Below are 72,089 nucleotides of genomic sequence, written 5' to 3'. Positions count from 1 at the left end.
GAGCATGGTGTCGTAGATGTGTGTGGGAGGAGGGACCAAGACCACCGTAAAACCGACTTTTATATCAACCTTTTCAATGATCGTGTCAAATAGGCACCCTAGAGCTTATGCATTTATGTTCGAAATCACAATGATTTTGGTGCATGAAAGTAGGAAAGTATGAGTATTGATTTTATTATAGGATCATTTTAATCTGTTTATTTAATTTGGTTTTTGTTTGAAAACATATGTGGGTCTGAAGCTAGAGCTAGATCGAGCTGAGTCTACTGAGAAACCGAGAAATGACTTTTTAATACGTTGTTAAATTCGATGTGAATAAGTGTAATTGAAAACTGATTTTTAATTTATAAATTTATATGTTTGGTTGATATGTATATTAATTTTTTATTTATTATATTATTTATAACAATACAATGCAATTTTTAAAAATTAAATTTTATGAAAATAAAAATAGGTCAATCTAGTTAAAATGAAAAAGAATCTATACATTTTTTTTTTATAATTCATTATAATAAAAACCTTTCCAAACAAACATAAAAAAAACCCTTAATTATTCACATAGAAAGAGAAGCCGGAGTTGGTCCCAGCCACCCATAAAAAGTAAGTACTTCCTTTTCTATCCACCATTCTTTCATAATAAAGTTAGTTTCAAGTTAGTTTGGCTCTTTAACTAACTTATTTTATTTAATCATTTCTAAAATAATCTATTTTACTATTAATTTTTTTTATTTATTTATTTATTACATTTAAATTCATTATATATATATATATATATAAATTATTAGTTTTTATAAATTTAATATATTTAAATTATTATTTTGTACATATAACAACATTTTTTAAGATGTGGAAGTATAATTTTTATCCCATACCTAACAAATCATATTTGACGTTCCTAATAGCACAAGACTGAGAGAAATATGGTAATCTTGTTACCAATGAAAATTTGAGAAAGAAAAAAAACTTACGAGATCAAAGCCAACGTATTCAAACCGAAATGGATAACTTACGAAGAACAATCATTTGTGAGAGGTGTAACCAAGAAGGTCATATGAGACATAACCACGATGTCTTGAGAAAAATCGCCAATAATTTAGAGAAACGATGATTGTAATCATTTTATCAATGGTTAATTATTATATTATTATGGTTAAAATATTTTAAATTTATTATTATTTATCAATTATTTATTAGAATGTTAAAAGGAATATTTATTATATTATATAAATAATAATTGAAATATAAATAAATATATATTAAAATAAAGATAATTAAATATATAAAAAATAATAATTTAAATATATATATATATATATAATGAATTTAAATGTAATAAATAAAAAAATAAATAAAAAAATGAGTGAATAATAAATTAGGTTAGTTTGGGAATGATTGAACAAAATATGTTAGTTTAGAAAGTTGAATGGCAAACTAAGTTAGTTTAGAAAGTTGAACGATAAATTAGGTTAGTTTGAGAATTGGTTCTGATTTCGATTGTTTTATTAGAGGTATTTTAAACTTGGATTATTTGAGTTATTTTGAATACTTTCTCAATTTTTAAAAGATTAACTCTTTATTATATCATTATAATTTAATTAATAAATCACTTCACTTATCAATAAAAATATTAAAATACATCTATTTTAATTTAAATTAAATTTTAAATACATACAAATATTTTAATAATTAATGTTAAACAAATCTTAAATAACCCATTTTTTTTATAGAATAAATAACAACATATTATGAGTTTGATCTGAAACATACGTACGGACGAGTGGACGACCCAAATCTAATTTATGTTGAGGAAACATTTTAGATATGTTATTTTAATAAAATATCATATTTTTGTCTTATTTGTATGATCTTTATCATACACTTTTTATACTTATAATATATCTGGAATTTCAATTGATTTATTTTAAGTAAACACGTTTTTACAATTATTAAAAATTCAATTGCAAATACATAATTAAATGAAAATAATAATTAAATAACTTTTTGTCTAGAAAGTGACATTTGAATCTAGATATATCCAACAATAATGATACAGTTAATTATGGTGTTTGTCGCCATAAATTTGATTTGTGTTTGTGACTGCAATAAGAACACGTATTTATGATTTCATAGTTATAATGATAAGACTATGGGTGTTTATTATTATTACCATTTTTTTTTATTGGTTTTAGAGTGCTTTATGAACCGAAAAGATTAGGATGAGGCAATCTAGACAGCCCCATAGCCCACCTTCTTCACGTGTCCTTCAAAATAAATTAAAAAAATAAATTAAAAAATTGTTTAAGATTTAAACTCATGACCTTAATAATAATATTAAATTATTTAACTGATTAGATTAATTTTTATTAATTTTAATATAAATTATTATATATTTTTAATAAGATAAAAGTTAAATAAAAAAATAATATTTATAGAAAGTTTTAATCGCGGATAAAATATTTTCCGTAGTTAAAGCATATTAACGAGGGTAAAATATCTGTCGTCAATCGCTGTTAAAAAAAATTAATCAATAAAGGCAGAAAAATACCGCATTTAATAATTTATAATGATGATTTATTAAACTTACAATACTTAACCATCTTTAATTGCAGTTACTTTACCGCCATTATTAAACAATATTTTTTTAGCGATGAAACTTTTAACTACAACCATTAAGTGCGGTAAAATTAACGTAATAAATAGTGTATAGTTTTATAAACTGTATTTAGAGACTATTAACTGCGAACCTACGGTAACTTTATCGCCCTTAATTAATAGTCTTTAACTGCGATTTATAAAACTACCGTTATTGACTATTATGTACGATATTTTTACCGCCTTTACTATTCAATATGATTTTAATGGAATTACTTTTAAATGCGGTAAAATTATAACAGTTAATAGTCGTATATAAATAATAAAATTTTCTACAACAATAATCTAAAAAATGACCAATAAAACTTATATTTAAATTATTTATACTATATATATAACTTACACAAAATAATATATATTACAATTTTCCTAATACATTATGTAAAATATAATTACATCAAAATATTATTGCAATAAATTTTGATTATATTTAAATATAATATAATAGAAGGTGTTTATTAACATAATCAAATAAAATAAATTATCATTCATAAGATTTATAACAATTTCTTTTCCTTCTTTTTGCATTTTTACAGATTGTTTCAAGCTGGTCAGATTTGGGAGATACAAATCCTAACATATTTCATTCGTTTTAAGGATTTTAATATAGGATTTTTTGACCACCTTGTCATTCTCTTATTTGGGAGTGGCCACAGTCTTCTTTTGCTTTTCCCTGTCATCTTTTTCCGGCTGCTCGTACATGACCTCAATGGTGTCCATGTTTCCATTCCGACATCTTAGCTCGAATTTTTCCGGTTTTGTACTCGTTAAGTCAATCTCAATACAAATGCAAGCAAACGTGACCCGTTCAAATGAGTTAAAGTCGGGATCAAGCTTAAACTGGGAGGGATTAAGAACTTATACAAAAAAAAAATAATATATGATAATAATTACTTTTCTTAATGTAAAGTTAAATATTTAATAAAATTACACTACAACAAAACATACTTTCAGCGACCCTTATATGCCAACCCATATTAAGCGTGGGTAAAAATTAAAAGAAAAAACTTTTGCCAACCTTTATATCTATACCACACCACCTTTATTTTTTTTATATATCAACTTTGTAACTTTGTTAAAACCTTATAATTTAAATATTCTAACTTTTAATAATTTTTATGTTTTATTTTTAAACTTGGTAAATATTTTATTTGAATTTTTTAATTTTTTTTAAATTAAATTTGACTTAAAATTTTGTTAACATTAAAATTTAATTAATATTTTTTATATAATATAATTTTTAAACTTTTTATAGTATTATTAATATATGTCTTTTATTTAATTATTATTTAAATTTAATTAAATTAAAAGTAAATATGAGAGAGTTCATTAGTTTCAGAAGTGTTAATATGACATTTATCCCACATCGGAGAAAAAGAAGAAGTTTTTGGTATATAAAATATGAGAGAGTTCATTAGTTTTTGAAGTGTTTTTAAGATTATAATGTGTTGGAATATAGGTTCACCCTAAGGGTTTAGGGTTATGTTCATCAGATACTTGAGAGATAAAGGTCAAATGTGATAATAGTAGAGATAAAAAAATAACAACTAAAATGAAAATAGAAAAAAACAAATTTAAAAAAAATAGTTTAAAAATAAAATAGACTTTTAGCGACGTTTTTTTAATTTTGACAACGCTTAAATAAGCGTCGTTAAAACTTTTGCCTTTCGGCAACGCTTGTACCGACACTTAAATAAGCGTGGTAAAAACATGCGCCCACCCTGCTTTTGGCGACGCAAGAATAAGTGTCGGTAATGTTTCTGGCGACGCTTTTAAAGGTTGGCAGAAATCTTTTTAAGCGTCGCCGAAAGTCATTTTTGTTGTAGTGTTAACTTCAACTTAAAAATGTATTTACTAACATTACATTTGATTAATAAATTTCTTAATTTTATATTGATATTACTATTTTATTTAATTGACTCAATATTTAAAAAACAGGATATCAATTTACTTTAAGTCAATTAAATGACTGCAAATAATAAGAATAGTTTGGATTTATGAAAACTAATAACAACAATAAAGTTGATTTAAACCCTAAAGCTCTAATTTAAGAATTTGGATCCTAATAGATTTATCAGGTGTCTCTTTAAATATTTATTCTTTAATTCTATAATCTTAATACTTTATGTCGATAAATTGAGATTATATTTAATGACGGAAATATACGTGAATCTTCAAATGAAGAACGATTCATGGTTCATTAAGTCGTTCTTCGTTGTTTTTCGGATCTTCTCTCGATCTTGGATCTCCCAGTTCTGGATCTGGACTTGGATCGGTAATGAATGATGTAGGTGGGGTTTAGGTCTTCCAACTCTCTATCGATAACCCTTTAATATTCTTGGGAGATGAACAAACCTCTACCTTTTGTCTGATGAGAGAAACATAATAGGTTGACTATCCACTAGTAATAAATGTGTTATTAGTGGCGAAATTTAATGGCGGTATATAAAACCGTAGTTAATACCTTAAATTTAACTGCGGTATATAAAACCGCAGTTAATATCTTACTTTTAACTGCGGTATATAAACCGCAGTTAATAGTCTTATTTTTAACTACGGTATATAAAAACCGCAGTTAAAGTTAAGACTTTTAAATACGGTATATAAAACCGCAGTTAAAAGTCTTACATTTAACTACGGTATATAAAACTACAGTTAAAAGTCTTACATTTAACTGCGGTATATAAAACTGCAGTTAAAAGTCTTACATAAAACTATAAACTGCAATTAAAAGTTTTACCTGGTATATAAAACCACATTTAAACGTCTTACTAAGATTATCAAACATAAAAAATCTTATTAATAAATCTTAATTTGTATTATTTTAGAAATTACTTGGGATACAACATAAACTTCTTAATTTCTATTATTTTAAAAATTAATTATGATATAAGTATTTAAAGATTTGTGTAGATAATATTATAAAAATTAAATAATAAAGTATTTATCATCAATCAAATAATGTATAATAAATTTATTATTAATATTATAAATATATATATAGATATTTTTATTAAGTTATTAAAATTATGTATTACTAATATTATTTATAAATAGGTTATATTATTAAAAATGTATATAAATTATTTATTAATGTGATTAAATAAATAAAACAAAGTATAATTGAGATTTGTTATAGACTTGTTCAATTTATTTTATTTTTGTATAATTGTAATGGTAAGTTTAATTTTATAGAATATGTATTATATATAAATATGAATTAAATAAATATATTAAAATTTTAAAATTTGGAGATACTTTATTTATGAAAAATCTTATGTATATATATAATTTATTTACTAATAATTATTCTAAAATCATACTTTAAAATAACCTTCCAAATATATATATATATATATATATATATATATATATATATATATATATATATATATATATAAATATATATATATATATATAAATATATTATTTGTGCTTAATAATATATATAAATTATTTACTATTCAATATTTATATAAAACACATTATTTTAACTATTATATATAAAATCGTAATTAAAAAGCGTAACTTACAGGTTAGTGAAGTTTGTAGGCAATTACATCCGCCCTCACTTGGGCTCAAAATTTTAATTTTTAGTATATAATATTATTAAATATATATTATATATTATTATCTATTTTACCATATAATATCATATTCTTTTATATTTATTTATAATAAGTTAATTTTTTCTCTCTGTATTATATATAATAATGTACATTTTTTCTCTCTACATATTATATAATAATATTTTATTTATTTCTCTCTTTATATTATATATAATATATTAATTTTTTTCCTCTTCATATTATATTTAATATAATAATATATTAAATTTTCTCTCTCTAATTTGTAAGCGATTTTATTATTTTTTTATATAATTTTTTTATTCTTAATATTATTAGGCCCATTTTCTATCTATCTATCAAGATCTTTATTGTATTTGTTGTAGCTATTTTATATCATTAACCCTAACTATATTGTTTACATTGTAGTCTCTTTTCTATCTCTAATATTTTTAAATTTTTTTACCATAAATCCAACCATAACCTAAAATTTATTTTTGAGGTTACATTTTAAAATTTTTAAATTTATTTATTTATTAGTTCTTATTCTTATATTTATCTTTATAATCTCTTCATATTTTAAAATATTTATCAAAAATTTTCATTATAAAAACAGCATACATAATATATCACAAATATTATTAAATGAGGCTTCAAAATCACCAAAAGCACATCAATATTTACTAACATAGATATTTTTTCTTGTTTTAAAATTAAATGATCTAGTTATATATTTTTGTATATTTAATATGTTTTTAATAAAATTTACGATTATTATATTTATTTTAATTTTGGGGCACAAAATTTGAATTTTCATTATTATTATAATTCTATATTTATGTATATTATAAATAATATTATTTATTATTATAAATTATAGTTATTATTTAATAATTAATTTAATTTTAATTAATATCTAAAATTTTAATTATAATACAAATTTTAAATTATATTTATTTAATTGAAGTATTATTAATAATTGTAATAAAATAAACTTAAAATAAAATTTATATATAAAATAAAAAAAAATATTCTTTATAATATAAGTAAATATAGAAAATAATAATTAATAAAATTATCGTTATAAAATAAATAAACATTTTTAATTAAAATATTAAATTATTTAAAATATATATATTAAAAATGATTATATATAATAATAATAGTAAAACTAAATAAAATATATTTTATGTATTATATAATAATAAGTTATATATAAAATAAATTGAAAATAAATTTTAACTTATAATATACATGATTTTAGAATTTTAATAGGTTTTAAATTCTTAATTTTAACTGTTTTATAATTTTATTGGAATATAAGTTGAAAATATAATAGTGTATACAAAATTATGTATTATAATTGTTTACACAAAAATGATAAAGAGATTATTTTCAATCAAAATATATGAATATTTATTATTAAGTGAATAAATTATTTACAATTATAATAATGTAATTTTTAATAATAAAAAATAAAATATTTGTATAGTTGTTATTAATGTAATAAATCACCCAATTTTTAGAATATGTGTTATATATAAATATTAACTTATAAATAAGACTTTTATTATTAATTAAATTCTTATTTTATAAATTAATTAGTGATGAATTAGTCTTTTAATTAGTTAAAAAAATATTTTTGTATTTAATTATGAGAGAAAATTATGATAAAAAACAATTCTGTATATTTTTGATAATTATATATCTAACAAATGAATATAAAATAGTAATATAATAAAACTTATATATTAAGGTGGTAATTTATTTTTTTATTATTTTTGGAAATAAATTCACATTTGAAGTATAAATATAAATAATTTTATAAAAGTAAGTTAAAAAATGTTTATCCTCAATTAACTAATTAAGTAAATCAATTAAGTAAATGTAGATATTTGTATGAACTTATTTTATAAATTAATTAATTATTTATTAAACTATTATTTTATTATTGACATATTTATTTAGTATAAAATTTTATTTAAAACAAAATTTATTTTTAGTATTATGTATAAACTTTTTTTTATAAAAATATATCAAACTAACTCAACTTAATATTTGATACATTCATATAAAAGTTTATCTAAATCTAACAAATATAATATGTTAATAATTAATTATAATACATGATCATTCCTAAATTAAATTGGACAAATATTAATATGAGAGGGAATTTAGTGAGGGAATGACGTGGCATAATCTTATTCGTTGAAAAAATCAAATAATTACTCTCTTTTCTCTTTTTCCTCCCACTTTTACATTTTCTAACCAATGAAGGTGATGCACGTCATTCTCTCACCAAATTCTCTCCCTCTATCACTCCTCTATTAATATTTTATATTTTATAAAAATAAGATTATGAATTTAATAATTGAAAGTTAACTAGATTTACAAAATTATTTATAATTCTTTTATCATGTATGATTTATAAAAACAATTAAAAGTCCTAATGTCTAATGCTTGAAATTAGAAATTTATTGTTAGATTTGTAAATGTATATAAAATTTGTAAATATGTATCAATTTTAATATTATATATTATTTTATAAAATTTATAGTTATACATGGATAAAATAAAATTATATCTCTAAATTTTAATATTAAATTTAAAAAATTAAATATAGTTCTATTTATTAAATTATTAAAAGTAATAAAAAAACTAATTATTATTGTAATAAATATATTAATCTAATCTAATATATAAATACAGAAAAATTAATATATATATATATATATAATTTTATAAAAATTAAATATCAAATTAAATTCATAATATACATGATTTTAAGAATATAAATAATATATAAATAATGACTTTTTAATTTGCATGATATAAATTTAAAGTTGTATACAAAATTATAAAGGTTTAAACAAGATGATAAAGACTTAGATAAGTAATAAAGAATTTAAAAATTAATTATAACCATTTTTAAGAAATGCGTTATATATAAATATGACCCAGTAAATGTATATTTTAATATGAATTAATTTTTTTAATTAATTAGTAATAAATGAGTGTATTCATTAATCTTTTAATATAAACTAATTTTTTTAATTAATTATTAAATGAATTAGTCTACTCATTTAATATACTCATTTAATTTAATATGTATAATAAAGATATAACTAATTTATTTAAAGTTAAATAATATGTTTAACAAAATAAAATATATTTGTATATATAATGAATATATGACTTATATATAGATAAGTGTGAGTTAAAGAAATAATATATTAAAAAAGTGAATGAATAACTATTAATAAATTTGACTAACACATCAAAAATATTTATATATATATATATATATATATATATATATATATAAATATAAAATATATATATATATAAATATAAATATATATATATATATATATATATATATATATATATATATATATATATATATATATATATATATAACGTGTATATATAAATCTTAATTAGAAAAAATGAATTATTAGATAATTATTAATAAATTTATGACATAATTAAAATAATGAGATGTCTTTAAATGAAATATATATATATATATTATCAAAATTTTAATTATATATTTAAAATATATAGTTAATTTAGGGTTTGACAATTAATCTCTACCTTATTTTATATATTATATTTAATTTGGTTTTTGTTTGAAAACATATGTGAGTTCGAAGCTAGAGCTAGATCGAGCTAAGTCTACTCTGTTTATTTAATTTGGTTTTTGTTTGAAAACATATGTGAGTTTGAAGCTAGAGCTAGATCGAGCTGAGTCTACTGAAAAACCGAGAAATGACTTTTTGATATGTTGTTAAATTTGATATGAATAAGTGTAATTCAAAACCGATTTTTAATTTATAAATTTATAAGTTTGGTTGATATGTATATTAATTTTATATTTATTATATTATTTATAACAATACAATAAAACTTTTAAAAATTAAATTTTATGAAAATAAAAATAGGTCAATCTAGTTAAAATGAAAAAGAATCTATACATTTTTTTTTATATAATTCATTATAATAAGAACCTTTCCAAACAATTAAACATAAAAAAAAACCTTAATTATTCACATAGAAAGAGAAGCCGGAGTTGGTCCCAGCCACCCATAAAAAGTAAGTACTTCCTTTTCTATCCACCATTCTTTCATAATAAAGTTAGTTTCAAGTTAGTTTGGCTCTTTAACTAACTTATTTTATTTAATCATTTCTAAAATAATCTATTTTACTATTTAAAATTTTTATTTATTTATTTATTACATTTAAATTCATTATATATATATATATAAATTATTAGTTTTTATAAATTTAATATATTTAAATTATTATTTTGTACATATAACAACATTTTTTTAAGATGTGGCAGTATAATTTTTATCACATACCTAACAAATCATATTTGACGTTCCTAATAGCACATGATTCAGAGAAATATGGTAATCTTGTTACCAATGAAAATTTGAGAAAGAAAAAAACTTACGAGATCAAAGCCAACGTATTCAAACCGAAATGGATAACTTACGAAGAACAATCATTTGTGAGAGGTGTGACCAAGAAGGTCATATGAGACATAACCACGATGTCTTGAGAAAAATCGTCAATAATTTAGAGAAATGATGATTGTAATCATTTTATGAATGATTAATTATTATATTATTATGGTTAAAATATTTTAAATTTATTATTATTTATCAATTATTTATTAGAATGTTAAAAGGAATATTTATTATATTTTCTAAATAATAATTGAAATATAAATAAATATATATTAAAATATAGATAATTAAATATATAAAAAAATAATAATTTAAATATATATATATATAATGAATTTAAATATAATAAATAAATAAATAAATAAAAAACTGAGTGAATAGTAAATTAGGTTAGTTTGGGAATAATTGAACAAAATAGGTTAGTTTGGAATGTTGAACGACAAACTAAGTTAGTTTAGAAAGTTGAACGATAAATTATGTTAGTTTGAGAATTGGTTCGGATTTCGATTGTTTTATTAGAGCTATTTTAAACTTGGATTATTTGAGTTATTTTGAATACTTTCTCAATTTTTAAAAGATTAACTCTTTATTATATCACTATAATTTAATTAATAAATCACTTCACTTATCAATAAAAATATTAAAATACATCTACTTTAATTTAAATTAAATTTTAAATACATACAAATATTTTAATAATTAATGTTAAACAAATCTTAAATAACCCATCTTTTTTTTTAGAATAAATAACAACATATTATAAGTTTGATCTGAAACATACGTACGGACGAGTGGACGACCCAAATCTAATTTATGTTGAGGAAATATTTTAGATATGTTATTTTAATAAAATATCATATTTTTGTCTTATTTGTATGATCTTTATCATACACTTTTTATACTTATAATATATCTGGAATTTCAATTGATTTATTTTAAGTAAACACGTTTTTACAATTATTAAAAATTCAATTGCAAATGCATAATTAAATGAAAATAATAATTAAATAACTTTTTGTCTAGAAAGTGACATTTGAATCTAGATATATCCAACAATAATGATACAGTTAATTATGGTGTTTGTTGCCATAAATTTGATTTGTGTTTGTGACTGCAATAAGAACACGTATTTATGATTTCATAGTTATAATGATAAGACTATGGGTGTTTATTATTATTACCATTTTTTTTATTTTTTTTATTGGTTTTAGAGTGCTTTATGAACCGAAAAGATTAGGATGAGGCAAGCTAGACAGCCCCATAGCCCACCTTCTTCACGTGTCCTTCAAAATAAATTAAAAAATTGTTTAAGATTTAAACTCGTGACCTTAATAATAATATTAAATTATTTAACTGATTAGATTAATTTTTATTAATTTTAATATAAATTATTATATATTTTTAATAAGATAAAAGTTAAATTAAAAAATAATATTTATAGAAAGTTTTAATCGCGGATAAAATATTTTCCGTAGTTAAAGCATATTAACGAGGGTAAAATATCTGTCGTCAATCGCTGTTAAAAAAAATTAATCAATAAAGGCAGAAAAATACCGCATTTAATAATTTATAATGATGATTTATTAAACTTACAATACTTAACCATCTTTAATTGCAATTACTTTACCGCCATTATTAAACAACATTTTCTTAGCGATGAAACTTTTAACTACAACCATTAAGTGCGGTAAAATTAACGTAATAAATAGTGTATAGTTTTATAAACTGTATTTAGAGACTATTAACTGCGAACCTACGGTAACTTTATCGCCCTTAGTTAATAGTCTTTAACTGCGATTTATAAAACTACCGTTATTGACTATTATGTACGATATTTTTACCGCCTTTACTATTCAATATGATTTTAATGGAATTACTTTTAAATGCGGTAAAATTATAACAGTTAATAGTCGTATATAAATAATAAAATTTTCTACAACAATAATCTAGAAAATGACCAATAAAACTTATATTTAAATTATTTATACTATATATATAACTTACACAAAATAATATATATTACAATTTTCCTAATACATTATGTAAAATATAATTACATCAAAATATTATTGCAATAAATTTTGATTATATTTAAATATAATATAATAGAAGGTGTTTATTAACATAATCAAATAAAATAAATTATCATTCATAAGATTTATAACAATTTCTTTTCCTTCTTTTTGCATTTTTACAGATTGTTTAAAGCTGGTCGGATTTGGGAGATACAAATCCTAACAGATTTCATTCGTTTTAAGGATTTTAATATAGGATTTCTTGACCACCTTGTCATTCTCTTATTTGGGAGTGGCCACAGTCTTCTTTTGCTTTTCCCCGTCATCTTTTTCCGGCTGCTCGTACATGACCTCAATGGTGTCCATGTTTTCATTCCAACATCTTAGCTCGAATTTTTCCGGTTTTGTATTCGTTAAGTCAATCTCAATACAAATGCGAGCAAACGTGACCCGTTCAAATGAGTCAAAGTCGGGATCGAGCTTAAACTGGGGAGGGATTAAGAACTTATACAAAAAATAAATTAATATATGATAATAATTAATTTTTTTTATCACACTTTTTTAACAAATAGAATTATTTTAATTATTTTGACAAAATGTAAAATCGCTACCGAAACGAGCCCATCTTCACTAATATGGTAGTTGGCATGCCATCAATTTCTACATACATTATTTTCCATCATTAAAAGTTTCAATTATTACTTGTGTTAAATTTTAAGTCATCAATTTCCATTGCCTATCTTCTAGTGGACTCTGCATGACTGGGGAGATGAAGATTGCATCAAAATCTTGAAGAATTGTAAAGATGCTCTTCCGAAAGGCAAAGGAAAGGTGATAATAGTTGAGGCGTTACTTAAAGAAGACGGAGTCGGAGTCGAGGAAGCGGAAGAGAAGGTGAAGGAAGAAGACGATCTTGAGTATGTGAGGCTCATGTTGGATATGGTGATGATGGCTCATACTGAAACCGGAAAAGAAAGGACACAAAAACAATGGGAAGATGTTCTCAACAAAGCTGGCTTTTCTCGATACACTGTTCATTGCATTCCAGCCGTTCAATCTGTGATCGTTGCTTATGCTTGATCGATCCTAGATTTAATAAAAATAAATAAAGATATTTCTTTATTAATGAATGTTGGAATGTTGGAATGCTAATAAAGTTGTAATCTCTATCTTTTATATATTTCCTATTTTATATATTTCCTATTAATGTCAATAATGTTGGTTTCATTAACTTATATAACATATTTGGTAATTAAAATAAGGTAGAGATTAATTGTCAAACCCTAAACCCAATAATCTAATTTTCTTAAATTATTATATTCTAATAAATTTAATTATATTATGAAAACAGTGATTATATTCGATATATAAATAATAATACTTAAAGTCAATCAATACCACATTAATCCATTAATCCATGTCATCTGGTATATAATTCACATTAGATATTTTTTTTCCTTTTTCCTACTCTCTTTCTTAATTAAATTTTGTTAATCATTTCGGTAGGTTTATTCTTGCTTCCAAATTTAAAATTAAAATAACAGTATATAAGTTTAAATCATTTATTTTTTTATTTAAAATTATAAAAATACAACTAATTTGCACAAAGTTGCTCAAACATAGTTATTTAAAGTTTTTAAATGTCAAGAATTGATAACTCTTAATCTCCAATTACTACATTGTCTTCCCATTATCTTTAATTTGTCAAATTAAGGGAAATAACAAACATTCAAAGTTTGATAACAAGTTATAAATATATTTGGTATGATTTCGACAATAACGACGATATTTTCCCGTCGTTATTGATAGTTGTCAGTCACTAAAAGGTAATATCGACAGTAAACTTGATTTACTTTGTTGGTTTACTTTGTTTGTTTGTATTATTATAATGTTAGTCCGGATAGATTTTGTGAAAACATTTTAACCCGAGTAGATTTCAAATTATGACCACCCTTAATTGAAAATATTGAAAGAGAAACATTTATAATATATAGCGACATCAATGAACTCCTTTGTGGTTAAAGATGACAACAAGGTGGATTAGGTCGTGGTGTATTTACTATGATTAGTTAATATTATTCAAATTCAATTAATTTAAAATTAGTTTTAACTTGTAAAATTAAATTTAATATTTAATGTTAACATAATAATGAATGATTTGGAGAAAAAATTCAAGCTAAACATTAATAAAGTCATATATATATATATATATATATATATATATATATATATATATATATATTTATATATTTATATATATATATAATAAATAAATATAAAACTATAAGTTTGGTGCATTTATAACTAAAAGAAAAATTGTTTATATCTTGAATTAATATTAATATAGATAATTTTGTTAGATGATATAGAGTAAGGAAATATATTTATATATACAAAATAATAAAATTATTTTAACAATCATAAGTGGTATAGCGGTTTAAATGTTTACATTTCATTTTTAAGAGCAGTGTTCGAATCCCAAAACATGCAAATTTATATTTTCAAGATTGTATTTTTGACTATAATATATGGTGGCGCAACTTGTAAACAAATGATAGACATCTGAAAGTGTGAGGTCGGAATTAGTGGTTGGTTTGACGAGCATTTGAAAATTTGAGATCACTAGATGGAGGTCGGGTGGTGGGTGGTTTGTTAGTGTGAGGTCGGAATTAGAGCTTGGTATGACGAGCATTTGAAAGCGTGAGGTCACAAGATGAATGTCGGGTGATGGGTGGTTTGTCGAGTGTGAGGTCGGGAATTAGTAGTTGTTTTGACGTTGGATAAGAGGTCTGTGATCAATTGAGATTGGTTGTTGATTTGTTGAAGTGAGAGTAAAAGAGAGAGGTTGACTAAGATTGATGAGTGATTTATCGAGGGATAGAGGCATATGAAAAAGTGTGAGTCACAAGATTATGATTAATAGGTGGTTTGCCGAGGGATATAGGGACATATGAAAAAGTGTGAGTCACAAGATAAATGTCAATTGGAGGGTTAATAGTTGAGTATGACGAACATTTGAAAATGTGAGGTCACGAGATGGAGGTCGGGTGATGGGTGGTTTATCGAGTGTGAGGTCAGGAATTAGTGGTTGGTTTGACGTTGGATAAGAGGTCTGTGATTAATTGAGATTGGTTGAAATGGGAGTAAAAGAGAGCGGTTGACTAAGATTGATGATTGATTTTTCGAGGGATAAAGGCATATGAAAATGTGTGAGTCGTAAGATTAAGGTTAGTGGACGGTTTGCCGAGGGGATAAAGAGACATATGAAAAAGTGTGAGTCGCAAGGTGAGGGTCAATTAGAGGGTTAATGGTTGAGTTTGACTAAATATAAAATGTGTGTCATCAATTGAGATCGACTAAAATTGGTGGGTGATTTGCCGAGGGAATAAAAAATATATATGAAAAAGTGTGAGTCACAAGATTAAAGTCAATTGAAGGGTTAAGTGGGTACCGAAGGGATAAAATATATATTAATATTAAGTTTAAAATTAAACTTAATTCTTACCGACTAAAACTAATTTAAAATTAATTATATTTGAATAATATTAATTTTATCTAATATATTTAAATAAATAATATTTTATATTTATTCTTATTCTTACGAGATTTATACTAATTAACATTTATAATATGCATACAAATACAAATTTGAGTATTTATTTTTATCTCACCCAATTCCATCATCTTTCTATTTTATTTTTATAATTAACATTTATAATATGCATACAAATACAAATTTGAGTATTTATTTTTATCTCACCCAATTCCATCATCTTTCTATTTTATTTTTATTTACAACATAATGTATTCAATCTTATTCACATTATTTACGTTTATATAGCTTAGTAGTTAGTATGCTTTTTGTAAAAATAAATATCTTTTCTAATATACAAATCAACCTAAAGTCTTTCAATTCAATACATTCAAATATCAATTTATTATCATGTAAGCAATTGGGTTTGTAAATTTACGCTATAATTAAAAGATATAACAGATTTAGTGTAATGTTTAAATTGTAAGAACTTTTTTTGTTTTACAAATAAAAAATGTAGTTCACACAAACTCTCTAGGCCTAGCTCACATAATTTCGTATGAAAATAATAATAGAAATCTCTCTTAGCTATATCATACATATCATTTTCTTTTCTTCTTTTTTTTTATTAAAATTTAGATAATTTTAATAGTTAAACTTACCTTATCTAATAGGAACCGAATATTGGTAAATATCCTCCAAAATCTATTAACTATGCTAACAAATGCGTCATCAAAATGATTGTATATATTTTGCTATGTCATCAACATATATATTTATTTCAGAAAGGTCTTAATCAAAGTCTAAACAAAGAACTTTCTTAACTATTAAGAACTTTCAAATTTAATCATTAGAATTGGTATAATGTCATGTTCTTCAATTAAGAGTAATGTATAGTGTTTGAATTAGAATTAATTCAAATTAATTTTAGGCATTACGTTACCAATAAATAAATTATGTAACGAATTCTCAAGTGCTGGCGTTCACCACAAATGTCATAATACATCTCAACTATGTATAAGACTTATCATCGTGCCAACATTTGTGCACATGTATAGTGGCCCATAGTTGTAAGATGTACCTTTTGGACATAGTCTTTTAAGACCATGGTTTTGTGCACATGTAAGTGTCTTCTTTGAATAGTCATAGGGGCCCATAGTTGCAAGATGTACCTTGTGGACATAGTCTTTTAAGGCCATGGTTATTTAAATGCATTGTAGCAATTTCACATGCAATAATACTGCATGTACTAATACTTTTGACAGTATGTGTCACGTTCCAAAATTAGCTTTTCTAGACCGAGGAATCTACGGCCCTAACAGAGATCTAGGACCGTGGATGATGGCACCCAGGACCGAGTGGTCCGACCGATGATTCCGCAAACAAGGAATTATGTGGCAAGTACTCTTTTCTACTGATTTATAAACCCACACAGTGCTATTTATTCATGTATTTATATAAACGATGCATATGGTTTTCAAAGCATGTTTTCATTGCAAGTCCATGGTTTTCTAAAGAATGAAGTTTTAAGTTAAGGGTTATGGAATCTAAGAGATAATCATGAAGGAATTGACGGATACGGGAGGATGGCTACCAGGATGAGCTCTAGTGGTCTGATGCTCCCAAAATATGGCTGGTGGAATTGACGAATGGATGCCTACCTTGGAGGATCAACTCTCCGGACTAAGGGTCCCAAATATGTCTCAACTATGCAACTATACATGATTGACTGATGAGATACCCTTAAAAAGACTCATGAATGCAATGCCTAATGAATGTCTTCTATTAAATACTTGTTGGGTCCCTAGACTCACTATGCTTGTGTGGTGTAGGAATCCAGCCAACGGATTTTATGACAGGTGAAAGAAGATTTGGAGTGGAGCATAGTACCGGAGATGTGTGTGGGAGGAGGGACCAAGACCGTAGAACCAACTTTTATATCAACCTTTTCAATGATCATGTCAAATAGGCACCCTAGAGCTTCCGCATTTATGTTCGAAATCACGTTAATTTAGGTGCATGAAAGTAGGAAAGTAGAGCGTAACAGTATGAGTATTGATTTTATTATAGGATCATTTTAATCTATTTATTTAATTTGGTTTTTGTTTGAAAACATATGTGGAGCTAGAGCTAGATCGAGCTGAGTCTACTGAGAAACCGAGAAATGACGTTTTGATACGTTGTTAAATTTGATATGAATAAGTGTAATTCAAAACTGACTTTTAATTTATAAATTTATAAGTTTGGTTGATATGTATATTAATTTTATATTTATTATATTATTTATAACAATACAATACAACTTTTAAAAATTAAATTTTATGAAAATAAAAATAGGTCAATCTAGTTAAAACGAAAAAGAATCTATACATTTTTTTTTTATAATTCATTATAATAAAAACCTTTCCAAACAAACATAAAAAAAAAAACCGTAATTATTCACATAGAAAGAGAAGCCCCATAAAAAGTAAGTACTTCCTTTTCTATCCACCATTCTTTCATAATAGGGTGAGTTTCAACTAAGTTAGTTTCAAGTTAGTTGGGCTCTTTAACTAACTTATTTTATTTAATCATTTCTAAGATAATCTATTTTACTATTTAAATTTTTTTATTTATTTATTTATTACATTTAAATTCATTATATATATATATATAAATTATTAGTTTTTATAAATTTAATATATTTAAATTATTATTTTGTACATATAACAACATTTTTTAAGATGTGGAAGTATCATTTTTATCCCATACCTAACAACTCATATTTGACGTTCCTAATAGCACATGATTCAGAGAAATATGATAATCTTGTTACCAATGAAAATTTGAGAAAGAAAAAAACTTACGAGATCAAAGCCAACGTATTCAAACCGAAATGGATAACTTACGAAGAACAATCATTTGTGAGAGGTGTGACCAAGAAGGTCATATGAGACATAACCACGATGTCTTGAGAAAAATCGTCAATAATCTAGAGAAATGATGATTGTAATCATTTTATGAATGGTTAATTATTATATTATTATGGTTAAAATATTTTAAATTTATTATTATTTATTAGAATGTTAAAAGGAATATTTATTATATTATATAAATAATAATTGAAATATAAATAAATATATATTAAAATATAGATAATTAAATATATAAAAAATAATAATTTAAATATATATATATAATGAATTTAAATGTAATAAATAAATAAATATAAAAAAAACTGAGTGAATAATAAATTAGGTTAGTTTGGGAATGATTGAACAAAATAGGTTAGTTTGGAAAGTTGAACGATAAATTAAGTTAGTTTGAGAATTGGTTCTGATTTCGATTGTTTTATTAGAGCTATTTTAAACTTGGATTATTTGAGTTATTTTGAATACTTTCTCAATTTTTAAAAGATTAACTCTTTATTATATCACTATAATTTAATTAATAAATCACTTCACTTATCAATAAAAATATTAAAATACATCTACTTTAATTTAAATTAAATTTTAAATACATAAGAATATATTAATAATTAATGTTAAACAAATTTTAAATACCCCATTTTTTTTTATAGAATAATAACAAAAGATCAATAACAACATATTATGAGTTTGATCTGAAACATACGTACGGACGAGTGGACGACCCAAATCTAATTTATGTTGCGGAAACATTTTAGATATGTTATTTTAATAAAATATCATATTTTTGTCTTATTTGTATGATCTTTATCATACACTTTTTATACCTATAATATATCTGGAATTTCAATTGATTTATTTTAAGTAAACACGTTTTTACAATTATTAAAAATTCAATTGCAAATGCATAATTAAGTGAAAATAATAATTAAATAACTTTTTGTCTAGAAAAGTGACATTTGAATCTAGATATATCCAACAATAATGATACAGTTAATTATGGTGTTTGTCGCCATAAATTTGATTTGTGTTTGTGACTGCAATAAGAACACGTATTTATGATTTCATAGTTATAATGATAAGACTATGGGTGTTTATTATTATTACCATTTTTTTATTGGTTTTAGAGTACTTTATGGACCGGGAGATTAGGATGAGGCAAGCTAGGCAGCCTCATAGCCCACCTTCTTCACGTGTCCTTCAAAATAAATTAAAAAAATTGTTTAAGATTTAAACTCATGACTTTAATAATAATATTAAATTATTTAACTGATTAAATTATTTTTATTAATTTTAATATAAATTATTATATATTTTTAATAAGATAAAAGTTAAATAAAAAAAATAATGTTGAAAGAAAATTTTAATTGCGGATAAAATATTTTCCGTTGTTAAAGAATATTAACGACGGTAAAATGTTTGTCGTCAATCGCTGTTAAAAATAATTAATCAATAAAAGCAGAAAAATACCGCACTTAATAATTTATAATGACGATTTATTTAACTGTCGTTAATAGCCTCTAATTGCGGTTTTAAAAACCGCAGTTAAAAATATATTTGTTAATAAGGGTAGTAAACTTACAATACTTAATCATTTTTAACTGCAGTTACTTTACCACCATTATTAAACAACATTTTTTTAGCAATGAAACTTTTAACTACAATCATTAAGTGCTGTAAAATTATCGTAATAAATAGTCTATGATTATAGTTTTATAAACTGTAGTTAGAGACTATTAACTGCAAACCTATGGTAACTTTACTACCCTTAATTAATAGTCTTTAACCGCGATTTATAAAACTACCGTTATACACTATTATGTACGGTATTTTTACCGCCTTTATTATTCAATATGATTTTAATGGAATTATTTTTAACTGCGGTAAAATTATCACAGTTCATAGTCATATATAAATAATAAAAAATTTTACAACAATAATCTAGAAAATGACCAATAAAACTTATATTTAAATTATTTATACTATATATATATATAACTTACACAAAATAATATATATTACAATTTTCTTAATACATTATGTAAAATATAATTACATCAAAATATTATTGCAATAAATTTTGATTATATTTAAATATAATATAATAGAAGGCATAATCAAATAAAATAAATTATCATTCTTAAGATTTAAGACAATTTATTTTCCTTCTTTCTTGCATTTTTATAGATTGTTTCAAGCTGGTCGGGAAATACAAATCCTAACAGATTTCATTTGTTTTAAGGATTTTAATATATGATTTCTTGATCGCCTTGTCATTCTCTTATTCGGGGGTGGCCACAATCTTCTTTTGTTTTTCCCCGTCCTCTTTTTCCGGCTGCTCGTACATGACCTCAATGGTGTCCATGTTTCCATTCCGACATCTTAGCACGAATTTTTCCGGTTTTGTACTCGTTAAGTCAATCTCAATACAAATGCTAGCAAACGTGACCCGTTCAAATGAGTCAAAGTCGGGATCGAGCTTAAACTGGGGAGGGATTAAGAACTTATACAAAAAAATAAATTAATATATGATAATAATTAATTTTCTTAATGTAAAATTAAATATTTAATAAAATTAACTTCAACTTAAAAATGTATTTACTAACAGTAGATTTGATTAATAAATTCCTTAATTTTATATTGATATTACTATTTTATTTAATTGACTCAATATTTATAAAACAGGATATCAATTTATTTTAAGTCAGTTAAATGACTGCAAATAATAAGAATTGTTTGGATTTATGAAAACTAATAACAACAATAAAGTTATTTAAACTCTAAAGCTCTAATTTAAGAATTTGAATCCTAATAGATTTTTCAGGTGCCTCTAAATATTTATTCTTTAATTCTATAATCTTAATAATTTATGTCGATAAATTGAGATAATATTTAGTTACGGAAACATACGTTAAACTTTAAATGAAGAACGGTTCATGGTTCATTAAGTCGTTTTTCGTTGTTCTTCAAATCTTCTCTCGATCTTGGATCTCCCAGTTCTGAATCTGGACTTGGATCAGCAATGACTGATGTAGGTGGGGTTTAGGTCTTTCAATCCTCTATCGATAACCCTTTAATATTCTTGAGAGAGGAACAAACCTCTACCTTTTGTCTGATGAGAAAAACATAATATGTAAACTATCTATGTTTGGGTTGAGGACCTAAACCTAATATACCCATTTACTATTCGGCTCATCAATGAAATAGTAAATGATATTTCAGTTTCTACACAAATATATACTCATATTTATTATAAATGTCTAAATAAATTCATAATCTCTATACTTTAATAGACCACTTTAATTAAATTTTAATCTTTATTATGATAATAATTAATATATCATTATTAAATAATATATGTACCCAAATATTAAAATTAATTTCAACATTTACCTTGATTAACATCCAATCAAATTTAAATTTAAAGTAGTTCATTTTAATCAATTATGCTCCCACTTATCATAATATATATATATATATTATCAATAATGTATCAAATATAATATGTTATTTCTCTATTATGGAACAAACATACTATTTTAATTTTATTATTGTGAACACATATGGATGGCAATGGGTACCCGTATACTCGATACCCGTGGGTACCCGATGATCGGGTTCGGGTATTTTAAATCGGGTTCGGGGTCGGGGATGGAGAATGAAAAATGATACCCGATCGGGTTCGGGTTCGGGGATGGGGAGTGTTGGAAAACCAAACCCGATACCCGATACCCGAATATATTAAATATTAATATATATTAATAAAATTTAAGTGACTTATCAAATTCCAACTACTAACTAATTAACTATCATTAAATAAATATATTAATTATTTTATCATTACTCTTGACATCATTTCCTACATACATCATGCACGCTTAACATAATTTCATTAATTTTTAATAAATGTTTCCTTCTCATATATCTCCATTCAATCTTATTTCAAGAGTTCAAGTCTTCAACTTCTATCTTCTTCAACTTCTTCTTTTTCAACATAAGTTACATAGCTATGCAAGTAAGTAATATTTAGTCTGTTCTTTAATTTTTATAATTTTATATTTATTTATTTACTTAATCTTCAATATTTATTTTCTAGCTTCTTCTTCCGTTTCAACAGCAACAAAGTTAATTTTTTCTATAAGATCTACATGACTACAAGTCTACAACACAAATAGGTAAGTAATACTTTCATTATTTATAGACTTTTTATTTAATATGTGGAATCTCTTCAATACTAGACATAACTGATATATACGATAAGAGATTTATGCATACTTTCATTATATATAATATGTCTATCAGTTATTTGACTCAGATTAAATAAACCGCATCAAACATTATATAAATTTATCTTAAGTGTTAAATGGATTTTCACAACTAATAAACTAGGGTTCTAAATTATAATAGAATATTAATATTATTAAATATTTTTTATGAAATAATTTATAATTTAATAAAGTAATACAATAAATAAATTGATTTTTTATAAAGGCAAAAATAAAGGGTGAAAAGAGTTTTTTTTTTTTTAAAATATTAAAAGTTCTTTATATTTAGTTCAATATATTAGTTTAAAAATAAAAGAGTTTTTTATTTTTAAAATATTATGTTTAACTATATTTAGAGAATAATAGTTCAACATATTAGTTATTTATTTTTATAAATATTTTTGGAAAAATATTAATATATAAGACCAGGTAAAAGAAAATCCTTATTTTTTAAGTAATTAATTGTTTGTCATTTGAGGTATGTTATTAGTCTATTTTGTATTTGTTAATGTTGATTGTTTTTTATTGATTTTGTAGGTTGTAATTAAAGGTGTTGAAGAAGTGTATTCAAGAAGGATGTTTTTTTTTTTTGTGAGAACTAATTTAATGATTTTTGAAGTTTTTGTGTTTAATTAAAAATTATGTTCTATCACTTTTAAGTTTATTTGTATTTTTGTAGTATGGATGAATTTATATTATGTAGTATTAATGAATTTATATTTTATAGTGGGAATGATTTTCTGTTTAAGGATATAATATTTATTAATAGTTGTAGGTTAATTATATTTTGTAGTAACATATTATATTTAATTTATATAATTTTAGTTAATTAAAATATTATTTTTTAATATTTAATATAGGGTAATGGGGTACCCGTCGGGAATCGGGTACCCGGTGAATCGGGGATGGGGATATAAATAGAGATACCTGTCGGGTTCGGGATCGGGGTCGGGTAGTAATTTGAAAATCGGGTTCGGGGATGAGTACTTCACTACCCGATGGGTAGGGTACCCGTTGCCATCCCTATGAACACACATTCAAAAGTTTTCTTATATTTTCATTTATTTTAATATAATGAAAATCATATACATAATACATTATTAAAATTGGAAAACAAACTAATATTAACAAAAACAAAAATACCAACAAATCAACCACATTATTACGTGCCAATCTAACTCATAAAACGCCAAATCAAGCCCACAAAAACTAAACTCCAAGCCAAAATCATCAAACATAGAAAGTAAAGGAAACAAACAACCAACAACAAACATTCATTCATTTCTACTTAATTATATAGTCCCTACTCCCTATCCAACAAACTTTAAAAAAAGTTATTGCATTTATTTTTATTTTTTGACTTTTTACCCCTTAAATTTTTTCTTATTTTCATTTTGTTACTAATATTAGATCTCACAAAAAAATATATTTATATTTAGAAAATAGAAGTTGTATCTCAATGGAACGAGAAGTCAACATATTGAAATCCATAAAAGTTAATTTTGAGCAACATAATTAAAATTAATGTAAAACTTAGTATGCAATATCAATAATGATCCACTATAAATATACATGTCTATCGAAAGAGAAAACACAAATTCATAGAAAGAAAGAGAGATGGCTAAGAGAAATGAGGAAGAAGCTAATGCCCAAGTTAACATATGGAATTATGTATTCGGCTTCGCAGACATGGCAGTAATTCGTTGCGCCATTGATCTTGACATACCCGACATCCTCGAAAACCATGTGGCCGATAGCCCCATGACTCTCTCCGATCTATCCTCAGCCGTCGGATGTCCCCCTTCCACCCTCCACCGCATCATGCGATATTTAGTCAATCGTCGCATCTTTTGCGAAGAGCCCATAGAAATTGATGGCTCCAAATCAAAGGGTTATGTCCCAACTCCTATTTCTCGACTCCTCATGAGAAACCATAACAAAAGCATGGCCTCATTCATTCGGTTGCAGAGCAGCCCTTTTATGTTGGCACCCTGGTTGGGACTAAGCAAAAGTGTCCTAACTGACTGCAAATCCCACGCGTTTGAAGTAGCCAACGGCAAGGATGTATGGAGCTATGCTGAGGCAAATGCAGACCGTATCAAGATGATCAACGATGCAATGGCGTGTGATGCCAGGCTGACGGTGCCAGCTATTATTCGAGGATGTCCGGAGGTTTTCCAAGGATTGGAGTCGGTTGTGGATGTCGGTGGAGGGAATGGCACGACGCTGAATTTGCTGGTGGAGGCTTTTCCGTGGATTCGTGGCATTAATTTTGATCTTCCACATGTTGTTTCCGTCGCAAAAGAATGTGTTGGTGTTGAACATGTTGGCGGGGACATGTTCAAAATGATTCCAAAAGCTGATGCAATTTTCATGAAGGTGAACAAAATATTAATAATCATCATCACAATCATAGTCAATTTTGAAAAAACAAATTTTATTTATGTTGGTATAAAAAGTATGAATAAATTAGATGTAACATCTTAAAGTAAATGTCAAGGAAAAAAGTAATTTTATTTTGTACAAACCCTTAGATAATGCTACAATTTTTTTTATCACACTTTTTTAAAAAATAGAATTATTTTAATTATTTTGACAAAATGTAAAATCGCTACCGAAACGAGCCCATCTTCACTAATATGGTAGTTGGTATGCCATCAATTTCTACATACATTTTTTTCCATCATTAAAAGTTTCAATTATTACTTGTGTTAAATTTTAAGTCATCAATTTCCACTGCCTATCTTCTAGTGGACTCTGCATGACTGGGGAGATGAAGATTGCATCAAGATCTTGAAGAATTGTAAAGATGCTCTTCCGAAAGGCAAAGGAAAGGTGATAATAGCTGAGGCGTTACTTAAAGAAGACGGAGTCGGAGTCGAGGAAGCGGAAGAGAAGGTGAAGGAAGAAGACGATCTTGAGTATGTGAGGCTCATGTTGGATATGGTGATGATGGCTCATACTGAAACCGGAAAAGAAAGGACACTAAAACAATGGGAAGATGTTCTCAACAAAGCTGGCTTTTCTCGATACACTGTTCATTGCATTCCAGCCGTTCAATCTGTGATCGTTGCTTATGCTTGATCGATCCTAGATTTAATAAAAATAAATAAAGATATTTCTTTATTAATGAATGTTGGAATGTTGGAATGCTAATAAAGTTGTAATCTCTATATTTTATATATTTCCTATTAATTTCAATAATGTTGGTTTCATTAACTTATATAACATATTTTGTAATTAAAATAAGGTAGAGATTAATTGTCATACCCTAAACCCAATAATCTAATTTTCGTAAATTATTATATTCTAATAAATTTAATTATATTATGAAAACAGTGATTATATTCGATATATAAATAATAATACTTAAAGTCAATCAACACCAGGTTAATCTATGTCATCTGGTATATCATTCACGTTAGATATTTTTTTCCTCTTTCTTACTCTCTTTCTTAATTAAATTTTGTTAATCATTTCGGTAGGTTTGTTCTTGCTTCCAAATTTAAAATTAAAATTACAGTATATAAGTTTAAATCATTTATTTTTTTATTTAACATTATAAAAATATAACTAATTTGCACAAAGTTGCTCAAACATAGTTATTTAAAGTTTTTAAATGTCAAGAATTGATAACTCTTAATCTCCAATTACTACATTGTCTTCCCATTATCTTTAATTTGTCAAATTAAGGGAAATAACAAACATTCAAAGTTTGATAACAAGTTATAAATATATTTGGTATGATTTCGACAATAACGACGATATTTTCCCGTCGTTATTGATAGTTGTCAGTCACTAAAAGGTAATATCGACAGTAAACTTGATTTACTTTGTTGGTTTACTTTGTTTGTTTGTATTATTATAATGTTAGTCCGGATAGATTTTGTGAAAACATTTTAACCCGAGTAGATTTCAAATTATGACCACCCTTAATTGAAAATATTGAAAGAGAAACATTTATAATATATAGCGACATCAATGAACTCCTTTGTGGTTAAAGATGACAACAAGGTGGATTAGGTCGTGGTGTATTTACTATGATTAGTTAATATTATTCAAATTCAATTAATTTAAAATAAGTTTTAACTTGTAAAATTAAATTTAATATTTAATGTTAACATAATAATGAATGATTTGGAGAAAAAATTCAAGCTAAACATTAATAAAGTCATATATATATATATATATATATTTATATATATATATATATATATTTATATATATATATATATAATAAATAAATATAAAACTATAAGTTTGGTGCATTTATAACTAAAAAAAATTGTTTATATCTTGAATTAATATTAATATAGATAATTTTGTTAGATGATATAGAGTAAGGAAATATATTTATATATACAAAATAATAAAATTATTTTAACAATAATAAGTGGTATAGCGGTTTAAATGTTTACATTTCATTTTTAAGAGTAGTGTTCGAATCCCAAAACATGCAAATTTATATTTTCAAGATTGTATTTTTGACTATAATATATGGTGGCGCAACTTATAAACAAATGATAGACATCTGAAAGTGCGAGGTCGGAATTAGTGGTTGGTTTGACGAGCATTTGAAAGTTTGAGATCACTAGATGGAGGTCGGGTGGTGGGTGGTTTGTTAGTGTGAGGTCGGAATTAGAGCTTGGTATGACGAGCATTTGAAAGCGTGAGGTCACAAGATGAATGTCGGGTGATGGGTGGTTTGTCGAGTGTGAGGTCGGGAATTAGTGGTTGTTTTGACGTTGGATAAGAGGTCTGTGATCAATTGAGATTGCTTGTTGATTTGTTGAAGTGAGAGTAAAAGAGAGAGGTTGACTAAGATTGATGAGTGGTTTATCGAGGGATAGAGGCATATGAAAAAGTGTGAGTCACAAGATTATGATTAATAGGTGGTTTGCCGAGGGATACAGGGACATATGAAAAAGTGTGAGTCACAAGATAAATGTCAATTGGAAGGTTAATAGTTGAGTATGACGAACATTTGAAAATGTGAGGTCACGAGATGGAGGTCGGGTGATAGGTGGTTTATCGAGTGTGAGGTCAGGAATTAGTGGTTGGTTTGACGTTGGATAAGAGGTCTGTGATTAATTGAGATTGGTTGAAATGGGAGTAAAATAGAGCGGTTGACTAAGATTGATGATTGATTTTTCGAGGGATAAAGGCATATGAAAAAGTGTGAGTCGTAAGATTAAGGTTAGTGGGCGGTTTGCCGAGAGGATAAAGAGACATATGAAAAAGTGTGAGTCGCAAGGTGAGGGTCCATTAGAGGGTTAATGGTTGAGTTTGACGAGATATAAAATGTGTGTCATCAATTGAGATCGACTAAAATTGGTGGGTGATTTGCCGAGGGAATAAAAAATATATATGAAAAAGTGTGAGTCACAAGATTAAAGTCAATTGAAGGGTTAAGTGGGTACCGAAGGGATAAAATATATATTAATATTAAGTTTAAAATTAAACTTAATTCTTACCGACTAAAACTAATTTAAAATTAATTATATTTGAATAATATTAATTTTATCTAATATATTTAAATAAATAATATTTTATATTTATTCTTATTCTTACGAGATTTATACTAATTAACATTTATAATATGCATACAAATACAAATTTGAGTATTTATTTTTATCTCACCCAATTCCATCATCTTTCTATTTTATTTTTATTTACAACATAATGTATTCAATCTTATTCACATTATTTACGTTTATATAGCTTAGTAGTTAGTATGCTTTTTGTAAAAATAAATATCTTTTCTAATATACAAATCAACCTAAAGTCTTTCAATTCAATACATTCAAATATCAATTTATTATCATGTAAGCAATTGGGTTTGTAAATTTACGCTATAATTAAAAGATATAACAGATTTAGTGTAATGTTTAAATTGTAAGAACTTTTTTTGTTTTACAAATAAAAAATGTAGTTCACACAAACTCTCTAGGCCTAGCTCACATAATTTCGTATAAAAATAATAATAGAAACCTCTCTTAGCTATATCATACATATCATTTTCTTTTCTTCTTTTTTTTTTATTAAAATTTAGATAATTTTAATAGTTAAACTTACCTTATCTAATAGGAACCGAATATTGGTAAATATCCTCCAAAATCTATTAACTATGCTAACAAATGCGTCATCAAAATGATTGTATATATTTATTTCAGAAAGGTCTTAATCAAAGTCTAAACAAAGAACTTTCTTAACTATTAAGAACTTTCAAATTTAATCATCAGAATTGGTATAATGTCATGTTCTTCAATTAAGAGTAATGTATAGTGTTTGAATCAGAATTAATTCAAATTAATTTTAGGCATGACGTTACCAATAAATAAATTATGTAACGAATTCTCAAGTGCTGGCGTTCACAACAAATGTCATAATACATCTCAACTATGTATAAGACTTATCATCGTGCCAACATTTGTGCACATGTATAGTGGCCCATAGTTGTAAGATGTACCTTGTGGACATAGTCTTTTAAGACCATGGTTTTGTGCACATGTAAGTGTCTTCTTTGAATAGTCATAGTGGCCCATAGTTGCAAGATGTACCTTGTGGACATAGTCTTTTAAGGCCATGGTTATTTAAATGCATTGTAGCAATTTCACATGCAATAATACTGCATGTACTAATACTTTTGACAGTATGTGTCACGTTCCAAAATTAGCTTTTCTAGACCGAGGAATCTACGGCCCTGACAGAGATCTAGGACCGTGGATGATGGCACCCAGGACCGAGTGGTCCGACCGATGATTCCGCAAACAAGGAATTATCTGGCAAGTACTCTTTTCTACTGATTTATAAACCCACACAGTGCTATTTATTCATGTATTTATATAAACGATGCATATGGTTTTCAAAGCATGTTTTCATTGCAAGTCCATGGTTTTCTAAAGAATGAAGTTTTAAGTTAAGGGTTATGGAATCTAAGAGATAATCATGAAGGAATTGACGGATACGGGAGGATGGCTACCAGGATGAGCTCTAGTGGTCTGATGCTCCCAAAATATGGCTGGTGGAATTGACGAATGGATGCCTACCTTGGAGGATCAGCTCTCCGGACTAAGGGTCCCAAATATGTCTCAAGTATGCAACTATACATGATTGACTGATGAGATACCCTTAAAAAGACTCATGAATGCAATGCCTAATGAATGTCTTCTATTAAATACTTGTTGAGTCCCTAGACTCACTATGCTTGTGTGGTGTAGGAATCCAGCCAACGGATTTTATGACAGGTGAAAGAAGATTTGGAGTGGAGCATAGTACCGGAGATGTGTGTGGGAGGAGGGACCAAGACCGTAGAACCAACTTTTATATCAACCTTTTCAATGATCATGTCAAATAGGCACCCTAGAGCTTTCGCATTTATGTTCGAAATCACGTTAATTTAGGTGCATGAAAGTAGGAAAGTAGAGCGTAACAGTATGAGTATTGATTTTATTATAGGATCATTTTAATCTATTTATTTAATTTGGTTTTTGTTTGAAAACATATGTGGAGCTAGAGCTAGATCGAGCTGAGTCTACTGAGAAACCGAGAAATGACGTTTTGATACGTTGTTAAATTTGATATGAATAAGTGTAATTCAAAACTGACTTTTAATTTATAAATTTATAAGTTTGGTTGATATGTATATTAATTTTATATTTATTATATTATTTATAACAATACAATACAAATTTTAAAAATTAAATTTTATGAAAATAAAAATAGGTCAATCTAGTTAAAATGAAAAAGAATCTATACATTTTTTTTTATAATTCATTATAATAAAAACCTTTCCAAACAAACATAAAAAAAAAACCGTAATTATTCACATAGAAAGAGAAGCCCCCATAAAAAGTAAGTACTTCCTTTTCTATCCACCATTCTTTCATAGGGTGAGTTTCAACTAAGTTAGTTTCAAGTTAGTTGGGCTCTTTAACTAACTTATTTTATTTAATCATTTCTAAAATAATTTATTTTACTATTTAATTTTTTATTTATTTATTTATTTATTACATTTAAATTCATTATATATATATATATATATATATATATAAATTATTAGTTTTTATAAATTTAATATATTTAAATTATTATTTTGTACATATAACAACATTTTTTAAGATGTGGCAGTATAATTTTTATCCCATATCTAACAAATCATATTTGACGTTCCTAATAGCACATGATTGAGAGAAATATGGTAATCTTGTTACCAATGAAAATTTGAGAAAGAAAAAAACTTATGAGATCAAATCCAACGTATTCAAACCGAAATGGATAACTTACGAAGAATAATCATTTGTGAGAGGTGTGACCAAGAAGGTCATATGAGACATAACCACGATGTCTTGAGAAAAATCGTCAATAATTTAGAGAAATGATGATTGTAATCATTTTATGAATGGTTAATTATTATATTATTATGGTTAAAATATTTTAAATTTATTAGTATTTATCAATTATTTATTAGAATGTTAAAAGGAATATTTATTATATTATATAATTAATAATTGAAATATAAATATATATATATATATATATATTAAAATATAGATAATTAAATATATAAAAAATAATGATTTAAATATATATATATATAAATTGAATTTAAAAGAAATAAATAAAAAAAAAAAATTAAGTTTGAATAGTAAACTAGGTTAGTTTGAGAATGATTGAATGAAGTAAGGAAAGTTGAACGACAAACTAAGTTAGTTTGAGAATTGGTTCAAGTTAGGATTGTTTTATTAGAGCTCTTTTAAACTTGGATTATTTGAGTTATTTTGAATACTTTTTCAATTTTTAAAAGATTCAGTCTTTATTATATCACTATAATTTAATTAATAAATCACTTCACTTATCAATAAGAGTATTAAAATACATCTATTTTAATTTAAATTAAATTTTAAATACATAAGAATATTTTAATAATTAATGTTAAGCAAATCTTAAATAGCCCATTTTTTTTTATAGAATAATAACAAAGATCAATAACAACATATTATGAGTTTGATCTGAAACATACGTACTTACGAGTGGACGACCAAAATCTAATTTATGTTGAGGAAACAATTGAGATATGTTATTTTAATAAAACTAATATGTATCCCGTGCATTTGTACGAGTAATAATATAAAAAACCGTGAAAAAAATATTACGATAAAAATTTTATGGGCGGGTTAACCCATAATCCGACCCAAGTATCTATTTACTTTCACATATATTCAAATTAACCACAGTTCTCGACCCGGCAATCCAGACACTTTAAAAATTAAGCATTATATATATATATAGTTATCATATTTTTGTCTTATTTGTATGATCTTTATCATACACTTTTTATACTTTTAATATATCAGGAATTTCAATTGATTTATTTTAAGTAAACACGTTTTTACAATTATTAAAAATTCAATGGCATATGTATAATTAAATGAAAATAATAATTAAATAACTTTTTGGTCTAGAAAGTGACATTTGAATCTAGATATATCCAACAATAATGATACGGTTAATGGTGTTTGTTGCAATAAATTTGATTTTATTATAATGTGTTTGTGACTGCAATAATAACACGTATGTATGATTTCATAGTTATAATGATAAGACTATGGGTGTTTAGAGCATCAGCATCGCACAAGACCTCTGCCCTCTTATTTTGTCAAATCTATATTCCACCTCAGCAGAAAGGGGGCACACATTGTACTTGGGCAAAACACTCCAATGTTTCCGCCCGCCCTCTTATCTAACTAATTTAAAAGTGAATTTTATTTATACTATTTTAAATAAATAATTAATTTATACTGTTATAACTAATATTCCTATATTATAGGAAAATTTGAGAATTTAAACCCTTAAACGTGTTAATATAATTAATAAAAAAATATATTAATTTATTTAAAATATATATTTATTAATTAAATATATATATAATTAATATTAAATAAATTGAAATATAAAATATTTTTATATTTTAAAATATATTGTAATATTAAAAACAAGAATAAATTTGAGAATATATAACTAATATTCCTATAATTTATAGGAAAATTTATAGGAAAATTTGATAATATATAACTAATATTTCTATATTATAATAAAATTTAAAATATTTTTATAATTTAAAATATATTATAATATTATTATAATTTAATATATAATTAATATTCCTATATTATAGTAAAATTTTAAAATATAGATTTATTTAATGTTATTATAATGTTACTTAAAAATAGTAAGAAAAAATATTATAATCAAATATATAATTAATATATTATGTAATTATGAAAATGTCAGAGGAGGGCATGACCGGCATAGAGGGCACTGCCATCTTTTTGCTTTTATCTACAATGCAAAAAATGAAAAAAAGCAATGACTTGCCATTTTTCACGCTGTCCGATGCGGGCACAGGTCATACGCTGGAGATGCTCTTATTACCATTTTTTTTATTGGTTTAGAGTGCTTTATGAACCGAGAAGATTAAGATGAAGCAAGCTGGACAACCTCATAGCCACCTTCTTCACGTGTCCTTCAAAATAAATTAAAAAATTGTTTAAGATTTAAACTCATGACCTTAATAATAATATTAAATTATTTAACTGATTAAATTATTTTTTTATTAATTTTAATATAAATTATTATATATTTTTAATAAGATAAAAGTTAAATAAAAAAAAATAATATTTAAAGAAAATTTTAATTGCGGATAAAATATTTTCCGTTGTTAAAGAATATTAACGACGGTAAAATGTTTGTCGTCAATCGCTGTTAAAAATAATTAATCAATAAAAGCAGAAAAATACCGCACTTAATAATTTATAATGACGATTTATTTAAATGTCGTTAATAGCCTCTAATTGCGGTTTTAAAAACCGCAGTTAAAAATATATTTGTTAATAAGGGTAGTAAACTTACAATACTTAACCATTTTAAACTGCAGTTACTTTACCACCATTATTAAACAACATTTTTTTAGCAATGAAACTTTTAACTACAATCATTAAGTGCTGTAAAATTATCGTAATAAATAGTCTATGATTGTAGTTTTATAAACTGTAGTTAGAGACTATTAACTGCAAACCTACGTACGGTAACTTTACTACCCTTAATTAATAGTCTTTAACCGCGATTTATAAAACTACCGTTATACACTATTATGTACGGTATTTTTACCGCCTTTATTATTCAATATGATTTTAATGAAATTATTTTTAACTGCGGTAAAATTATCACAGTTCATAGTCATATATAAATAATAAAAAATTTTACAACAATAATCTAGAAAATGACCAATAAAACTTATATTTAAATTATTTATACTATATATATATAACTTACACAAAATAATATATATTACAATTTTCTTAATACATTATGTAAAATATAATTACATCAAAATATTATTGCAATAAATTTTGATTATATTTAAATATAATATAATAGAAGGCATAATCAAATAAAATAAATTATCATTCTTAAGATTTATAACAATTTATTTTCCTTCTTTCTAGCATTTTTACAGATTGTTTCAAGCTGGTCGGGAAATACAAATCCTAATAGATTTTATTTGTTTTAAGGATTTTAATATAGGATTTCTTGATCACCTTGTCATTCTCTTATTCGGGGGTGGCCACAATCTTCTTTTGTTTTTCCCCGTCCTCTTTTTCCGGCTGCTCGTACATGACCTCAATGGTGTCCATGTTTCCATTCCGACATCTTAGCACGAATTTTTCCGGTTTTGTACTCGTTAAGTCAATCTCAATACAAATGCGAGCAAACGTGACCCGTTCAAATGAGTCAAAATCGAGATCGAGCTTAAACTGGGGAGGGATTAAGAACTTATACAAAAAAAATAAATTAATATATGATAATAATTAATTTTCTTAATGTAAAATTAAATATTTAATAAAATTAACTTCAACTTAAAAATGTATTTACTAACCGTACATTTGATTAATAAATTCCTTAATTTTATATTGATATTACTATTTTATTTAATTGACTTAATATTTAAAAAACAGGATATCAATTTATTTTAAGTCAGTTAAATGACTGCAAATAATAAGAATTGTTTGGATTTATGAAAACTAATAACAACAATAAAGTTGATTTAAACTCTAAAGCTCTAATTTAAGAATTTGAATCCTAATAGATTTTTTTAGGTGCCTCTAAATATTTATTCTTTAATATTATAATCTTAATAATTTATGTCGATAAATTGAGATAATATTTAGTTACGGAAACATACGTTAAACTTTAAATGAAGAACGGTTCATGGTTCATTAAGTCGTTTTTGGTTGTTCTTCAAATCTTCTCTCGATCTTGGATCTCCCAGTTCTGAATCTGGACTTGGATCACCAATGAATGATGTAGGTGGGGTTTAGGTCTTTCAATCCTCTATCGATAACCCTTTAATATTCTTGAGAGAGGAACAAACCTCTACCTTTTGTCTGATGAGAAAAACATAATATGTAAACTATCTATATTTGGTTTGAGGACCTAAACCTAATATACTCATTTACTATTCGGCTCATCAATGAAATAGTAAATGATATTTCAGTTTCTACACAAATATATACTCATATTTATTATAAATGTCTAAATAAATTCATAATTTCTATACTTTAATAGACCACTTTAATTAAATTTTAATCTTTATTATGATAATAATTAATATATCATTATTAAATAATATATGTACCCAAATATTAAAATTAATTTCAACATTTACCTTGATTAACATCCAATCAAATTTAAATTTAAAGTAGTTCATTTTAATCAATTATGCTCCCACTTATCATAATATATATATATATATATATATATATATATATATATATATATATATATATATATATATATATATATTTTATCAATAATGTATCAAACATATTATATTTTGTTATTTCTCTATTATGGAACAAACATACTATTTTAATTTTATTATTGTGAACACACACATTCAAAATTTTCTTATATTTTCATTTATTTTAATATAATGAAAATCATATACATAATACATTATTAAAATTGGAAAACAAACTAATATTAACAAAAACAAAAATACCAACAAATCAACCACATTATTACGTGCCAATCTAACTCATAAAACGCCAAATCAAGCCCAAAAAACTAAACTCCAAGCCAAAATCATCAAACATAGAAAGTAAAGGAAACAAACAACCAACAACCAACATTCATTAATTTCTACGTACTTAATTATATAGTCCCTACTCCCTATCCAACAAACTTTAAAAAAAGTTATTGCATTTATTTTTTTTTTTTTGACTTTTTACCCCTTAAATTTTTTCTTATTTTCATTTTGTTACTAATATTAGATCTCACAAAAAATATATTTATATTTAGAAAATAGAAGTTGTATCTCAATGGAACGAGAAGTCAACATATTGAAATCCATAAAAGTTAATTTTGAGCAACATAATTAAAATTAATGTAAAACTTAGTATGGAATATCAATAATGATCCACTATAAATATTCATGTCTATCGAAAGAGAAAACACAAATTCATAGAAAAAAAGAGAGATGGCTAAGAGAAATGAGGAAGAAGCTAATGCCCAAGTTAACATATGGAATTATGTATTCGGCTTCGCAGACATGGCAGTAATTCGTTGCGCCATTGATCTTGACATACCCGACATCCTCGAAAACCATGTGGCCGATAGCCCCATGACTCTCTCCGATCTATCCTCAGCCGTCGGATGTCCCCCTTCCACCCTCCACCGCATCATGCGATATTTAGTCAATCGTCGCATCTTTTGCGAAGAGCCCATAGAAATTGATGGCTCCAAATCAAAGGGTTATGTCCCAACTCCTATTTCTCGTCTCCTCATGAGAAACCATAACAAAAGCATGGCCTCATTCATTCGGTTGCAGAGCAGCCCTTTTATGTTGGCACCCTGGTTGGGACTAAGCAAAAGTGTCCTAACTGACTGCAAATCCCACGCGTTTGAAGTAGCCAACGGCAAGGATGTATGGAGCTATGCTGAGGCAAATGCAGACCGTATCAAGATGATCAACGATGCAATGGCGTGTGATGCCAGGCTGACGGTGCCAGCTATTATTCGAGGATGTCCGGAGGTTTTCCAAGGATTGGAGTCGGTTGTGGATGTTGGTGGAGGGGATGGCACGACGCTGAGTTTGCTGGTGGAGGCTTTTCCGTGGATTCGTGGCATTAATTTTGATCTTCCACATGTTGTTTCCGTCGCAAAAGAATGTGTTGGTGTTGAACATGTTGGCGGGGACATGTTCAAAATGATTCCAAAAGCTGATGCAATTTTCATGAAGGTGAACAAAATATTAATAATCATCATCACACTTATAGTCAATTTTGAAAAAACAAATTTTATTTATGTTGGTATAAAAAGTATGAATAAATTAGATGTAACATCCTAAAGTAAATGTCAAGGAAAAAAGTAATTTTATTTTTTACAAACCCTTAGATAATGCTACAATTTTTTTTATCACACTTTTTTAACAAATAGAATTATTTTAATTATTTTGACAAAATGTAAAATCGCTACCGAAACGAGCCCATCTTCACTAATATGGTAGTTGGTATGCCATCAATTTCTACATACATTTTTTTCCATCATTAAAAGTTTCAATTATTACTTGTGTTAAATTTTAAGTCATCAATTTCCACTGCCTATCTTCTAGTGGACTCTGCATGACTGGGGAGATGAAGATTGCATCAAGATCTTGAAGAATTGTAAAGATGCTCTTCCGAAAGGCAAAGGAAAGGTGATAATAGCTGAGGCGTTACTTAAAGAAGACGGAGTCGGAGTCGAGGAAGCGGAAGAGAAGGTGAAGGAAGAAGACGATCTTGAGTATGTGAGGCTCATGTTGGATATGGTGATGATGGCTCATACTGAAACCGGAAAAGAAAGGACACTAAAACAATGGGAAGATGTTCTCAACAAAGCTGGCTTTTCTCGATACACTGTTCATTGCATTCCAGCCGTTCAATCTGTGATCGTTGCTTATGCTTGATCGATCCTAGATTTAATAAAAATAAATAAAGATATTTCTTTATTAATGAATGTTGGAATGTTGGAATGCTAATAAAGTTGTAATCTCTATATTTTATATATTTCCTATTAATTTCAATAATGTTGGTTTCATTAACTTATATAACATATTTTGTAATTAAAATAAGGTAGAGATTAATTGTCATACCCTAAACCCAATAATCTAATTTTCGTAAATTATTATATTCTAATAAATTTAATTATATTATGAAAACAGTGATTATATTCGATATATAAATAATAATACTTAAAGTCAATCAACACCAGGTTAATCTATGTCATCTGGTATATCATTCACGTTAGATATTTTTTTCCTCTTTCTTACTCTCTTTCTTAATTAAATTTTGTTAATCATTTCGGTAGGTTTGTTCTTGCTTCCAAATTTAAAATTAAAATTACAGTATATAAGTTTAAATCATTTATTTTTTTATTTAACATTATAAAAATATAACTAATTTGCACAAAGTTGCTCAAACATAGTTATTTAAAGTTTTTAAATGTCAAGAATTGATAACTCTTAATCTCCAATTACTACATTGTCTTCCCATTATCTTTAATTTGTCAAATTAAGGGAAATAACAAACATTCAAAGTTTGATAACAAGTTATAAATATATTTGGTATGATTTCGACAATAACGACGATATTTTCCCGTCGTTATTGATAGTTGTCAGTCACTAAAAGGTAATATCGACAGTAAACTTGATTTACTTTGTTGGTTTACTTTGTTTGTTTGTATTATTATAATGTTAGTCCGGATAGATTTTGTGAAAACATTTTAACCCGAGTAGATTTCAAATTATGACCACCCTTAATTGAAAATATTGAAAGAGAAACATTTATAATATATAGCGACATCAATGAACTCCTTTGTGGTTAAAGATGACAACAAGGTGGATTAGGTCGTGGTGTATTTACTATGATTAGTTAATATTATTCAAATTCAATTAATTTAAAATTAGTTTTAACTTGTAAAATTAAATTTAATATTTAATGTTAACATAATAATGAATGATTTGGAGAAAAAATTCAAGCTAAACATTAATAAAGTCATATATATATATATTTATATTTATATATATATATATATATAATAAATAAATATAAAACTATAAGTTTGGTGCATTTATAACTAAAAAAAATTGTTTATATCTTGAATTAATATTAATATAGATAATTTTGTTAGATGATATAGAGTAAGGAAATATATTTATATATACAAAATAATAAAATTATTTTAACAATCATAAGTGGTATAGCGGTTTAAATGTTTACATTTCATTTTTAAGAGCAGTGTTCGAATCCCAAAACATGCAAATTTATATTTTCAAGATTGTATTTTTGACTATAATATATGGTGGCGCAACTTGTAAACAAATGATAGACATCTGAAAGTGTGAGGTCGGAATTAGTGGTTGGTTTGACGAGCATTTGAAAGTTTGAGATCACTAGATGGAGGTCGGGTGGTGGGTGGTTTGTTAGTGTGAGGTCGGAATTAGAGCTTGGTATGACGAGCATTTGAAAGCGTGAGGTCACAAGATGAATGTCGGGTGATGGGTGGTTTGTCGAGTGTGAGGTCGGGAATTAGTGGTTGTTTTGACGTTGGATAAGAGGTCTGTGATCAATTGAGATTGCTTGTTGATTTGTTGAAGTGAGAGTAAAAGAGAGAGGTTGACTAAGATTGATGAGTGGTTTATCGAGGGATAGAGGCATATGAAAAAGTGTGAGTCACAAGATTATGATTAATAGGTGGTTTGCCGAGGGATACAGGGACATATGAAAAAGTGTGAGTCACAAGATAAATGTCAATTGGAGGGTTAATAGTTGAGTATGACGAACATTTGAAAATGTGAGGTCACGAGATGGAGGTCGGGTGATGGGTGGTTTATCGAGTGTGAGGTCAGGAATTAGTGGTTGGTTTGACGTTGGATAAGAGGTCTGTGATTAATTGAGATTGGTTGAAATGAGAGTAAAAGAGAGCGGTTGACTAAGATTGATGATTGATTTTTCGAGGGATAAAGGCATATGAAAAAGTGTGAGTCGTAAGATTAAGGTTAGTGGGCGGTTTGCCGAGGGGATAAAGAGACATATGAAAAAGTGTGAGTCGCAAGGTGAGGGTCAATTAGAGGGTTAATGGTTGAGTTTGACGAGATATAAAATGTGTGTCATCAATTGAGATCGACTAAAATTGGTGGGTGATTTGCCGAGGGAATAAAAAATATATATGAAAAAGTGTGAGTCACAAGATTAAAGTCAATTGAAGGGTTAAGTGGGTACCGAAGGGATAAAATATATATTAATATTAAGTTTAAAATTAAACTTAATTCTTACCGACTAAAACTAATTTAAAATTAATTATATTTGAATAATATTAATTTTATTTAATATATTTAAATAAATAATATTTTATATTTATTATTACGAGATTTATACTAATTAACATTTATAATATGCATACAAATACAAATTTGAGTATTTATTTTTATCTCACCCAATTCCATCATCTTTCTATTTTATTTTTATAATTAACATTTATAATATGCATACAAATACAAATTTGAGTATTTATTTTTATCTCACCCAATTCCATCATCTTTCTATTTTATTTTTATTTACAACATAATGTATTCAATCTTATTCACATTATTTACGTTTATATAGCTTAGTAGTTAGTATGCTTTTTGTAAAAATAAATATCTTTTCTAATATACAAATCAACCTAAAGTCTTTCAATTCAATACATTCAAATATCAATTTATTATCATGTAAGCAATTGGGTTTGTAAATTTACGCTATAATTAAAAGATATAACAGATTTAGTGTAAGGTTTAAATTGTAAGAACTTTTTTTGTTTTACAAATAAAAAATGTAGTTCACACAAACTCTCTAGGCCTAGCTCACATAATTTCGTATGAAAATAATAATAGAAATCTCTCTTAGCTATTTCATACATATCATTTTCTTTTCTTCTTTTTTTTTATTAAAATTTAGATAATTTTAATAGTTAAACTTACCTTATCTAATAGGAACCGAATATTGGTAATTATCCTCCAAAATCTATTAACTATGCTAACAAATGCGTCATCAAAATGATTGTATATATTTTGCTATGTCATCAACATATATATTTATTTCAGAAAGGTCTTAATCAAAGTCTAAACAAAGAACTTTCTTAACTATTAAGAACTTTCAAATTTAATCATCAGAATTGGTATAATGTCATGTTCTTCAATTAAGAGTAATGTATAGTGTTTGAATCAGAATTAATTCAAATTAATTTTAGGCATGACGTTACCAATAAATAAATTATGTAACGAATTCTCAAGTGCTGGCGTTCACAGCAAATGTCATAATACATCTCAACTATGTATAAGACTTATCATCGTGCCAACATTTGTGCACATGTATAGTGGCCCATAGTTGTAAGATGTACCTTGTGGACATAGTCTTTTAAGACCATGGTTTTGTGCACATGTAAGTGTCTTCTTTGAATAGTCATAGTGGCCCATAGTTGCAAGATGTACCTTGTGGACATAGTCTTTTAAGGCCATGGTTATTTAAATGCATTGTAGCAATTTCACATGCAATAATACTGCATGTACTAATACTTTTGACAGTATGTGTCACGTTCCAAAATTAGCTTTTCTAGACCGAGGAATCTACGGCCCTGACAGAGATCTAGGACCGTGGATGATGGCACCCAGGACCGAGTGGTCCGACCGATGATTCCGCAAACAAGGAATTATCTGGCAAGTACTCTTTTTTACTGATTTATAAACCCACACAGTGCTATTTATTCATGTATTTATATAAACGATGCATATGGTTTTCAAAGCATGTTTTCATTGCAAGTCCATGGTTTTCTAAAGAATGAAGTTTTAAGTTAAGGGTTATGGAATCTAAGAGATAATCATGAAGGAATTGACGGATACGGGAGGATGGCTACCAGGATGAGCTCTAGTAATCTGATGCTCCCAAAATATGGCTGGTGGAATTGACGAATGGATGCCTACCTTGGAGGATTAGCTCTCCGGACTAAGGGTCCCAAATATGTCTAAGTATGCAACTATACATGATTGACTGATGAGATACCCTTAAAAAGACTCATGAATGCAATGCCTAATGAATGTCTTCTATTAAATACTTGTTGAGTCCCTAGACTCACTATGCTTGTGTAGTGTAGGAATCCAGCCAACGGATTTTATAACAGGTGAAAGAAGATTTGGAGTGGAGCATAGTACCGGAGATGTGTGTGGGAGGAGGGACCAAGACCGTAGAACCAACTTTTATATCAACCTTTTCAATGATCATGTCAAATAGGCACCCTAGAGCTTCCGAATTTATGTTCGAAATCACGTTAATTTAGGTGCATGAAAGTAGGAAAGTAGAGCGTAACAGTATGAGTATTGATTTTATTATAGGATCATTTTAATCTATTTATTTAATTTGGTTTTTGTTTGAAAACATATGTGGAGCTAGAGCTAGATCGAGCTGAGTCTACTGAGAAACCGAGAAATGACGTTTTAATACGTTGTTAAATTTGATATGAATAAGTGTAATTCAAAACTGACTTTTAATTTATAAATTTATAAGTTTGGTTGATATGTATATTAATTTTATATTTATTATATTATTTATAACAATACAATACAACTTTTAAAAATTAAATTTTATGAAAATAAAAATAGGTCAATCTAGTTAAAATGAAAAAGAATCTATACATTTTTTTTTATATAATTCATTATAATAAAAACCTTTCCAAACAAACATAAAAAAAAACCGTAATTATTCACATAGAAAGAGAAGCCCCCATAAAAAGTAAGTACTTCCTTTTCTATCCATCATTCTTTCATAATAGGGTGAGTTTCAACTAAGTTAGTTTCAAGTTAGTTGGGCTCTTTAACTAACTTATTTTATTTAATCATTTCTAAAATAATCTATTTTACTATTAAAATTTTTTATTTATTTATTTATTACTTTTAAATTCATTATATATATATATATATATATAAATTATTAGTTTTTATAAATTTAATATATTTAAATTATTATTTTGTACATATAACAACATTTTTTAAGATGTGGAAGTATAATTTTTATCCCATACCTAACAAATCATATTTGATGTTCCTAATAGCACATGATTGAGAGAAATATGGTAATCTTGTTACCAATGAAAATTTGAGAAAGAAAAAACTTACGAGATCAAAGCCAACGTATTCAAACCGAAATGGATAACTTACGAAGAACAATCATTTGTGAGAGGTGTGACCAAGAAGGTCATATGAGACATAACCACGATGTCTTGAGAAAAATCGTCAATAATCTAGAGAAATGATGATTGTAATCATTTTATGAATGGTTAATTATTATATTATTATGGTTAAAATATTTTAAATTTATTATTATTTATTAGAATGTTAAAAGGAATATTTAATTATATTATATAAATAATAATTGAAATATAAATAAATATATATTAAAATATAGATAATTAAATATATAAAAAATAATAATTTAAATATATATATATAATGAATTTAAATGTAATAAATAAATAAATATAAAAAAAACTGAGTGAATAATAAATTAGGTTAGTTTGGGAATGATTGAACAAAATAGGTTAGTTTAGAAAGTTGAACGATAAATTAAGATAAATTAAGTTAGTTTGAGAATTGGTTCTGATTTCGATTGTTTTATTAGAGCTATTTTAAACTTGGATTATTTGAGTTATTTTGAATACTTTCTCAATTTTTAAAAGATTAACTCTTTATTATATCACTATAATTTAATTAATAAATCACTTCACTTATCAATAAAAATATTAAAATACATCTACTTTAATTTAAATTAAATTTTAAATACATAAGAATATATTAATAATTAATGTTAAACAAATTTTAAATACCCCTTTTTTTTATAGAATAATAACAAAAGATCAATAACAACATATTATGAGTTTGATCTGAAACATACGTACGGACGAGTGGACGACCCAAATCTAATTTATGTTGAGGAAACATTTTAGATATGTTATTTTAATAAAATATCATATTTTTGTCTTATTTGTATGATCTTTATCATACACTTTTTATACCTATAATATATCTGGAATTTCAATTGATTTATTTTAAGTAAACACGTTTTTACAATTATTAAAAATTCAATTGCAAATGCATAATTAAGTGAAAATAATAATTAAATAACTTTTTGTCTAGAAAAGTGACATTTGAATCTAGATATATCCAACAATAATGATACAGTTAATTATGGTGTTTGTCGCCATAAATTTGATTTGTGTTTTTGACTGCAATAAGAACACGTATTTATGATTTCATAGTTATAATGATAAGACTATGGGTGTTTATTACCATTTTTTTATTGGTTTTAGAGTACTTTATGGACCGGGAGATTAGGATGAGGCAAGCTAGGCAGCCTCATAGCCCACCTTCTTCACGTGTCCTTCAAAATAAATTAAAAAATTGTTTAAGATTTAAACTCATGACTTTAATAATAATATTAAATTATTTAACTGATTAAATTATTTTTATTAATTTTAATATAAATTATTATATATTTTTAATAAGATAAAAGTTAAATAAAAAAAATAATGTTGAAAGAAAATTTTAATTGCGGATAAAATATTTCCCGTTGTTAAAGAATATTAACGACGGTAAAATATTTGTCGTCAATCGCTGTTAAAAATAATTAATCAATAAAAGCAGAAAAATAATGCACTTAATAATTTATAATGACGATTTATTTAACTGTCGTTAATAGCCTCTAATTGCAGTTTTAAAAACCGCAGTTAAAAATAGATTTGTTAATAAGGGTAGTAAACTTACCATACTTAACCATTTTTAACTGCAGTTACTTTACCACCATTATTAAACAACATTTTTTTAGCAATGAAACTTTTAACTACAATCATTAAGTGCTGTAAAATTATAGTAATAAATAGTCTATGATTGTAGTTTTATAAATTGTAGTTAGAGACTATTAACTGCAAACCTACGGTAACTTTACTATCCTTAATTAATAGTCTTTAACCGCGATTTATAAACTACCGTTATACACTATTATGTACGGTATTTTTACCGCCTTTATTATTCAATATGATTTTAATGGAATTATTTTTAACTGCGGTAAAATTATCACAGTTCATAATCATATATAAATAATAAAAAATTTTACAACAATAATCTAGAAAATGACCAATAAAACTTATATTTAAATTATTTATACTATATATATATATATAACTTACCCAAAATAATATATATTACAATTTTCTTAATACATTATGTAAATTATAATTACATCAAAATATTATTGCAATAAATTTTGATTATATTTAAATATAATATAATAGAAGGCATAATCAAATAAAATAAATTATCATTCCTAATATTTATAACAATTTATTTTCCTTCTTTCTTGTATTTTTACAGATTGTTTCAAGCTGGTCGAGAAATACATATCCTAACAGATTTCATTTGTTTTAAGGATTTTAATATAGGATTTCTTGATCACCTTGTCATTCTCTTATTCGGGGGTGGCCACAATCTTCTTTTGTTTTTCCCCGTCCTCTTTTTTCGGCTGCTCGTACATGACCTCAATGGTGTCCATGTTTCCATTCCGACATCTTAGCACGAATTTTTTCGGTTTTGTATTCGTTAAGTCAATCACAATACAAATGCGAGCAAACGTGACCCGTTCAAATGAGTCAAAGTCGGGATCGAGCTTAAACTGGGGAGGGATTAAGAACTTATACAAAAAAATAAATTAATATATGATAATAATTAATTTTCTTAATGTAAAATTAAATATTTAATAAAATTAACTTCAACTTAAAAATGTATTTACTAACAGTACATTTGATTAATAAATTCCTTAATTTTATATTGATATTACTATTTTATTTAATTGACTCAATATTTAAAAAACAGGATATCAATTTATTTTAAGTCAGTTAAATGACTGCAAATAATAAGAATTGTTTGGATTTATGAAAACTAATAACAACAATAAAGTTGATTTAAACTCTAAAGCTCTAATTTAAGAATTTGAATCCTAATAGATTTTTTTAGGTGCCTCTAAATATTTATTCTTTAATTCTATAATCTTAATAATTTATGTCGATAAATTGAGATAATATTTAGTTACGGAAACATGTGTTAAACTTTAAATGAAGAACGGTTCATGGTTCATTAAGTCGTTTTTGGTTGTTCTTCAAATCTTCTCTCGATCTTGGATCTCCCAGTTCTAAATCTGGACTTGGATCAGCAATGAATGATGTAGGTGGGGTTTAGGTCTTTCAATCCTCTATCGATAACCCTTTAATATTCTTGAGAGAGGAACAAACCTCTACCTTTTGTCTGATGAGAAAAACATAATATGTAAACTATCTATATTTGGGTTGAGGACCTAAACCTAATATACCCAATTACTATTCGGCTCATCAATGAAATAGTAATGATATTTCAGTTTCTACACAAATATATACTCATATTTATTATAAATGTCTAAATAAATTCAAAATTTCTATACTTTAATAGACCACTTTAATTAAATTTTAATCTTTATTATGATAATAATTAATATATCATTATTAAATAATATATGTACCCAAATATTAAAATTAATTTCAACATTTACCTTGATTAACATCCAATCAAATTTAAATTTAAAGTAGTTCATTTTAATCAATTATACTCCCACTTATCATAATATATATATATATTTTATCAATAATGTATCAAACATATTATATTTTGTTATTTCTCTATTATGGAACAAACATACTATTTTAATTTTATTATTGTGAACACACATTCAAAATTTTCTTATATTTTCATTTATTTTAATATAATGAAAATCATATACATAATACATTATTAAAATTGGAAAACAAACTAATATTAACAAAAACAAAAATACCAACAAATCAACCACATTATTACGTGCCAATCTAACTCATAAAACGCCAAATCAAGCCCACAAAAACTAAACTCCAAGCCAAAATCATCAAACATAGAAAGTAAAGGAAACAAACAACCAACAACAAACATTCATTCAATTCTACTTAATTATATAGTCCCTACTCCCTATCCAACAAACTTTTAAAAAAGTTATTGCATTTATTTTTTTTTTTGACTTTTTACCCCTTAAATTTTTTCTTATTTTCATTTTGTTACTAATATTAGATCTCACAAAAAATATATTTATATTTAGAAAATAGAAGTTGTATCTCAATGGAACGAGAAGTCAACATATTGAAATCCATAAAAGTTAATTTTGAGCAATATCGATAATGATCCACTATAAATATACATGTCTATCGAAAGAGAAAACACAAATTCATAGAAAAAAAGAGAGATGGCTAAGAGAAATGAGGAAGAAGCTAATGCCCAAGTTAACATATGGAATTATGTATTCGGCTTCGCAGACATGGCAGTAATTCGTTGCGCCATTGATCTTGACATACCCGACATCCTCGAAAACCATGTGGCCGATAGCCCCATGACTCTCTCCGATCTATCCTCAGCCGTCGGATGTCCCCCTTCCACCCTCCACCGCATCATGCGATATTTAGTCAATCGTCGCATCTTTTGCGAAGAGCCCATAGAAATTGATGGCTCCAAATCAAAGGGTTATGTCCCAACTCCTATTTCTCGTCTCCTCATGAGAAACCATAACAAAAGCATGGCCTCATTCATTCGGTTGCAGAGCAGCCCTTTTATGTTGGCACCCTGGTTGGGACTAAGCAAAAGTGTCCTAACTGACTGCAAATCCCACGCGTTTGAAGTAGCCAACGGCAAGGATGTATGGAGCTATACTGAGGCAAATGCAGACCGTATCAAGATGATCAACGATGCAATGGCGTGTGATGCCAGGCTGACGGTGCCAGCTATTATTCGAGGATGTCCGGAGGTTTTCCAAGGATTGGAGTCGGTTGTGGATGTCGGTGGAGGGAATGGCACGACGATGAATTTGCTGGTGGAGGCTTTTCCGTGGATTCGTGGCATTAATTTTGATCTTCCACATGTTGTCTCCGTCGCAAAAGAATGTGTTGGTGTTGAACATGTTGGCGGGGACATGTTCAAAATGATTCCAAAAGCTGATGCAATTTTCATGAAGGTGAACAAAATATTAATAATCATCATCACAATCATAGTCAATTTTGAAAAAACAAATTTTATTTATGTTCGTATAAAAAGTATGAATAAATTAGATGTAACATCTTAAAGTAAATGCCAAGCAAAAAAGTAATTTTATTTTTTACAAACCCTTAGATAATGCTACAATTTTTTTTATCACACTTTTTTAACAAATAGAATTATTTTAATTATTTTGACAAAATGTAAAATCGCTAGCGAAACGAGCCCATCTTCACTAATATGGTAGTTGGTATGCCATCAATTTCTACATACATTTTTTTCCATCATTAAAAGTTTCAATTATTACTTGTGTTAAATTTTAAGTCATCAATTTCCACTGCCTATCTTCTAGTGGACTCTGCATGACTGGGGAGATGAAGATTGCGTCAAGATCTTGAAGAATTGTAAAGATGCTCTTCCGAAAGGCAAAGGAAAGGTGATAATAGTGGAGGCGTTACTTAAAGAAGACGGAGTCGGAGTCGAGGAAGCGGAAGAGAAGGTGAAGGAAGAAGACGATCTTGAGTATGTGAGGCTCATGTTGGATATGGTGATGATGGCTCATACTGAAACCGGAAAAGAAAGGACACTAAAACAATGGGAAGATGTTCTCAACAAAGCTGGCTTTTCTCGATACACTGTTCATTGCATTCCAGCCGTTCAATCTGTGATCGTTGCTTATGCTTGATCGATCCTAGATTTAATAAAAATAAATAAAGATATTTCTTTAGAATGTTGGAATGCTAATAAAGTTGTAATCTCTATATTTTATATATTTTCTATTAATGTCAATAATGTTGGTTTCATTAACATATAACATATTTTGTAATTAAAATAAGCTAGAGATTAATTGTCATACTCTAAACCCAATAATCTAATTTTCTTAAATTATTATATTCTAATAAATTTAATTATATTATGAAAACAGTGATTATATTCGATATATAAATAATAATACTTAAAGTCAATCAATACCACATTAATCCATGTCATCTGGTATATAATTCACATTAGATATTTTTTTTCCTCTTTCCTACTCTCTTTCTTAATTAAATTTTGTTAATCATTTCGGTAGGTTTGTTCTTGCTTCCAAAGTTAAATTTAAAATAACAGTATATAAGTTTAAATCATTTATTTTTTTATTTAACATTATAAAAATATAACTAATTTGCACAAAGTTGCTCAAACATAGTTATTTAAAGTTTTTAAATGTCAAGAATTGATAACTCTTAATCTCCAATTACTACATTACTACATTGTCTTCCCATTATCTTTAATTTGTCAAATTAAGGGAAATAACAAACATTCAAAGTTTGATAACAAGTTATAAATATATTTGGTATGATTTCGACAATAACGACGATATTTTCCCGTCGTTATTGATAGTTGTCAGTCACTAAAAGGTAATATCGACAGTAAACTTGATTTACTTTGTTGGTATTATTATAATGTTAGTCCAGATAGATTTTGTGAAAACATTTTAAACCGAGTAGATTTCAAATTATGACCACCCTTAGTTGAAAATATTGAAAGAGAAACATTTATAATATATAGTGACATCAATGAACTCCTTTGTGGTTAAAGATGACAACAAGGTGGATTAGGTCGTGGTGTATTTATTATGATTAGTTAATATTATTCAAATTCAATTAATTTAAAATTAGTTTTAACTTGTAAAATTAAATTTAATATTTAATGTTAACATAATAATGAATGATTTGGAGAAAAAATTCAAGCTAAACATTAATAAAGTCATATATATATATATATATATATATATAATAAATATAAAACTATAAGTTTGGTGCATTTATAACTAAAAAAAATTGTTTATATCTTGAATTAATATTAATATAGATAATTTTGTTAGATGATATAGAGTAAGGAAATATATTTATATATACAAAATAATAAAATTATTTTAACAATCATAGGTGGTATAGCGGTTTAAATGTTTACATTTCATTCTTAAGAACAGTGTTCGAATCCCAAAACATGTAAATTTATATTTTCAAGATTGTATTTTTGACTATAATATATGGTGGCGCAACGTGTAAACAAATGATAGACATCTGAAAGTGTGAGGTCGGAATTAGTGTTTGGTTTGACGAGCATTTGAAAGTTTGAGATCACTAGATGGAGGTCGGGTGGTGGGTGGTTTGTTAGTGTGAGGTCGGAATTAGGGCTTGGTATGACGAGCATTTAAAAGCGTGAGGTCACAAGATGAATGTCGGGTGATGGGTGATTTGTCGAGTGTGAAGTCGGGAATTAGTGGTTGTTTTGACGTTGGATAAGAGGTCTGTGATCAATTGAGATTGGTTGTTGATTTGTTGAAGTGAGAGTAAAAGAGAGAGGTTGACTAAGATTGATGAGTGATTTTTCGAGGGATAGAGGCATATGAAAAAGTGTGAGTCACAAGATTATGATTAATAGGTGGTTTGCCGAGGGATACAGGGACATATGAAAAAGTGTGAGTCACAAGATAAATGTCAATTGGAGGGTTAATAGTTGAGTATGACGAACATTTGAAAATGTGAGGTCACGAGATGGAGGTCGGGTGATGGGTGGTTTATCGAGTGTGAGGTCGGGAATTAGTGGTTGGTTTGACGTTGGATAAGAGGTCTGTGATTAATTGAGATTGGTTGTTGATTTGTTGAAGTGGGAGTAAAAGAGAGCAGTTGACTAAGATTGATGATTGATTTTTCGAGGGATAAAGGCATATGAAAAGGTGCGAGTCGTAAGATTAAGGTTAGTGGGCGGTTTGCCGAGGGGATAAAGAGACATATGAAAAAGTGTGAGTCGCAAGGTGATGGTCAATTAGAGGGTTAATGGTTGAGTTTGACGAGATATAAAATGTGTGTCATCAATTGAGATCGACTAAAATTGGTGGGTGATTTGCCGAGGGAATAAAAAATATATATGAAAAAGTGTGAGTCACAAGATTAAAGTCAATTGAAGGGTTAAGTGGGTACCGAAGGGATAAAATATATATTAAAATTAAGTTTAAACTTAATTCTTACCGACTATAACTAATTTAAAATTAATTAGATTTGAATAATATTAATTTTATCTAATATATTTAAATAAATAATATTTTATATTTATTCTTATTCTTACGAGATTTATACTAATTAACATTTATAATATGCATACAAATACAAATTTGAGTATTTATTTTTGTCTCACCCAATTCCATCATCTTTCTATTTTATTTTTATTTACAACATAATGTATTCAATCTTATTCACATTATTTACGTTTATATAGCTTAGTAGTTAGTATGCTTTATGTAAAAATAAATATCTTTTCTAATATACAAATCAACCTAAAGTCTTTCAATTCAATACATTCAAATATCAATTTATTATCATGTAAGCAATTGGGTTTGTAAATTTACGCTATAATTAAAAGATATAACAGATTTAGTGTAATGTTTAAATTGTAAGAACTTTTTTTGTTTTACAAATAAAAAATGTAGTTCACACAAACTCTCTAGTCCTAGCTCACATAATTTCGTATGAAAATAATAATAGAAATCTCTCTTAGCTATATCATACATATCATTTTTTTTTCTTCTTTTTTTTTATTATTAAAATTTAGATAATTTTAATAGTTAAACTTACCTTATCTAATAGGAACCGAATATTGGTAAATATCCTCCAAAATCTATTAACTATGCTAACAAATGCGTCATCAAAATGATTGTATATATTTTGCTATGTCATCAACATATATATTTATTTCAGAAAGGTCTTAATCAAAGTCTAAACAAAGAACTTTCTTAACTATTAAGAACTTTCAAATTTAATCATCTGAATTGGTATAATGTCATGTTCTTCAATTAAGAGTAATGTATAGTGTTTGAATCAGAATTAATTCAAATTAATTTTAGGCATGACGTTACCAATAAATAAATTATGTAATGAATTCTCAAGTGCTGGCGTTCACAACAAATGTCATAATACATCTCAACTATGTATAAGACTTATCATCGTGCCAACATTTGTGCACATGTATAGTGGCCCATAGTTGTAAGATGTACCTTGTGGACATAGTCTTTTAAGACCATGGTTTTGTGCACATGTAAGTGTCTTCTTTGAATAGTCATAGTGGCCCATAGTTGCAAGATGTACCTTGTGGACATAGTCTTTTAAGGCCATGGTTATTTAAATGCATTGTAGCAATTTCACATGCAATAATACTGCATGTACTAATACTTTTGACAGTATGTGTCACGTTCCAAAATTAGCTTTTCTAGACCGAGGAATCTACGGCCCTGACAGAGATCTAGGACCGTGGATGATGGCACCCAGGACCGAGTGGTCCGACCGATGATTCCGCAAACAAGGAATTATCTGGCAAGTACTCTTTTCTACTGATTTATAAACCCACACAGTGCTATTTATTCATGTATTTATATAAACGATGCATATGGTTTTCAAAGCATGTTTTCATTGCAAGTCCATGGTTTTCTAAAGAATGAAGTTTTAAGTTAAGGGTTATGGAATCTAAGAGATAATCATGAAGGAATTGACGGATACGGGAGGATGGCTACCAGGATGAGCTCTAGTGGTCTGATGCTCCCAAAATATGGCTGGTGGAATTGACGAATGGATGCCTACCTTGGAGGATCAGCTCTCCGGACTAAGGGTCCCAAATATGTCTCAAGTATGCAACTATACATGATTGACTGATGAGATACCCTTAAAAAGACTCATGAATGCAATGCCTAATGAATGTCTTCTATTAAATACTTGTTGGGTCCCTAGACTCACTATGCTTGTGTGGTGTAGGAATCCAGCCAACGGATTTTATGACAGGTGAAAGAAGATTTGGAGTGGAGCATAGTACCGGAGATGTGTGTGGGAGGAGGAACCAAGACCGTAGAACCAACTTTTATATCAACCTTTTCAATGATCATGTCAAATAGGCACCCTAGAGCTTCCGCATTTATGTTCGAAATCACGTTAATTTAGGTGCATGAAAGTAGGAAAGTAGAGCGTAACAGTATGAGTATTGATTTTATTATAGGATCATTTTAATCTATTTATTTAATTTGGTTTTTGTTTGAAAACTTATGTGGAGCTAGAGCTAGATCGAGTTGAGTCTACTGAGAAACCGAGAAATGACGTTTTGATACGTTGTTAAATTTGATATGAATAAGTGTAATTCAAAACTGACTTTTAATTTATAAATTTATAAGTTTGGTTGATATGTATATTAATTTTATATTAATTATATTATTTATAACAATACAATACAACTTTTAAAAATTAAATTTTATGAAAATAAAAATAGGTCAATCTAGTTAAAATGAAAAAGAATCTATACATTTTTTTTTTATAATTCATTATAATAAAAACCTTTCGAAACAAACATAAAAAAAACCGTAATTATTCACATAGAAAGAGAAGCCCCCATAAAAAGTAAGTACTTCCTTTTCTATCCACCATTCTTTCATAATAGGGTGAGTTTCAACTAAGTTAGTTTCAAGTTAGTTGGGCTCTTTAACTAACTTATTTTATTTAATCATTTCTAAAATAATCTATTTTATTATTTAAATTTTTTTTATTTATTTATTTATTACATTTAAATTCATTATATATATATATAAATTATTAGTTTTTATAAATTTAATATATTTAAATTATTATTTTGTACATATAATAACATTTTTTAAGATGTGGAAGTATAATTTTTATCCCATACCTAACAAATCATATTTGACGTTCCTAATAGCACATGATTGAGAGAAATATGGTAATCTTGTTACCAATGAAAATTTGAGAAAGAAAAAAACTTACGAGATCAAAGCCAACGTATTCAAACTGAAATGGATAACTTACCAAGAACAATCATTTGTGAGAGGTGTGATCAAGAAGGTCATATGAGACATAACCACGATGTCTTGAGAAAAATCGTCAATAATCTAGAGAAATGATGATTGTAATCATTTTATGAATGGTTAATTATTATATTATTATGGTTAAAATATTTTAAATTTATTATTATTTATCAATTATTTATTAGAATGTTAAAAGGAATATTTATTATATTATATAAATAATAATTGAAATATAAATAAATATATATTAAAATAAAGATAATTAAATATATAAAAAATAATAATTTAAATATATATATATATATATATATATAATGAATTTAAATGTAATAAATAAATAAATAAAAAAAAACTGAGTGAATAATAAATTAGGTTAGTTTGGGAATGATTGAACACGTATTTATGATTTCATAGTTATAATGATAAGACTATGGGTGTTTATTATTATTACCATTTTTTTTATTGGTTTTAGAGTGCTTTTTTAACCGAAAAGATTAGGACGAGGCAAGCTAGACAGCCCCATAGCCCACCTTCTTCACGTGTCCTTCAAAATAAATTAAAAAAATAAATTAAAAAATTGTTTAAGATTTAAACTCATGACTTTAATAATAATATTAAATTATTTAACTGATTAGATTAATTTTTATTAATTTTAATATAAATTATTATATATTTTTAATAAGATAAAAGTTAAATAAAAAAATAATATTTATAGAAAGTTTTAATCGCGGATAAAATATTTTCCGTAGTTAAAGCATATTAACGACGGTAAAATATCTGCCGTCAATCGCTGTTAAAAAAAATTAATCAATAAAGGCAGAAAAATACCGCACTTAATAATTTATAATGACGATTTATTAAATTGTTGTTAATAGCCACTAATTGTGGTTTTAAAAAACCGCAGTTAAAAATATATTTGTTAATAAGGAAAATAAACTTACAATACTTAACCATCTTTAACTGTAGTTACTTTACCACCATTATTAAACAACATTTTTTGAGCGATGAAACTTTTAACTACAACCATTAAGTGCGGTAAAATTAATGTAATAAATAGTCTATAGTTTTATAAACTGTATTTAGAGACTATTAACTGCGAACCTACGGTAACTTTACCGTCCTTAGTTAATAGTCTTTAACTGCGATTTATAAAACTACCGTTATTGACTATTATGTACGACATTTTTACCGCCTTTACTATTCAATATGATTTTAATGAAATTACTTTAAAATGCGGTGAAATTATAACAGTTAATAGTCGTATATAAATAATAAAATTTTCTACAACAATAAACTAGAAAATGACCAATAAAACTTATATTTAAATTATTTATACTATATATATAACTTACACAAAATAATATATATTACAATTTTCTTAATACATTATGTAAAATATAATTACATCAAAATATTATTGCAATAAATTTTGATTATATTTAAATATAATATAATAGAAGGTGTTTATTAACATAATCAAATAAAATAAATTATCATTCATAAGATTTATAACAATTTCTTTTCCTTCTTTATGCATTTTTACAGATTGTTTCATGCTGGTCGGATTTGGGAGATACAAATCCTAACAGATTTCATTCGTTTTAAAGATTTTAATATAGGATTTCTTGACTACCTTGTCATTCTCTTATTTGGGAGTGGTCACAGTCTTCTTTTGCTTTTCCTCGTCATCTTTTTCCGGCTGCTCGTACATGACCTCAATGGTGTTCATGTTTCCATTCCGACATCTTAGCTCGAATTTTTCCGGTTTTGTACTCGTTAAGTCAATCTCAATACAAATGCGAGCAAACGTGACCCGTTCAAATGAGTTAAAGTCGGGATCGAGCTTAAACTGGGGAGGGATTAAGAACTTATACAAAAAAAAAATTAATATATGATAATAATTACTTTTCTTAATGTAAAGTTAAATATTTAATAAAATTAACTTCAACTTAAAAATGTATTTACTAACATTACATTTGATTAATAAATTTCTTAATTTTATATTGATATTACTATTTTATTTAATTGACTCAATATTTAAAAAACAGGATATCAATTTATTTTAAGTCAATTAAATGACTGCAAATAATAAGAATAGTTTGGATTTATGAAAACTAATAACAACAATAAAGTTGATTTAAACCCTAAAGCTCTAATTTAAGAATTTGGATCCTAATAGATTTATCAGGTGTCTCTCTAAATATTTATTCTTTAATTCTATAATCTTAATACTTTATGTCGATAAATTGAAATTATATTTAATTACGGAAATATACGTAAATCTTCAAATGAAGAACGATTCATGGTTCATTAAGTCGTTAATTCTTCGTTGTTTTTCGGATCTTCTCTCGATCTTGGATCTCCATATTAAAATCCATAACAGTTAGTTAATTTTGAGCAACATAATTAAAATTAATGTAAAACTTAGTATGCAATACCAATAATGATCCACTATAAATATACATGTCTATCGAAAGAGAAAACACAAATTCATAGAAAGAAAGAGAGATGGCTAAGAGAAATGAGGAAGAAGCTAATGCCCAAGTTAACATATGGAATTATGTATTCGGCTTCGCAGACATGGCAGTAATTCGTTGCGCCATTGATCTTGACATACCCGACATCCTTGAAAACCATGTGGCCGATAGCCCCATGACTCTCTCCGATCTATCCTCAGCCGTCGGATGTCCCCCTTCCACCCTCCACCGCATCATGCGATATTTAGTCAATCGTCGCATCTTTCGCGAAGAGCCCATAGAAATTGATGGCTCCAAATCAAAGGGTTATGTCCCAACTCCTATTTCTCGTCTCCTCGTGAGAAACCATAACAAAAGCATGGCCTCATTCATTCGGTTGCAGAGCAGCCCTTTTATGTTGGCACCCTGGTTGGGACTAAGCAAAAGTGTCCTAACTGACTGCAAATCCCACGCGTTTGAAGTATCCAACGGCAAGGATGTATGGAGCTATACTGAGGCAAATGCAGACCGTATCAAGATGATCAACGATGCAATGGCGTGTGATGCCAGGCTGACGGTGCCAGCTATTATTCGAGGATGTCCGGAGGTTTTCCAAGGATTGGAGTCGGTTGTGGATGTCGGTGGAGGGAATGGCACGACGATGAATTTGCTGGTGGAGGCTTTTCCGTGGATTCGTGGCATTAATTTTGATCTTCCACATGTTGTTTCCGTCGCAAAAGAATGTGTTGGTGTTGAACATGTTGGCGGGGACATGTTCAAAATGATTCCAAAAGCTGATGCAATTTTCATGAAGGTGAACAAAATATTAATAATCATCGTCACAATCAATCATAGTCAATTTTGAAAAAACTAATTTTATTTATGTTGGTATAAAAAGTATGAATAAATTAGATGTAACATCTTAAAGTAAATGTCAAGGAAAAAAGTAATTTTATTTTGTACAAACCCTTAGATAATGCTACAATTTTTTTTATCACACTTTTTTAACAAATAGAATTATTTTAATTATTTTGACAAAATGTAAAATCGCTACCGAAACGAGCCCATCTTCACTAATATGGTAGTTGGTATGCCATCAATTTCTACATACATTATTTTCCATCATTAAAAGTTTCAATTATTACTTGTGTTAAATTTTAAGCCATCAATTTCCATTGCCTATCTTCTAGTGGACTCTGCATGACTGGGGAGATGAAGATTGCATCAAGATCTTGAAGAATTGTAAAGATGCTCTTCCGAAAGGCAAAGGAAAGGTGATAATAGTTGAGGCGTTACTTAAAGAAGACGGAGTCGGAGTCGAGGAAGCGGAAGAGAAGGTGAAGGAAGAAGACGATCTTGAGTATGTGAGGCTCATGTTGGATATGGTGATGATGGCTCATACTGAAACCGGAAAAGAAAGGACACTAAAACAATGGGAAGATGTTCTCAACAAAGCTGGCTTTTCTCGATACACTGTTCATTGCATTCCAGCCGTTCAATCTGATCGTTGCTTATGCTTGATCGATCCTAGATTTAATAAAAATAAATAAAGATATTTCTTTATTAATAAATTTTGGAATGTTGGAATGTTGGAATGCTAATAAAGTTGTAATCTCTATATTTTATATATTTCCTATTAATGTCAATAATGTTGGTTTCATTAACTTATATATCATATTTTGTAATTAAAATAAGGTAGAGATGAATTGTCCAACCCTAAAACCAATAATCTAATTTTCTTAAATTATTATATTCTAATAAATTTAATTATATTATGAAAACAGTGATTATATTCCATATATATATAATAATACTTAAAGTCAATCAACACCACGTTAATATATGTCATCCGGTATATAATTCATGTTAGATATTTTTTTCCTCTTTCCTACTCTATTTCTTAATTAAATTTTGTTTTCCATTGCTATATATAAATATAAAGTTAAAATGGAATCATTTCGGTAGGTTTGTTCTTGCTTTCAAATTTAAAATTAAAATAACAGTATATAGGTTTAAATCATTTATTTTTTTATTTAACATTATAAAAGTATAACTAATTTGCACAAAGTTGCTCAAACATAATTATTTAAAGTTTTTAAATGTCAAGAATTGATAACTCTTAATCTCAAATTACTACATTGTCTTCTCATTATCTTTAATTTGTCAAATTAAGGGAAATAACAAACATTCTAAGTTTGATAACAAGTTATAAATATATTTGGTATGATTTCGACAATAACGACGATATTTTCCCGTCAATAAATATCGTCGTTATTGATAGTTGTCAATCACTAAAAGGTTATATTGACAGTAAACTTGATTTACTTTGTTGGTTTACCTTGTTTGATTGTATTATTATAATGCTAATCCGGATAGATTTTGTGAAAACATTTTAACACGAGTAAATTTCAATACACAAAATAATAAAATTATTTTAACAATCATAAGTGATATATATATATATATAATAAATAAATATAAAACTATAAGTTTGGTGCATTTATAACTAAAAAAAATTGTTTATATCTTGAATTAATATTAATATAGATAATTTTTTTTAGATGATATAGGGTAATGAAATATATTTATATATACAAAATAATAAAATTATTTTAACAATCATAAGTGGTATATCGGTTTAAATGTTTACATTTCATGCTTAAGAACAATGTTCGAATCCCAAAACATGCAAACTTATATTTTCAAGATTGTATTTTTGACTATAATATATGGTGGTGCAACTTGTACACAAATGATAGACATCTCAAAGTGTGAGGTCGGAATTAGTGGTTGGTTTGACGAGCATTTGAAAGTTTGAGATCACGAGATGGAGGTCGGGTGTTGGGTGGTTTGTTAGTGTGAGGTCGGAATTAGGGTTTGGTATGACGAGCATTTGAAAGCGTGAGGTCACGAGATGGAGGTCGGGTGATGGGTGGTTTGTCGAGTGTGAGGTCGGGAATTAGTGGTTGTTTTGACGTTGGATAAGAGGTCTGTGATCAATTGAGATTGGTTGTTGATTTGTTGAAGTGAGAGTAAAAGAGAGAGGTTGACTAAGATTGATGAGTAGTTTATCGAGGGATAGAGGCATATGAAAAAGTGTAAGTCACAAGATTAGGATTAGTAGGTGGTTTGCCGAGGGGATACAGAGACATATGAAAAAGTGTGAGTCACAAGATAAAGGTCAATTGGAGGGTTAATGGTTGAGTATGACGAGCATTTCAAAATGTGAGGTCACGAGATGGAGGTCGGGTGATGGGTGGTTTATCGAGTGTGAGGTCGGGAATTAGTGGTTGGTTTGACGTTGGATAATAGGTCTATGATTAATTGAGATTGGTTGTTGATTTGTTGAAGTGAGAGTAAAAGAGAGCGGTTGACTAAGATTGATGATTGATTTTTCGAGGGATAAAGGCATATGAAAATGTGTGAGTCGTAAGATTAGGGTTAGTGGGCGGTTTACCGAAAGGATAAAGAGACATATGAAAAAGTGTGAGTCACAAGGTGAGGGTCAATTAGAGGGTTAATGGTTGAGTTTGACGAGATATAAAATGTGTGTCATCAATTAAGATCGACTAAAATTGGTGGGTGATTTGCCGAGGAAATAAAAAATATATATGAAAAAGTGTGAGTCACAAGATTAAAGTTAATTGAAGGGTTAAGTGGGTGCCGAATGGATAAAATATATATTAATATTAAGTTTAAAATTAAACTTAATTCTTACTCACTACAACTAATTTAAAATTAATTAAATTTGAATAATATAAATTTTATCTAATATATTTAAATAAATAATATTTTATATTTATTCTTATTCGTACAAATATACGAGATTTATACTCATTAACATTTATATGCATACAAATACAAATTTGAGTATTTTTTTTTTATCTCACCCAATTCCATCATCTTTCTATTTTATTTTTATTTACAACATAATATATTCAATCTTATTCACATTATTTACGTTTATATAGCTTAGTAGTTAATATGCTTTTTGTTAAAATAAATATCTTTTCTAATATACAAATCAACCTAAAGTCTTTCAATTCAATACATTCAAATATCAATTTATTATCATGTAAGCAATTGGGTTTGTAAATTTACACTATAATTAAATAGATATAACAGATTTAGTGTAATGTTTAAATTGTAAGAACTTTTTTTGTTTTACAAATAAAAAATGTAGTTCACACAAACTCTCTAGGCCTAGCTCACATAATTTCGTATGAAAATAATAATAGAAATCTCTCTTAGCTATATCATATATATCATTTTCTTTTTTCTTTTTTTATTAAAATTTAGATAATTTTAATAGTTAAAGCTTACCTTATCTAATAGGAACCGAATATTGGTAAATATCCTCCAAAATCTATTATGCTAACAAATGCGTCGTCAAAATGATTGTATATATTTTGCTATGTCATCAACATATATATTTATTTCAGAAACGTCTTAATCAAAGTCCAAATAAAGAACTTTCTTAACTATTAAGAACTTTCAAATTTAATCATCAGAATTGGTATAATGTCATGTTCTTCAATTAAGAGTAAGGTATAGTGTTTAAATCAGAATTAATTCAAATTAATTTTAGGCATGACTTTACCAATAAATAAATTATGTAACGAATTCTCAAGTGCTGACGTTCACAACAAATGTCATAATACATCTCAACTATGTATAAGACTTATCATCGTGCCAACATTTGTGCACATGTAAGTGTCTTCTTTGAATAGTTATAGTGGCCCATAGTTGTAAGATGTACCTTGTGGACATAGTCTTTTAAGGCCATGGTTTTGTGCACATGTAAGTGTCTTCTTTGAATAGTCATAGTGGCCTATAGTTGCCAGATGTACCTTGTGGACATAGTCTTTTAAGGCCATGGTTATTTAAATGCATTGTAACAACTTCACATGCAATAATACTGCATGTACTAATACTTTTGACAGTATGTGTCACGTTTCAAAATGAGCTTTTCTAGACTGAGGAATCTACGGCCCTGACAGAGATCTAGGACCGTGGATGATGGAACCCAAGACCGGGTGGTCCGACCGATGATTCCGCAAACAAGGAATTATCTGGCAAGTACTCTTTTCTACTGATTTATAAACCCACACAGTGCTATTTATTCATGTATTAATATAAACGATGCATATGGTTTTCAAAGCATGTTTTCATTGCAAGTCCATGGTTTTCTAAAGAATGAAGTTTTAAGTTAAGGGTTATGGAATCTAAGAGATAATCATGAACGAATTGACGGATACGGGAGGATGGCTACCAGGATGAGCTCTAGTGGTCTGATGCTCCCAAAATATGGCTGGTGGAATATACGTATGGATGCCTACCTTGGAGGATCAGCTCTCCGGGCTAAGGGTCCCAAATATGGCTCAAGTATGCAACTATACATGATTGACTGATGAGATACCCTTAAAAACACTCATGGATGCAATGCCTAATGAATGTCTTCAATTAAATACTTGTTGGGTCCCTAGACTCACTATGTTTGTGTAGTGTAGGAATCCAGCCAACGAATTTTATGACAGGTGAAGTAAGATTTGGAGTGGAGCATTTTTCCGGAGATGTGTGTGGGAGGAGGGACCAAGACTGTAGGACCGACTTTTATATCAACCTTTTCAATGATCGTGTCAAATAGGCACCCTAGTGCTTTCGCATTTATGTTCGAAATCACGTTGATTTAAGGGCATGAAAGTAGGGCGTAACAGTATGAGTATTAATTTTATTATAGGATCATTTTAATCTGTTTATTTAATTTGGTTTTTGTTTGAAAACATATGTGGGTCTGAAGCTAGAGCTAGATCGAGTTGAGTCTACTGAGAAACCGAGAAATGACTTTTCGATACGTTGTTAAATTCGATATGAATAAGTGTAATTGAAAACTGATTTTTAATTTATAAATCTCTAAATTTGGTTGATATGTATATTAATTTTATATTTATTATATTATTTATAACAATACAATACAACTTTTAAAAATTAAATTTTATGAAAATAAAAATAGGTCAATCTAGTTAAAATGAAAAAGAATCTTTACAATTTTTATTTATAATTCATTATAATAAAATTTCATTCAATTTTTTAAAATATATTATTATTTTTATAAATATTTTAAGAGACATTTAATTGTTATTCTCAATCAAGAGAGTGTATTATGTAGTTGAAAGTAATTTTTTTTATATGAAACTAAATAATTTGTTATATAATTTAGTTTAGTAAACTTATTATCAAAAGTCAATTATATATATTTTTATCTTAGATAAAATAAGGTCTTTATATACACAATAAATATTTAATAATTTTTTTTAATAATAATAATAATACTTTATTATAAATTAAATATCAAGAACAACTTTTAACCAATATAAATTTATGGTTTATGTTTTATTATTAAAATATGATCTAAAAAATCAATATTTATATATTTAAAAAATATAATGATTAAAAAATAAAAAATATTAAATATAATGATTTGCTTTATTAAATTGAATATTAATTAACATTATAATACTTAGATTATAATATAAAGTAAAAATTCATTTCAATAATTAAATCTTAATTAAACAAAAACAAACATAAAAATAAACTCAAAATCAAACCAACTCCTAAAACTAATAAAAACCTTTCCAAACAAACATAAAAAAAACCTTAATTATTCACATAGAAAGAGAAGCCGGAGTCGGTCCCAGCCACCCATCAATAAGTTAAGGTTACACAAGTTTTAAATATTAAAAATAAAACATAGGATAATAAAAAAAAATCTATAACAACATATTTTAATACACCAAAATTATGAGTTTCTGAGACATACATAAAAAAAAAGCAACTGACAATCAAAGTGGGCGACCAACATCTAATTTATGTTGACGAAACATTTTAGATATGTTATTTTAGTAAAATATAATAATTTTGTTTTATTGTATGATATTTTATCATACACTTTTTATACTTATAATATATCATGAATTTCAATTATTTAATTTATTTATTTTACGTTTATACAATCATTAAAAATACAATTAGGGGTGGGTCGGTACAGTATACCTTAATATTTTATCTATCTTATAGTTTACTTTAATTTCCATATAAAAAAAATTCATACATTTATCTTACTTTGATTTCGGTATACCTTAACTTCGGTATACCTTAATTTCGGTATACAAAAAATGCATACATTTACTTACCTTGATTTCAGTATAACATAATTTCGGTACGGTATTAATATTATACCTTTAATATCTAAAAAACATATTAATTTTAAAAAATAAATCTCATCGGTAAGGTAGTGATTACATATATTAAATAATATCTTAATATAATTATATTTTGATATTATTAAAAAATTATATTTTTATAATTAAATTAATATTAAATTTATTGAATTTATTTCTTTATAAGTATTATATATATATATATATATATATATATATATATTTTATATATTTTAATTTATAAATCATATTTCGGTATTTCGGTATTAGGGTATACTAAAATTTTAAAAATCTCATACCTTTACCGTAACAATAATTTTGGTATCGGTACTATACCATACATTTTTTCTGTATAAATTAAAAATCGATATTTTCGATACATTATGGTACGTTATTTTCGATATATCTATAATATTAATAATTTTCCCACCGCTAAATAGAATTGCATATACATAATTAAATGAAAATAATAATTAAACAACTTTTTATCAAGTGGCATTTGAAAATAGATATATCCAACAATAATGATACAGTTAATTATGGTGTTTGTTGCCATCAATTTTATTTTATTATAATATGTGTTGGTGACTATAAAAAGAACACGTATATATGAGTTCATAGTTATAATGATAAGACTATAGGTGTTTATTACCAATTTTTTTTACTGGTTTTGGAGTGCTTTATAGCCCACCTACTCGAGTCCTTCAAAATAAATTAAAAATTTGTTTTAAGATTTAAACTCATGACTTTAATAATAATAATAAATTATTTAACTCGACTAGATTAATTTTTATTAATTTTATATAAATAAATATATATTTTTTATTAAGATAAAAGTTAAATAAAAAAGTAAAAAAATAATATTTAAAAGAAATTTTAACAGCGGTTAAAAAATATTTTTCGTAGTTAAAATATATTAACGACGGTAAAATAATTGCAGTCAACCGCCCGTTAAAAAAATTTAATCAATAAAGGCAGAAAAATACTGCACTTCATAATCTATAACGACAGTTTATTAAATCGCAATTAATAGCCTCTAACTGCGGTTTTAAAAACCGCATTTAAAGATATGTTTGTTAATAAAGACAATAAACTTCTTGTAGTTAATAGTCTCTAACTACATATACTTTACCACCCTTATTAAGCAATATTTTTTTAACGCTGAAACTTTTAACTACAACTAATAAATGCGATAAAATTATCGTAGTAAGTAGTTTATAATTGTAGTTTTATAAACCGTAGTTAAAGACTATTAACTGCGAACCTGCGGTAATTTTATCATCCTTAGTTAATAGTCTTTAACTGCGATTTATACAACCACTATTATAAACTATTAACTACGGAATTTTTATCGCCTTTATTACTCAATATGATTTTAATGGAATTACTTTTAACTGCGATAAAATTATCGCAAATTTTATCGCAGTTAATAGTAGTATATAAATGATAAAATTCTCTATAACAATAATCTAGAAAATGAGCAATAAAACTTATATTTATGAAAAAAAATCATTCAAAAAATTATTTGTACTATATATTTAAATAACACACAATAATTTATATTACATATTTCTTAATACATTATGTAAAATATAATTACATCAGAATATTATTTCAATAAAATTTTATTATATTTAAATATAAAATTATAAAAAGGTGTTTATTAACCTAATCAATCAAAATAAATTATCATTCACAATATTTATAACAATTTCTCTTCCTTCTTCAAAATCTAAAAAACATATAATTTATAAACTAGCATTTAGCCCGTGCATTTGCACGAGTAATAATATAAAAACCGTGAAAAAAATTACGGATAACATTTTTTATTTTATTTTTAACCGTTTTAAGTTTATGGGTGAGTCAACCCACAATCCGACCCAATTATCCATTTACTCAACATCATTATATATTAGTTAGTTAAAAAGTTGAACTTATATTAATATTAAAACGTCCCGCGTTTATCAAATTTGGTGTTAAATTTAAAATATAAAGTCTTAATAGCCTAGTTGGTTAAAGAGTTATACTTGTTTTGTTAGGTTGCAAGTTCGAAACATACCTCTAGCATTTTTAATTTTATTTTTAACCGTTTTAAATTTAAAAACGGGTCAACCCACAATCCGACCCAAGTATCCAAATTAACCACAGCTCTCGACCCGGTAATCCGAACACTTTAAAAATTAAGCATCATTATATATATATAGATTAGCAACAAATTATAATTTAAATAACTTTTATAAAAAATAATAATTAAAGAATATTATCTAAGACAATACAACCATAGTAATAATTAAAACAATTAGAACCTATATGTTTTTTTCTAATAAATATAACCATTTAATAAACACAATCAATCTAAATAAATTCACAACCAAATAATATCAAATCTATATATATATTATGCTTAATTTTTAAAGTGTCCGGATTGTCGGGTCGAGTGTTATGGTTAATTTGGATATATGTGAGAGTAAATGGATACTTGGGTCGGATTGTGGGTTGACCCGTCCATAAACTTAAAACGGTTAAAAATAAAATTAAAAATACTATAGATATGGTTCGAACTTATAACCTAACAAAACAAGTACAATCTTTTAACCAACTAGGCTAATAACACTTTATATTTTAAATTCAACCCAAAATTTGATAAACACGTGACATTTTAACAATATAAGTTCAACTTTTTAACTAACTAACTAACTAATATATATATATATATATATATATATATATATATATATATATATATATAATGATGCTTAATTTTTAAAGTGTCCGGATTGCCTGGTCGGGAGCTGTGGTTAATTTGGATATATGTGAGAGTAAATGGATACTTGGGTCGGATTGTGGGTTGACCCGCCCATAAACTCAAAACGGTTAAAAATAAAATTAAAAATGCTATAGGTATGGTTCGAACTTGCAACCTAACAAAACAAGTACAAGATATATGTTAGAGTAAATTGATACTTGGGTCGGATTACGGGTTGACCCGCCCATAAATTTTTTAACGTAATATTCTTTTCACGGTTTTTTATATTATTACTCGTGCAAATGCACGGGATACATGCTAGTTTCAAATAATAAACATAATTTTTAAGTTTATATACATTATAAATATTCAAAAATATTACATCATAAAATAAACATCATTTTAAACTTGAGTTTTTGAGGCAGCTTTGGAGATTTCTAGTGGGAATTTTTCGGTGATTTTCCGACGAAATTTTCCAGCGATGAATTCTTGAAATTCTTCTTTAAGAACGTGCACATCATTCTACTCAGCAATAATAACAAATCAGAAACACAATCGCATCATTGTAAAAGTAAGAAACGTCATTTGTCGATTGAAACGCGATCGGCACGGTTGGCACAACATAATCGACGTCACGATCAGCACGATTGACACAACATAATCGATGACACGATCAGTACGAACGACACGATCAACACGATCGGCACGAACGACACGATTTGTGAAGTAAGTGCCGATACCCTAAATCTCCCAGAATTTTGTTGGTAGCTTTTCTGGATGCTTATTCCTGATTGCGAGCGTCGATGTGTTCTTTAATCTTTGTTGTTTTTGGAAGATTCCTTTCTAAACGATTTTGTCACTAAATCGTTAGGGTTTCTGAATTGCCATATTTCTGCAGTTACTCTACTTTATTATTTTGTTCTGCTCTTTAACTATGGGAAAAAAAGTAATAAAGTAAAGGAAGTCAAAGAGTTTGTTATGGAAGGTGTCAAGGTGATTGTTGAAGAAGTCATTCAAGAAAAACAGGACAAAAGCAAAGGAAAATAAAATGTTGTGAAAAATTCTAAAGACAATAATGCAGGAAAGTTGGGGAAGGAGGTTTTTGAAGAGAATAATGCAAGAAAGCAAGGAAAGAAGGAAGAAGTCTGGAAGGTTGACTACAATGAGAGAGTCAATCTGATTGGCCTCAAAAACCAGATCACCAAGCTTCTGATGCATTCTAAAAAAGGAGAGATTGTTCTTAATAAGGAGAAAGTTCAGCGTATAACAATTCAACTCAATATTCATTATCTTCGGGACTAGAATTTGCTAAAGAAGGAAAAATATGAAGAGATAATAAACTAGTTAGTGTATATAATGAAGGAGCTGATGAAGACCCTTAAATCGAAGACCTATACTATCAGTAGCAACTCTACCTGGAAAGTAAATGAGGTATGGATTAAAAATGCAGAAAATAAAGCTGAAAACCATGCCTACAAAGGGAAAATCTTCTTGGGGGATGTTACAACAAAAGTGGAGGTACTTAATTCTACTTTTGAATTTAAACTTCCTAATGAAGTAGAAGAAAAATGCATAAAGGAATGGGAAAATGTGGTGGTAGAGAATTATATTGGAAAAACATAGTATCATTCCCAATCACTAAAGAAGCTTTAATAAAACAATGGAAGGAAAATGGGCTGGAGAAGATCTCTATTTTCTTAAATTCAAGAATAGGTCGAATTTGGATAAAATTCTGGAACATGGGCATACATATATTGGATCAAAGTGCATGATGTTGGAAAGATGGTATGAAGATTTGAACCTATTAAATAAACCTAAAAAGACAACACAAATATGGTTCAAGCTTTAGAATATCTCTGCACACATGTACAAAACATAAGCCATTAGTCATTTTGCAAGGTTATTGGGAAAACCATTATACATGGACCCAATAACAGAAGGAGGAGTGCATCTATCTTTTTCTAGAATTAGCATAGAGGTGAATCCTCGTAGCACATTGCTGAATAATATGACAATGGTCGACAGGAAAGGAAAATCTAATGTCATGGGAATCACTTATGAGTGGAGACCGGACAGGCGTGCATTCTGCAATACTTTTTAACATGCTAGTACGAAATGTGCTCAAGTTATGAAAGATGAGCAGAAGATACTGAAAGGCTAAGAAGCAAAAAATCAAAAAGAAAATAAATAGGGGAGTCTAAAAGTAAATAGCAAAATGTGGAGGAAGAGAAAGAAGCAGAAACCAATGAGGACTCTGAAAATGAAGAAAGCAATGAAATTGAAGAAAAGTTATTAAGGGGGTTTTTGTTGAAAAAGAGAATAAAGGTAGAAATCAAACAGAGAATGAAGAAGATGAAGGAAGTTGATTCTCAAACAAGTCACGCTGTAATACAGGAAACTAGAGAGGAGAATACTCAGAATAATCAAGCTGAAGTAGATGTTACCAAGGCTGTTGCAGAGAATACCATAGATGAAGCTGAGGGAAATAAAGATAAGAATCCTGAGACTGATCTAGAAATTCAAGTTCAGAACAACAAGGTGAAGAGCCAAAAATCCTAAAAATTAATTCTTTTTATCAAATCAGAACGGGTTCATATAAAGAAATAAATCAAAATAAGAATATGCAGTATTTATCAACCTCTTCTTTTAATCCTCATTTTATTGCAAGGGGAAAGGGAAGAGGAAGGACAGGGGGAAAAAGAAGACAATCTGTTGATACATAGGTTGATATGGAAATAAAAATTCTGATTGGGATAATTAGGATTTAATATAATGTATAATCTTTGTTTGTATGTTTGATTGCTACTAATCATTTTCTTTAGGGTCGTTTGATTGTCATTCTCTAATCATAGCTAAAGTTTGTCTAGCTTTGATCCTTGACCCTCCCACTTTTGAGATTTTAATGAAATGGTTTCAACCGTTTTCCAAAAAAAAATATCATTTTAAACTTGAAATAAAATTTCATTTTATACCTAAAACAAATTTTTATCTCAACATATCTTTTTATTAGGTGATCCATTTCAGTTGACATGTCATTTTATACCATATTTATTTTATTCAAAATGTTACGCAGTTCTAATATAAAATATCATTAATTTATTTTACATGTTAGAACAAGGTAATAGAACATTCATTTATTTTACTCAAATTATTATGTTAGTAAAAAATAAAAGAACCATTATAATAGAAATCATACCTTATTGACTTGGATTTCTAGAGCCTTGACAATTTGAATCATCCTCTTTGTTATCTACCTATTTCAAATTGAGTATCAATTATTTTATAAAAAAATTCAAAATATGCAAATAGAACAAATCTGATGTTCATTTGCATTGTCATGTTTTCAACGACGCGTTGTCATGTTCTTAACGAAAAGTTGTAATATTAGGTTTTAAACATAAAATATATCTATTAAATTGATTTTTTTTATATCTAGTCATTTGTTGTACAAATACTAGAAAACATACAAATTTGATTTTAAAATTTTGGAAATGTTTTAAGACTATTGTTTCTAGGTTGTTATGCATTTCATTTCCTCAACGCTTCGTTGCCATATTTTCAACACTATGTTGTCATGTTTTTAACGCTGTGTTGTCATGTTTTCAACTTTGTGTTATCATGTTCTTAACGAAATGTTGTCATTTTAGTTTGTAAACTAAAAATAGAACTATTAAACGATTCTCTCTTAGTTTTTAGCTTGATTCATCAACCATCATCATCCCCTCCCGATGTTAAAACCCCAACTGTTGGAATGACTTTTGATTCCAAAAATGAGCTTCGTGAATATTATAAGTCTTAAGCCCAATCTAAAGGTTTTGGAATTTATAAGTTAGTAGCAATAAATGGTCAAGACGACAAACGAAAATGGTTCTCCATTGCATGTGCCAAAATGGCATATTTACTTCAAAGGGGAAAATAGTTTACAAGTTAGACATTCTACTAAGACGAATTACAAGGCTAAGATAAATGTTGTTGTAGGCATGAAGGTTCAATTGAAATTACTAGTGTCTTCCATGAGCATAACCATATTTAGAGCCTAGAAAAGTCGAGACATCTTAAATCTCACAATGTTCTAGATTCAATTATGAAGATTTCAATTAAACGACCAAGTTGTAATAACTTTCTCAAAAACTTTTTAAACATTAATAGTTGAAACTGAAGGATATAATATTATGAATTTTGATGAGAGAAGCTCCAATAACTATATTTTAGAAGCTAGGCGGATGCGGTTAGGAAATGGTGATGCAAAAGCGCTATGTCAGTATTTATACTAAATGAAATGAAGATGTTTAATTTTGGTTATGTATATGATGTGGACGAGGGAAACATGATAAGGAATGTGTTTTGGTCTGATGCAAGATGTAGGGTTACATACAATTACTTCTTGGATGTCATCACATTTGACACAACATATTTGACAACCCGCTATGATATGTATTTTTCTCCTTTTATCAGTGTTAATCTTCATGGACAGTCGATTTTGATAGGATGTGGCTTACTGTCTAGTGAGGATTATAAGTCATTTATCTGGTTTTTTAAAGCTTAGTTAACATGTATGAACGAACGTGCTCCAAAGATAATAATCACTCACTAATGTCGATCAATGACCATTGCAATTCAAAAGGTATTTCCGAACACCCATCATCGTTTTTCTCTTTGACATATATTGAAGAAACCCCCCACCAAATTGTCTGCACATGCTCATTATAAAAGTATAAATAATACAATGAAGAATATTGTCTATAACTTAATCACAATCGAGCAGTGTGAAGAGAATTGGCTTAAAACGATAGAAGAGTTTGAGTTGAAAGACTTATTGGCTAAACTCCTTGCACTTAAAACGTGATAAATGAATTCTTGTGTATGTTAAATGCCTCTTTTGGGCATACAATCAACATTTCAAAGAATGAAAGTATAAACGCTTTTTTTGATGACTATGTTCATTAAAAAAGATCTTTAAAGCAATTTGTAGAGCAATATGACATGACCATTAAGAAGAACACGAAGAAGGAAAAAAGAAATTGAATTTTTAGTCTTATAATTCAACTATTCCAATTGTGAGTGGGTATTCATTGGAAAGACAATTTTTTTCAATAGAAAGGCAATTTCAGAATGTATATACTAACGAAAATTTTAAGTTATTCTAGAATGAGGTGAAAGTGTTGATGTTTTGCGATACCTCCATACTTGAAGAATATGAGACAACAACT

At 26.8% G+C, this 72,089-nt stretch overlaps 5 protein-coding genes across 5 annotated transcripts in view; all 5 read left to right on the top strand.

The window, feature by feature from the left end:
* The window catches only part of LOC124915988 (acetylserotonin O-methyltransferase-like), a 14,120-nt gene extending 249 nt beyond the window's left edge, over positions 1 to 13,871 (top strand). The window contains exon 2 of the mRNA XM_047456727.1: positions 13,456 to 13,871. Within this exon, the coding sequence (XP_047312683.1) occupies positions 13,456 to 13,788 (333 nt within the window). The 3' untranslated portion in view covers positions 13,789 to 13,871. The remainder of the gene's footprint in view (positions 1 to 13,455) is intronic.
* An 11,131-nt stretch (positions 13,872 to 25,002) lies between these two features.
* On the top strand, positions 25,003 to 26,629 carry LOC124915513 (acetylserotonin O-methyltransferase-like). Its single transcript, XM_047456240.1, has 2 exons — positions 25,003 to 25,790; positions 26,163 to 26,629. The coding sequence occupies exons 1-2, from the start codon at positions 25,029 to 25,031 to the stop codon at positions 26,493 to 26,495; spliced, it is 1,095 nt and encodes a 364-aa protein (XP_047312196.1). The 5' UTR covers positions 25,003 to 25,028; the 3' UTR covers positions 26,496 to 26,629.
* A 10,313-nt stretch (positions 26,630 to 36,942) lies between these two features.
* On the top strand, positions 36,943 to 38,548 carry LOC124915509 (acetylserotonin O-methyltransferase-like). The gene is made up of 2 exons (XM_047456236.1): positions 36,943 to 37,713; positions 38,086 to 38,548. Exons 1-2 carry the CDS (start codon positions 36,952 to 36,954, stop codon positions 38,416 to 38,418), a joined length of 1,095 nt encoding a protein of 364 aa, XP_047312192.1. The 5' UTR covers positions 36,943 to 36,951; the 3' UTR covers positions 38,419 to 38,548.
* Positions 38,549 to 47,817: 9,269 nt separating this feature from the next.
* LOC124915646 (acetylserotonin O-methyltransferase-like) lies at positions 47,818 to 49,422 on the top strand. Its single transcript, XM_047456402.1, has 2 exons — positions 47,818 to 48,595; positions 48,968 to 49,422. The coding sequence occupies exons 1-2, from the start codon at positions 47,834 to 47,836 to the stop codon at positions 49,298 to 49,300; spliced, it is 1,095 nt and encodes a 364-aa protein (XP_047312358.1). The 5' UTR covers positions 47,818 to 47,833; the 3' UTR covers positions 49,301 to 49,422.
* A 7,517-nt stretch (positions 49,423 to 56,939) lies between these two features.
* LOC124915579 (acetylserotonin O-methyltransferase-like) lies at positions 56,940 to 58,478 on the top strand. The gene is made up of 2 exons (XM_047456329.1): positions 56,940 to 57,727; positions 58,104 to 58,478. The coding sequence occupies exons 1-2, from the start codon at positions 56,966 to 56,968 to the stop codon at positions 58,461 to 58,463; spliced, it is 1,122 nt and encodes a 373-aa protein (XP_047312285.1). The 5' UTR covers positions 56,940 to 56,965; the 3' UTR covers positions 58,464 to 58,478.
* Positions 58,479 to 72,089: the final 13,611 nt, after the last annotated feature.

This window comes from Impatiens glandulifera, chromosome 9 (genome assembly GCF_907164915.1).
Source record: "Impatiens glandulifera chromosome 9, dImpGla2.1, whole genome shotgun sequence".
NCBI classification, from domain to species: Eukaryota; Viridiplantae; Streptophyta; class Magnoliopsida; order Ericales; family Balsaminaceae; genus Impatiens; species Impatiens glandulifera.
The sequence above is the reverse complement of the archived record's forward strand: the minus strand, read 5'-3'. Positions and strand labels throughout refer to the sequence as shown.

Bases quoted from the DNA above. Each gene is read 5' to 3' on its own strand.
- LOC124915513 (XM_047456240.1), top strand. From the start codon at position 25,029: ATGGCTAAGAGAAATGAGGAAGAAGCTAATGCCCAAGTTAACATATGG. The intron at 25,791-26,162 runs GTGAACAAAATA...CCTATCTTCTAG, and splicing joins CTGATGCAATTTTCATGAAG to TGGACTCTGCATGACTGGGG.
- LOC124915509 (XM_047456236.1), top strand. From the start codon at position 36,952: ATGGCTAAGAGAAATGAGGAAGAAGCTAATGCCCAAGTTAACATATGG. The intron at 37,714-38,085 runs GTGAACAAAATA...CCTATCTTCTAG, and splicing joins CTGATGCAATTTTCATGAAG to TGGACTCTGCATGACTGGGG.
- LOC124915646 (XM_047456402.1), top strand. From the start codon at position 47,834: ATGGCTAAGAGAAATGAGGAAGAAGCTAATGCCCAAGTTAACATATGG. The intron at 48,596-48,967 runs GTGAACAAAATA...CCTATCTTCTAG, and splicing joins CTGATGCAATTTTCATGAAG to TGGACTCTGCATGACTGGGG.
- LOC124915579 (XM_047456329.1), top strand. From the start codon at position 56,966: ATGGCTAAGAGAAATGAGGAAGAAGCTAATGCCCAAGTTAACATATGG. The intron at 57,728-58,103 runs GTGAACAAAATA...CCTATCTTCTAG, and splicing joins CTGATGCAATTTTCATGAAG to TGGACTCTGCATGACTGGGG.